The sequence below is a fragment of the Centruroides sculpturatus genome, unplaced genomic scaffold, assembly GCF_000671375.1.
Source record: "Centruroides sculpturatus isolate CEXI.00-Female unplaced genomic scaffold, Cexi_2.0 scaffold685, whole genome shotgun sequence".
NCBI lineage: Eukaryota > Metazoa > Arthropoda > Arachnida > Scorpiones > Buthidae > Centruroides > Centruroides sculpturatus.
Genome location: NW_019385243.1, coordinates 5997 through 67079, shown reverse-complemented (window position 1 = coordinate 67079; position 61083 = coordinate 5997). Strand labels below are relative to the sequence as shown.

Below are 61083 nucleotides of genomic sequence, written 5' to 3'. Positions count from 1 at the left end.
TTTTATTTTTGTTTTATGTTGGTTATTTAATATTTTATTTTAATTGTACCTTATTTAATTTTGAATTTAAATTTTGTATTCCATCGATGGAATTTTATTCAAATGTATTCTAAACCTGAAGATGGCCTGTGAATCAGGCTGAAAACGTTAGTTTGTTCAAATAAATTATATTTCTCGGCAAGAATAAGGTGTTAAGTATTTGTATATGTTTCTTGAATTGGTCAATAAGATTTCACTAAATATTATTATTAATGATAATAATACTTAATATTATAATTAAATTATTAATATTAAATTAAAAATAATATTTCCGAGGTTATTTTTTAAATCTAATAACCTGAATGTCCTTTGTTTACGATTGCCTTTCCCGAAAGATGTGCCTTTTTTTCGGAAAAAGCAATATTTTCCCTATTCTTACTCTCCAAAGTCAGACTAAACTATTACGGAACTTCCACCTATTTGTCGTTTAAAGTAGATTTTTCTCTCCTTTGTTAAGTCATGTCAATAATATGGCAATCACCAAGCCCATCTAAATTGAACTTTTTCTCATCCGACCGTATTATATTCCTCCGCTCTTTATTCCGGGTGATTTGATATGTGGTCCTTTTCAGTCTAGCAGCATTGCGCTTGTCTGAAAACATTACATATTTGACTTTCTTTCGAGATTTCGTTCAATTGGCAGCATAAACTACGTTCAAAACTGATACGAAGCTTACTCCATATTCGGGTTACGCAGCAATATTTCTGAGAAAGCTTGCTCTATTCATAATCGTCCTTAAAGTTGCTCGTTTTATACGAGAAGCGAATTTTTGCGGCCTTCCGGTACTATTTTTAACAGCAGATTTTTTGTCTAACGTCAAATAATTTCTTAATAGATCTTTGGGCGTTTTTCTCGATAGAATTTATTAACTCTCCAGTTTTGCTTAAAACACTTATTTCGGCGTTTTAAAACACCATTTTCAAACGCCGAAAGTATCTCGCCATTAACCATTCTGCGCTTCCGAATTAACAATGTTTTACTATACAAGCAGATAACAATTTTTGATTACCTTAGCAACAATAACAAATATCGTAGTTAGATGACTTTGGTTCCTAGATATTCAGTTAAACATATTTAAAAATTAGGTTTAAAAAATATATGAATTAAATTTGTGAGTTCTTCTTATCATTATTGATCGTTAAGAAATCATTTTCTTATGAGTAATTACCTGCTAATTTATTGAGAATCGTATAAGAAATAGGAAATTATATCGTTAGTGTATAGGAAATAAATGACATCTATCAGACAGCAATTACTCGTAGAACTTTCTCATCTTATTAATGAAATGTTGGGTATTCTGATCATTATTGAATGCTTTGTAAATAATTCCGTCTTCTTCTTAACCCAGAACCATAAAATTGTTTCAAACGTTATCATTTATTATTTTAAATATAATTTTTCATAATGTCCATCATTGCTTCAAACTATTTGGACCACGTTGTCGTATTTTTCGTAGTCCTCATATTTTTTAAAATTTTATTGCATTTCCATTGGTTAGAAACAACTTACAACTAGCTTCGAACGCAGATTCCTGTTACAACGGCGATAATTGTCGGCCGAAGCCGATAAAAGTGATTAAAAAAACTATGCCAAGACGCTTCTCATCTGATATTTCTCGTAAGCATTCGAGCCTAGCTAATACATCAATTTATATTCGCATTCGAATAACGTAATACTCACCTATCTCTAGTTCTAAGTTGAAATGTATTCAATAAACAAGTATGAACATATCGCAATCACTCTCTTATTCTAAGATATGGCCATTAACCCAATTTCGAAGGCAGCTTGAAGACTTCGGTAAAGCTGATATGAATTGTCGACTGCGAAATCTTGGCCATTTCAACAAGTGTTCTTATAAATGGAGAATCAAGTCTTTCAGAAATGATTTAAAAAGATTAGTAAAGTTAAAAATAAAATTATTGAATAAATTGCAAAAACTATTTAAAACCAAACAGCTCTAGATAATGTTTTTAATTTTAATTTAATAAAGTAAAAATTATATTATAGATAATAGACATATCTTCATTGATCGCCATGTTCAAAAAAATGTTATATTTTTAATTATGTTGGGATTATCACCTGTGGATCTTTTAGACTGTTTTACATATTTTGCCGAGTAAAAACCTACAAAGAAAGATCACCTATGCAGTGAAGAATAGCTGTTCCTGGTTGATTGGATATAGTGAGTAATGCAGATATGTCTGGTATTTGTATTGTAATTTTTACTTTATTAAATTGTAATGTCCGCCAGCCATTTTTTACAAAGCTCTAGATAATAATTCCACTGATATTTAAAACAGAGTTGTATATCCCAATCTTCAGTTATGAAATTGCAAAAACTTACGTATAAAACATATACTCAAAAATTTTTTCTATTTAAATAAATTAGGGAATTCTTCTTAATAAATTATGTTGGAAACATTTTTTTCTTTTCATTCTTTTGTCACGTTAACCCACTTATAAATTAAAATAACTTTTTAATTCGTTGTTCATGAATAGCATTAAAATTTGATTTTAATTAATAAAAAAATAAATTTTATTTTTCAAAAAACTTTCTAAAGATTTTTATTGAATAACAAACGATAAGTTTAAATTTTACGTACCAAAGACGTGAAACGAGATAGTTGAAAAGATATAATCATAGCTCCGACTACCAGAGTTATCAAAGTAATAGAAATTGCAAGAAACATTACACCATCCAGTTTAAAAAACACAACTGCACAGAAAAAGAAACTTGTCTCATACACTCCGCAACAATATATAGCGGGAGTGTATATTTCGCAAACTAGGTTTACTTCTTGTATATAAGTCCATAAATCCCAATGAGTTTCGATTAAGGTTTCGATTTTATTCTTTAAAAAACTTTCGTCTTTTTTCAATTCATCGATTGCATCAGATAAATTCTTGAATCTCTTCGCGAAAATGAGCGCCAATGCACCTATAACAAGTATGCAGCAATGCAATTGTCCAATTCCGTAAATGCACATTAATGTGATATTCAGATTACAGAATGCGAGTTCAAACTCGGAATTACTTATTTCCTTTAAAGTAGGATACAAAAATAAGTCAATTACAGTAACAAATGTTATTATTGAAAAGAAGTAAACTGTAAGATTAGCTATAAAAAGTATTTGAATATCATCAGCAATTTTTTCCTCTCCTTCGTATCCACTGTTATTTCTAGGAATGTAAAGCTTTTTCCTTTTAAAGAAACTGAATTGAAAAGCTAGAAAAATAGCAAATGTAATTAAAATAAATTTTATGAGTATCTTATTGTTTGGAGACATTTGGATCCATCCGACACACACCAAATTGTCTGTTACTTCTTGAGTAGAAAGTATTATGTTAGTCCACATAAATATCTCTATAGCAGTTTGGTACAAAGGATATAACTTTGACAGATATTTCCATTTTTTGGCAGGCTTCTTACAATCGCAATACACCATTTTCATTCCAAATATCTCTAACGTTGAGAGGATTGGGCTTAGAAAACAAACAACGCACAAACTACGTTTAGTGTAACCTGTATACATGTTTTATATGAAGGATTTAATGAAAGTATGAAGCACTGTAGACTTGGAAACGGTTTTGGAACCAGATAAACCAAATCAGCTTTTCTTAAATAAGAAAATGATTTGAATAGGGTATTACGTAAACGATTGATTATTTGATGTATAGCAATCACGTGAGCGAAACTGCACTAGTCGCTTTCACTAGTAAACGTATAATGTCAATACATTAAAACATCCGATTTCGTTTGGAAAATTTAGAATATTCCATCTAAATATTCTTATTATTCTTCGCTCGATATTTCGCTTTATACTAGAAAATTGGGTCAACTGAATAAATTAAACACTCTTTTAATATTTCAAATTCAGCTTTATATGAAATTGTATTTTCTTTTTATACAATTTTATTTTAATGTATAACAAAACTTTAATAAAAATTTCTGTCTTTAAGATTAATTTTAATTGCTTCATAACGCTATCCACCTTGAACTGATTTAGGAACATCGAGTAATAAAAAAGAATTTCGAGGTAATTTCTGTATTATGGAAGTTAATTTAGTTGTTTTAAGCTTAATAAACTTTGCTTTTTGTCGAAAATTTCTAATGTAGTTCAGGGAGTTTCGTTTATTATAGGGATTGATGCTATTAAATGTTTCTGATTAAAAGTGGACAGGTGGGGAGATAAGGGGTCGTGTGTCGTTTCTGGACTAGTGTGAACCGCCGGGGAGGGTGTAGGTCTCCCGATCCGGCAACAGGTTGTTAAACCTTCTCACTGTCAGGATGGATTAACTTTTCCTTTTTCCCGCTGTAACGGGATTAAATGTTTCGGGTCGAGTGGCGGAGGGAGGAGTGCGTCGGTAAGATGACAGGCAATATACGAGTAAAAGGAGACACCAATTTAACAGGATAACAACGATTTATTAGCTACATAAAGATTACAATAACTAATTTCAAAGGGAAAAATCTGAGTTCAAAAGTTGGTATTTTTCGAAAAACAAAGACCCGAGGGTGAAGAGGGTGCGGGCACCCGGGCGGCAAGCCTAGGGGGCGGCGCGAGCTGCCTTAAAAAAAAGGGAAAAATTAATTTATCATTAAATTAATATAATACATAAATATTATTCTAAATATTATCATTTAAATACTACTATTCTAATATTATTTGAATATATGTACTATTCTAAATATTATTAATTATATTTCAAATTCAAATTTTATATACACAACTTATTCAGGCCACAACCAGTGGCAAGTATAACAGTTTCTTGTTTTAACTCGTCTTAAGCTATTTTTCACGTCGGTCGCGAGGAAGATTTTACAGGAAAATACTCGTCTGTGGTCAAAGCATAGAAATGCAAGCACCGGGATAATTTCTTTTATTTTAATTTTAAACGTGTAATCGTGTAAATCGCAACAGCTTAAAAAGTTTTTGTTTAATATCGTGGTTAGAGAGACAGTAAAAATTAAAGGTGAGTACATACATTAATTTGATTATATTTTGCTTTTGCGCGGTTAAATAAAATTTAAATAATATTTTGTTAAATTAAATTTATATTGTGTAACAAATTTATAACTTAAATAATAATACCAACATAATAACAATAGTAAAACATTTTTCCTTTTTTTTATTAGTAAAATATAGTTTAATTAAAGATTAGCATAATCTTAATATTTTTTTGTTTTGATTAAAAATGTTGAAATTTTCAGACAAAATAAAAAATTTTGTAAAGTTTCCTTTCAAAAGTTGGTATTTTTCGAAAAACAAAGCTTAATTAATTTATGCTTCTTTAAATCTTCGAAATCAATTTTTTTTTGGTAGATGTCTGATAATCGAAAAAGGCTTTCTGGCGCACAGTACAGAAAAAGAAAGCGTGAAAAGGAAGAATTAGTTAAAAAGGCTAGTGGTTCACTCGAAACGTTTTTAATCTCAACAACATCACAGGAGGCACCATCAAGTTCCCAAGCTCGAGATGTAAATGTGACGGAGACCGAATTCATAGTGGTCAGTAGCGGGGAAAAAAAGGAGGACTCGTCGAATACCAAAACTACAATGGAAGCAGGTGTTTTATTAAAAGAACAAAGTCCTGAAGAAGTAAGTTTTGAAAATGAAAATCTTCATGTTCATGAGGATCCTAACTATTGGCCTGGTGTTTTATTGGATAAAATTAAATTAACTCTGATAGACTTAGGGCCTACCCAACTGACAGAAGCTGATATAACGTTTCCTTTAAATAAATACAATAGAGGTTTCTCGTCTATTTATTAAAAAAAAAAACTGTGTAATGGGGAAATAATTCCAAGAGTTTGGCTGGTGTATTCTAAATCAAAAGACTGTGTATATTGTTTTCCTTGCAAAATATTTAAAACTTTTTCTAGTGGTTTAGTTGAGGGTTATAATGATTGGAGACATTTAAGTCAGGTTATAGAACGACATGAAAAATCAAAAGGTCACATTTGTAATACAAAATCTTGGATTGATCTAAAACAATCAATTTCTTCTAAAACGACAACTGATTCACTAAATGAGAAATTAATAAACATGGAAAAAGATAGATGGGTTTCTGTTTTAAAAATTATAATTTATGTTGTTAAATTTTTAGCCGGTCAAAATTTGAGTTTTAGGGATGAAAATAACAAGATATATGAGCAACAAAATGGAAACATTTTAAAATTAATTGAAACAATTGCAAACTTTAATGATACGATATCCGATCATATTAACAGGATTAGAAGGACTCCATCAAATATGTCTCATTATTTAGGTGTTCATATTCAAAACGAACTAATTTCCCTTCTGGGAGAGAAAATAAGACATGAAATTATATCTATGTTAAAAGCTAGTAAATATTTTTCTATTATTTTAGATTCGACTCCTGATGTAAGTCACAAAGACCAACTTACTGTTGTAGTAAGGTTTGTTTTATTAAATAATAAATCAAAGCAAATAGAAATTAGGGAGCATTTTTTGAAATTCATAACAATATCAGATTCGACAGGACAAGGCTTAACCAATGTTTTATTGGATTTTTTGAAGACTCACAACATTTGTTTAGGAGATTTAAGGGGGCAGGGTTACGATAATGGTGCGAATATGAAGGGTCGCAATAATGGTTTACAAAAAAAAATTCTTGAATTAAACCCTAGAGCTTTTTACGTGCCTTGTGCGGCCCTTGTAGCTTAAATTTAGTTGTTAATGACGCTGCAAAAGCGTCTTTAGAAATTACAAATTTCTTTGCTATTGTGCAGGAACTTTACATTTTCTTTTCTGCATCGACTAAACGTTGGCAAGTTTTAAAAGATGAAATCCCAACTTTATCATTAAAACCTCTTTCTAGTACTAGATGGGAAAGTAGAATAGATGCTTTGAAAGTTCTTAGATACAATTTGGCAAAAATATATGACGCTTTATTTGCACTTTATTCTGATAATAGCAGAGACCCTGAAACCAGAAATATGGCAAATTCATTACTCTTAAAAATCAAGTCGTTTAAATTTATTTGTTCTATTATTACATGGAATAATGTGTTAACAAAAATTAATATTGCAAGTAAAGTGATGCAGGAGTCAGATTCTACACTACCTAATGTCGTTTTAATCTTGGAGCAGACGAAAACTTATTTATCTAATATTACCAGGGTGGCCAAGCTTCTTGATAGTCCGAGCCATTTTTCAAAATTTGAAATTTTTCGCGAGCCGCAATTAAATACGTATTAAAAAGGTATGCAAAAAATTCCAGATTACAAATTATATCCGTAGCAAGAGTGATACAAATTGTTTCTTCCAGAGCACAATGTCAGCTGTCCATTGCAATGAGAGTTTACAAATTCAAAATCGGTCGGGAGTCAGTCGATAACGGACGATTACGCCACTGTTTATGTTCGTTCGCGCAGTTTTCCATGAGTCATATCATTCTTAACTTGGACGGAAATGAAATTTGTTACAACGTTGCACTTANGGTTTTAATGATATTTTAGAAGAGGCCAAAAAAATTGCCGATGATATCGACTGTGACCCTTCGTTTCCTCCTATTAATATTGTGAGACCCCGAACAAAAAAGCGATTATTTGATTACGAGTGTGAAGACGAGGCACCTAAAGACCCGGCTGACCAATTCAAAATTAATTTTTACTTTGTAATATTGGACACCGCATTATCAAAATTGGAAGAAAGGTTCGAGCAAATAAAGCAGCATGATACATTGTTTAATTTTCTTAACAACCTATATAATTTCCTTCAAATGGATAAATCAATTAGATTTGCAAAATGTAAAGCTCTAGAGAATAGTTTATGTGATCCATGTAAAAATCAAAAAGATATTTTAGCTCAAGATTTATATGATGAAATTGACAATGTTGCACCCTATATTTCCTCTGAAATGAACGCATTGAATGTTATTAACTACCTATTCACAAATAACCTCATCTATCTATTTCCAAATTTAGTAATTTCTATACGAATTTTCTTAACATTACCTGTCACAGTAGCTAATGGGGAAAGAAGCTTTTCCAAACTTAAAATAATAAAAAATTATCTACGATCCACAATGGGGCAAGAAAGGCTTTCAGACTTATCCATTATTAGTATTGAAAAAGAGCTGTCAGAAAATATAGATGTGTCTAACATTGTTAAGACATTTGCATTAAAAAAGGCTAGAAAAGCAAACTTTACTGTATAACTTATTAGTAGAAATAGTAGATATGTTAGCATCCTTGCCTGTATGTATGAATTATGTATTTATTTCTTTATTACATTACAAATAAGTTGTAACATTATATTCTATTAAATAAACTGTGTATATTTGTACAATTTTTTTAACTTAAATTTACTTAATCTTTTTTATTTGTAAATTTTTAACAACTTTGATGGAAGGGGTTGGGTTAGGGTAGGGGCGGCAAAATTATTCTCGCACCCAAGCGGCAGATACCCTAGGAACGGCCCTGAACGCGAAGGACCGAGAGAGAGTTCACAAAAATTTGTTCCATACCTCTTTATGTCTTTAAATATTCTTGAGGAAAAAATTATAATATTCAACGGGTTGGTAGGATAAGGATAATAATTTTTTTCAGGACACAATATCGATAGGACAAATTATATTAATCAAACACAATATTCGTAGGACACAGTATTGAAGTGACGGCGATGAACGACTCCCCCCAAGAAGGGAAAGGAAGGGATTTTAATAAGTTCAGCGTGGGAAAATGGTCAAGTGAACAATTGTTGTGAGGTAAAAAATACGCAGATGGGTCAAAGTTGTTCCCAGGCCCATGCTAACTATCAACTTAAAACTTAAAATATGGGATTAGTTTCGAAATGGACGAATGTTTACTTTAAACAAAAGAGGATATCAAAATTTTTCAATTTATTTTAACTTAGGGTTTAATTTGAAATTTTAAAAATTATTTAATTGGGGGCTTAAAAAAGGCAATATATTAATCAAAAAAGTCGGTAAAAATACCGAAATTCAAATCATTTATGTCACTAAAAGACCATATATGTCATTTATGTAATTTAGTGACCACATGTGTCATTTATGTCATTTAGTAACCATAGGCGTCATTTGTGACATTCAGTGACCATAAATGTAATTTATGTCATTTGGAGACCATGTGTCATTAAAATGTCATTTAGTGACCATATATGTCATTTATGTCATTATGTAACCACATGTGTAATTTATGTCATTTGGTGACCATAAGTGTCATTTGTGACATTTAGTGACCATATATGTCATTCATGTCATTTAGTAAGCACATATGTCATTTATGTCATTTAGTGACCATATGTGTCATTTAGTAACGATAAGTGTCATTTATGTCATTTAGTGATTATATGTGCCATTTATGTCATTTCATAACCATAAGTGTCATTTATGACATTAATGTGATTTAGTGACCATATATGTCGTTTTTGTCATTTAGTAACCACGTGTCATTAAAAACAAAACCTAAATGTGAAAAAATGGGAAGAAATACGAAAAAAATATTTTAAAATTGGATCGATGGTGCTAAATAAAAACAAATCGCATAAAATAAAAATTAAGTTTCTTTTCGTAATAGTGTTAAATCGAAATCATGTAAAAAATAACATGTATTGCTCATTTCTTTCTATTTAAACTTTGTGAGTATATTCAAAACATTCCTAATAGAAGAGTGATATAATATAATATTTAAATTGATTCAACAATTACAATGTAATTGATGAGAATTTATATACCAATTTTACAATTTTTGTTTATGATAATTATTTTTATTTGTGAAGCTGTATGGAAAATTCATCGAAATCAATAAATTGTGTTCTGCTGATTTACCGCTAGAAACCAAAATGAAGGTAATACAAATGCGTTCAAATTATTTTTCTTTTGGTCTATAAATTTAATATTTATTAAAAGTTTTTTATTTGCATTTTAAGATGCTGAACTTTATGAAAAGATACGGTAAAACTTCATTTGGAATAAGCATTGGCGGATTCTTTTATGTTAAGAAAAACTTCTTCATTCGAGTAAGTTCGTTTAATATATTCTGTGTGACTTTAATAAGTGATAAAAATATTATTTATAATTGAGTGTGTAGACTATAATTTACAAATCTATTTTATTGAACGAATCGTTGTAAATTCGTAACACTCTTTAGGTATAGCCTATATAATAATTTTGTAAATATTATTTTATAGGTGGTGAGTGCCTTGACGGAACTTTTAATTAAAAAGAAACCACCTACTTGTAAAGTCGAGATTAGAGATTTGATTCAATAAAGTTATTGAATTAAATTGCCTCACAGGTTGACTTGAATATTTGAATAATACAGATTTATTACGAGCAAATGAAGTATTTTGTGTTCGTAAAAGGAAGTCGATTGCAGATTTATCAGAAAAATTGAAATCTCAAATTTGAAAAAAAAATACATCTTACAAAATTTGAAGATTTGACTCTCGACTCTTTCGTAGATTGTCACGACATTCGTTCGACAATAAATTTATGCGTAACTAAATTTATAAAATATTTATGTTTTTATTTTATGTGTTTTTAAGTATATTTATGTTTTTATTTTATGTCATTATTATTATATACAAGCGGCCGCGCGTATTTTATGTTATTATTATTATATGTTCGCGGCCACGCGTTGCTGTGCCTCAATATGTATTTATTATAAATGTATAACACTCCCCGCGAGGGGGGAGAATTTCGAAAAATCCCTTTATAATGTACATTCTCTTGACGTGCCTATTAAAACGCGATCAAAAACGCAAAAAACCGCATCTAAGAAAGAATAATGGACGACCAGTTCTTCACGGTAAGCGTTAATTTTGTCCGTCTCTCCTGCGGGGAAATTTCGACATCTGTATAATAATATAAAAACACGCGCGTGTTCTAATGCAACGTTATGAAAAAATTTCAAAGCAATCGTTTAAGAACGTTAGGAGATTTAAGATTTTGAACAAACGAACATTTACATTTTCATTTATATAGATCAGTGGGTTTCAAACTTTTTGAAGTCGGGAAGCATTTAAAATCGTACAAATAATTGTAGGTGCACTGCACACAAAATTCTCAGAAATATGTTATAATAATTAAGTCAAATAGTAAAGAAAAAAACATAAAGTCCAAGAGTGCTTTTATGGCAATTAAACGAAATAAATACGATAAAATTAAATTTATTTTGACATCAAAACACATTTTTACTCGTATGTTACATTTTTTTGAGTTATGCTTTTTAGAATTCGTAAAAAAAGAGTGCTTAAAAAATTAAAAACACGACAAAAAAGTTATCTTTTTATATGCATAGATAGTGTTAAGTGTATTATGTAAAGTGCTTAAAAGTATCTGATTTTATTTGTAAAATTTAAATATTTTGATTGTGAATATTCTCCATTTAATATTTCGCTTAATACAAGACAATTGAGTTAAGTACAAATTTATAAAAGCTTTGATAAATTAAACAAAAATATATTAGTATTTCGAATTCGTTTTTATTAAAGGTCGTGTTGTCTTTGCATATAAATTTAATTGGTTATAATTTATTTTAATTGATTTATAACACAATACACAATGAGTAATCTAGTAATTTCTAAATGTAAGCAAATTTCTTGTGATTATCCCAGTCTAAATAGAAATTTTGCTACTTCTTAAGAAGTAGCAAAGCTTTCATAAATTTGTACTTAACTGAATTGTCTTGTATTAAGCGAAATATTAGATGGAGAATATTTACAATCAAAATATTTAAATCCCAGAAATAAAATCAGATCCTTTTAAGCAATTTACATAATACACTTACTAGTGAAGGTCACTGATGCAATTTCAGTCATGTGATTTCGACACAAACACAGAAATCAATCGTTTACGTAATATTCTATTCAAAAATATTCTCTCTGTTAAGAAAATCTGCAATTTGGTTTGTTTAACGAAATATTTTGCAATAGAACCACAAAATATAATCTTAACCTACATCTAAAATTCTTCGTATTTTCATTACGACCAGAGTAAAAGATGTATCGAAGTTACAGTAATCATAGTTTGTGCTTTGCGTGTTTTCTACGACCAATTCTCACGTCCTTAGAAATATTTGGAATTAAAATTATGTATTGCAATTGTAAGAAGTCTGACGAAAAATCGAAATATCTGCCAAAGTTATATTGTTTGTACCAAACTGCTATAGAGATATTTATGTGGACTAACATAATTCTTTCTGCTCAAGAGATAACAGACAATTTGATTTGTGTCGGATGGATCAAAATGTTCTCTAATAATCAGATATTTGTAAAGTTTATTATAATTACATTTGCTATATTTTTGGCTTTTCAATTTAGTTTGTTTAAAAGGAAAAGACTTTATTTTCCTAGAAATAACAGTGGGTATGAAGGAGAAGAACAAATAGCAGATAATATTCAAATCATTTTTATAGCTGGTATTACACTTTTATTCTTTACAACAATCATAGTTATAACGATAATTGATTTATTTTTGTACCCTACATTAAAACGAATAACTAATTCAACGTTTGAGCTTGCATTTTGTAGTCTGAACATCACATTAATGTGCATTTACGGAATTGGACAATTAGATTGTTTTATTCTTGTAATAAGCGCAACTGCCGTTATGCTGTCAAAGAGATTCAAGTATTTATCAGATGTTGTTGATGAACTGACAAAAGAAGAAAATTTTCTCAAAACTAAAATAGAAACCTTAATTAAATCGCATTGGGAATTATGGACTTATATACAAGAAATAAATCTAGTATGTGAAGCATACTTTCCAGCTGCATATTGTTTTGGAATATACCAGGCAAGTTTCTTATTCTGCGCATTCTTTTTTTTCGAACTTGATGTTCTCATGCGCTTTGCAATTTCTCTTCTTTTATTAACTTTTACTGTCGTTTGTACGGTGGTGACTTTTCAACTATCTCGGTTCACATCTTTGGTGAGTTAAACTTAAATTTATCCTATCCCTTTATATATTAAGTAAATAGCTATAGAATCATCTTTGAAAAATACAGAAATTAAATTTTTATAAATAAGATTTCAACAGTGTTTATAGCATATTTATAAACTGTAGATTAAACAAATTTGTAGTATTATATAAATTTGTAGTATTACAAAAAGTTATTGTAAGTTACAAATTTGTTAAAATGATAAACGATTGAAAAGGAAAATGTTTACTATTGTAATTGCTTAATGAGTGTCCCGTTCTGTTGAAGAAAGACGAATGTTAAGTAACTAACTTTTACATATATATTGGTAGATTTGCTCTATAAACGAATGTAAGTTTAATGTTCTATTGAAAATAAAACGACATATGTAAATTTTACTGAAGTATCAATCAAATCGTTATCTAAAGGCGTTTGGTTTCTGATAACGATTTGAAATTTGTTTAATAATTTTCTGCTTAACAACACTTATCTTTGCAATCAGTTTCCAATGTCTTGACATTACATTTTCAGCAATGTTTCTTAGAAATACGAATATTTCCAAGATTTGACTTGAGGTTTTCTGAGATTACTGATTTTGCTCCGTAATAATAAGTTTTTGAATTTTATTGTGTATCTGAATAATAAACCTATCATTAATATATGTTCGTAATAAATAATCTCAAATTTTGTTTATTTTGAATGTAGAGAACATGTCAATTGTTTCGTTTGTTGAAGCAATTTTTAATATTATTTTATTTATTAAAATCTTTTAAACCTAGAATAGCATTTTAAAATATTATAAAAAATATACGACATACGCCGATCAAATAGTCAGTGTAAGCATCAAAAATTGCTGCAAAAATTGAGGAAAAAATTTTTGTCTTTAGGCTGACTAATTAATCTGCGAATCTCATTTTATTCAAAAATTTTGAAATATTACTGTGATTTTAAGAGATTTTATTAAACAAAAAACTAATTAGTTTGTTACATTCTATACCATGTATCACGATCGGAGACTGAAGGAAACGTTTTGCTGCTAAATACATTTAATTTGTTATTTGACAATTAGCATGAAACAAAAATTAAATTTAGAATTTTAGAACAACTTGTCATGAAAATGGTATGACAATTTATTATAGATATTTACGTATCGTAATAAGTTTAAATTAGGAAATTGTTTATGTTTAAGCTGTAACCTACATATTCTAGAGGAGGATAAGCATTTTCGTTTGCATAAAAAATGCATTTTTATTGTTACTCGCTTATTCACACCAACTAAATAAAATAAGTATATTTATTTATTTAGCCCTTATTTAGTTTCGAGATTTAGTTAGGTGACGTAATTGTATCCTGTATGGTAAAGTCATGCATAAGTTGGAAACTGTAGGAGAATGTCTTTGCGAACGTAGACCTTAATTCCCTATTGAATGCGAAGCTCACTCAAACGCAGGGCAGATATTTTGAACATATTATGATATGAAGGGCTTGATGTAACAATTTAAACGATATTTAAGTAATGTTTTTATATCTCATTGTTTTATCTTCTCGAGCATTAAACTTGTTAAGCATGTCTGTTTTCACTTCGAACATACATTAACGTAATTTTTTAAGAAAACAAATGACGTAATATTTCAGAATATTTATATATTTATATCAGAATATTTTAGTAATTATAATATTATGTCATTTGTTTACCTGAAAAAATCTTGTCGAAATATGTTCGAAAAAAATATCGAGAGAACGTATTAAAGTAAAGGTATTAGTAAAATTTATTTGGTTCTCATTTAGATTCATACAATCTTTTGTGAATTCCAATATTATATATAATAGTTTATATAGGAATTATGAAATTGTTGTTTGTAAGAACGTCCGGACCCGAGTTAACTCTGGCAGGCTCCATAGCGTTACAGAAAACGCGGTCCTTTCGACCCCCAAATTTTTTTTTGGATTTTTGGAATGTTTTTGTCTCCAAATTTTTTCAAAAATTTTTACCCGCGCAAAAAATTTTATCGCGATTTTAATCAACCTTTTATGACGCGTGATTAACGCTTAATTGTTTTTTAATGAGATTTTTTTTTATCAAATTTTATTAATCGTTCTAAAGTTGTAGTGCACGTATTTGACTTCGATAAAGCTATTTAAAGCTACTTTCTGATGTCAAAAACGACCTCCAATAGTTTTTTTTAATTTTTTTAATTAATATATTTTATTATATATAAGTCTAAATCGGGGGTCGGAAATCGCAATATAAATTTTAATTTTTTAAAAATATACGGCCAGCTAGTATTCGCCCTAATTTAAACCCTTGTCCTCCCGAGACGTTTATGAGAATGTCCCAGGAAATCCAACACCAAATGTTCTCAAGGTCATCCAGCTGTGTAAACAATGACTCATCAGTGTCAAATTTCGCAGAAAGGAGAGAGAATGGAAAATAAAGTTTGAAGCTTTTTCTTCAAATTAACGCATTTCTTTCGTCTTTTTTTTTCAGTTTTTTAAGTATTTTTATGTTTAATTAAAAATTCCTTTAAAAACTTCGTATGGCAAGTGATTAATTTTAATTTTTCAAGTTGTATGAAAAGTTCGTCCAAATAGATAAATTGTGTTCTGCTAATCTACCGTTAGAAACAAAACTGAAGGTAATTCAAATAAATTTCAAGTTTTTTCAATTGGTCTGTTAGTTTAATGTGTTAAAATGCTTTAATTTCTTTAAAAAGATGCTAAATTTTATGAAAAGATACGGTAAAACTCCATTTGGAGTAAGCATCGGCGGATTCTTTTATGTTAAAAAGAACTTCTTCATTCGAGTAAGTTCATTAAATACATTCTGTTATACTATATTTATGTTGTAGAAATATGAATTATAACTGAATAAACACAAATCAATTCGTATTCTTAAAAATCGTATTAAATACAAAAATCTCTTTCTGTATATACAATGATTTTTCTAATATTCTATTACAGGTTCTGAGTGCCATATATTCAGCGCTTTCTGTCTTTGTAGAACTGTTAGTAGCCAAGAGGCCACCTTCTTGTAAAATTAAGATTGAAGATCTAATACAATAAACTGTCTTGCCTCATTGAATGACCGACTCACAGACGTAAATGTTTGAAGATAAACAGACTTTTTACAGAAAAATGGAGTATCGCGTTCGAAAAAGTACGTAGACACCCTCTACGTACTTTTTCTAACGCGATACTCCAAAAATGGAGTATCGCGTTAGAAACTTGGAGTTGTAAGAAAAATCCGAAATATAAAAAATGTCAAATATTCTAATTTTTATAAAACGTAAAATTTGATTCTCTCTTCTCTAGTAGGATGTTAAGTCATCTGCCTGTATTATATTCTATGTTATTATTTTTGTATTAGTTTTCTTTGCACAATTTTATATATAAACTGCATCTTAATTCGTTTCGTCATAAATTAATTCTTACTGTAGTTTAAATTATTTATAGGTTACTTAATTACTTAGGCTGTTTTTTCTTTCCAAGTTCCGACGGTCCATAAAACAAAGACGAGTGTAAATAAAATTAAGAACCATACTGGACGAAATTTTGGCTAAAGCAGTTCCTGGTTATTGCTGACAATTATTTAGAAGCTCAGATGGTCTTGGTGGCAAATATATCAACTTGACTCTGAGGACCAGAATTCGTGTCCAAATCGTGAACCTAAAAAAATGTTTCGTGGGCAGTTTCCTTGTGTTTTTACCATTCCTAACGCCCGTCAGCCTCAGTTTTAAGCTTAAGAAAAATGCAAGTTCGTTTAGATCTTAATGTACTCAGGGCAGAGAGTAACAAAACATTATTTAAATTAAGTAAATTTAAATAATGTTTGGTTATTTGGTTGAAAATAATATAAACTTTTTGTCGTCTAAATTAAGTAAGTACATGGAAAATAATAACTTAAGAGTAAATGAAAATAAAACAAATTATATTTGTTTATCAAATAAAAACAAAAAAGTGAATTTAGAAGATATACAAGTAAGAATAAATAATGAACGTATTCAAAGAGTTAATACTGTAAAATATTTAGGTATCGAAATTGATGATAAGTTACGATGGAACAATCATATAAATAATTTAACACTGTCTTTATCTAGATATATTGGAATACTGAAAAGAATAATGAGTTTTTTAAATTGTGAGACTGTTTTGCGCTTGTATCACGCTTGCATGGAACCTAAACTTCGATATGGTATTTCCGTATGGGGTACAGCTTCTTCTTTTGTATTGAATAGGTTGCAAGTTATACAAAATAACTTTATAAGAGCATTATATAAGTTGCCTTATGATTCCTCTGTCACTTCTTTTTATAACCAGATCAAAATTGATAAAATAAAAGCTTTATATAAAAAACAAGTTCTTTTGGAAGGTTTTAAAATAATAAAGTTGAGCAAGAAAAATTCTTATATAAGCCAAGAATTAAATAAATACTTACGGACAATTTAAACGGGCTGTAAAAATATTGAGATGTGATTAGTTGAGTGTATATTTTTTTGTTTTTGTTTTTTTTTGTTTTTTATGTATTTCTCTTCTCTGTTTTTTTGTTGTTTTGTTGATTGTTTACTTTGTAAATGTTTGTATCATTAGTTTTTCTTTTGACCCTTGAAAAAGGCCAATGGCCATAGGGTCGTATGATTAAATATATAAAATATATAAATATTTAAATTAAGTAAATCGTAGAAAAATAAGGAAAATTAAAATGGTTCTCTCTCATAAAATTAGAAATATTTCATGTTTTATCATGATTATTCTTCTTTGATTAAAAAATCCTATATTAAAAAGAAAATTGAAAGAGTTCCTAAACCACCTTTTTCAACAAGCTGTAGAAATGTTAAATTAAATTTAACTTGCTAAAATTTTGTATTACAAAAAATTACTAAAATTCATCAGTAAATGAAAAAAAAATATCATAAAATTTGTGAATTTTAAATATTATTTGGTAATAAAAACAAACTTGACTATTTAATTTTATAAAGTAACATTTATTATAAAAATTTGTACGACATCGAAGTTCCATTTACTTCATAATTATAACATTAAAATTTTGATTTTAAAAATTTATATTAAAATTCTTAATAAAACAAACAATTTTAGCCTTGTAGAAAGGTCATTCGTACTGAAAACAACATATAACAATATCAAGAATTTTAACTAAACTGGTTCTAAAATGAAGAATTATCAATAGTTTCAAATTTGATGCATTTAAACCTTCAAGATCTTCACAGACTTCCTACAAATAAATAATTTATTTTAAAATAATATATTTTTTCTAAATTTTATTAAAAACTATACAATTAATTAAAAATGCAGAAAATTATAAAAAAAAAAATCAAAATTAAAGTAAATACTTTTGACATGATGATGATTCGATTTTTCTAGATAAAAATTTAAAAATTTTGATGTATTTAAAGGCTCATATTAAACATGCATTCATCCTCATCCTTTGTGAAATGGTTAGAATTTTCGTTTAAATCTACAATAAAATCAAACAGGAAACAAAAAAATCAATACAATTCAAAATAATTTTACGAGAATTGAAAAGAAAAAAAAACTTCGCATAATTACATAATGATTGATCGAAAATTAATTCTTCTGAATCGTAACAAAGGTTTAATATTGTAGTTTTTTGTAGACAATCCATGACTAAATGTAATTTGTAATAAAGTTCATTGACTAGCATGACATCCACTGGAGTAAAATTCGGCTTAATTAATTTTGTGTGTTCGGTTTTCCATAAACGTTNATCGTAACAAAGGTTTAATATTGTAGTTTTTTGTAGACAATCCATGACTAAATGTAATTTGTAATAAAGTTCATTGACTAGCATGACATCCACTGGAGTAAAATTCGGCTTAATTAATTTTGTGTGTTCGGTTTTCCATAAAAGTTCGATGTCTTTATCTTCGCTTCCTATGAATAATAGTAATAAAATTGTATCTGCAATTACACTAAATAAAATATTTACCAAAAGTGATGGATTGAGAAAGTGTGCGACAGTTCAGTGCGGCTTTGACACAATGAGCTTGCCTGGTAAAACTGCTTTAATACAGCTGAATAAGAAAGACAATGAAAATAGCATGCTACGGTACAGTGACGTCAAACCAATAGAATTATGTTTTTGATAACGTGATTTTTATCCTTTTTTTTTACTAATGTTTATGCTTTAACTACTGATATTTTGAATTTTTAAAGCAATTTTCGCGTTCCTTGGCCGAAATTCTGTCAGAAATATTTAATGAAAAATGATCAATTTTTTGCAAGTTCCCAAAATTCAAGTGTTTCAGTATAAAAAGATAAAAAAGTGGAAAAGCTAATCATGCTGATAAGGAATACTTTTTTAATTGAGTAAATTACGGTTAAAAACGTAATTTTATAGGCACAAGTTATTAAACCGCATAAGAGGTAAACTGACAGTCTGCAATTTCTACATTGTCCTGTTACCTATGGTGATATGACTGGTGTATAATTGTCGGTCATAAATTGTAGTTATTTCAATATTTCTAACAATGTAGAGAAACTAAAAGCTAATCATTATTCAAAAAATCACCTACACTTTATATTTGAAAAGAGTATCTTGGTTCAGAATAACAATTTTAAAAAATCCCACAACGTGTTTCTCAACTCTCCAGGCAGCATTTGGTGGCACAATCTGTTATCATATTATAAAAATGGCAAAAAGCTTAATTCTGAACGTATGGATGGGTTTTATAAAAAAAAAAAAACTGTGGATGCTAATAACGAGTAAAATCATCATTAAGTTCAACCCTACTCGAGATACACAAGACCCCCCATTATGTTTCCACTACCTCGACTTTTAATTACCAAAACTTAACAGCATCAATCTCTCTATTAAATAACCACCCCTTGCATAATTTTAGAAATTTTTGACAAAAAGCACAAGAATTATTAAGTTTCAAAACAGGGTGAACAAAATCGTCCTCCCAAATACTAACATTCACACATACGAAGAAAGCCTTAGAATTTCTTTTGTATTTCTCGAAGTTTCACGGTCCCGAGTCGAAAAAATATAAAAACCTTGGCGGTCATTTTTTGACCGATCGCCATACTTTCTCATATACAACAGAGCCGAGATAGTAAAAAAAGTACTCACCTGCTTTGAGGAAAACACACAACTGTAAGCGATTCAACGATTTATTTATTTTCGACGCTTTCATTAATTTTAAAACAGGCACGACATAGTTGATGATGGAAGAATAAAATGTTTCGATCACGTCTTCGTTTGACTGAGAAGAAAATCCCAATTTAGGAAATTTAAACTTCTTTATCTCTCGTACATAATAACGCCCAAAATCCATGAATATCAGGTAACACAGACATGGTTTAATACATTTTAACTATATTTAAAAAAAAAACAGAAAATAAAGTTTAAAATTAATAATTAAAATGCTATTCTCGAAAACAAATATATAAAAATTTACCATTTGATTATATGTGAGATTTTTAACAACAGAAATTCGTAGAACTTTCTCCAATTTTTCTGATAACAAGTAATTCATTATCCATCGTAACTTTTCAAAATCGTTTTCATATTCGTTGTTTAATAACTTCTACATAATAGATGCAAAAGTATTTGAATAGAATATAAAAATTTATTAATATTTTTTTAATGTGGATTTATTTACAGAACCATAAAAATTTAATATTTTAATTAAAAAAAACGTATTACCTTAACAGCTTGCGTTTTTAACTCAATTGATTTGTAAGGTTTTTTCGAAACTTCATCAGATGTTTTGGTTATCCTCAAAATCTTTTGTCCGTGTGCAGCTTCTATAGATTTGAAAATTTTAAAATATGGAAAGTTTTCAATAACAACATCTTATAAAAAGTATTTCTAAACAGTTGAATATTTTATTATTGAAAACTTACCATGAGTTTTAACATCCTGCTTAACATTTGCATCATTATGATCATCATCGACATCCTTTCTTTCATTACAGACTTCTTGATCATCGCAGTCTAAATAGGAATATAAAATAACTTCCGATTGTTCGTCCTTAATATCCATTGTTAAAACCAATTTATTCCCTAATTCATAAAAAAAAGAATTTTAAATTTTAGAATAGTTTTGTTATATTGGACTGTTGAGTTCAGTTATTTTGCATGTTTCTTGCTTATTAATCGTAATAAGCAAGAGATTCTAGAACTGTAGACAGCACTGATTATAAAAAGGTTACGTAAAGTATATGTTTTCAGTTTGATTTAATAATCTTCTAATGGTGTCTCAATGTTCTTCAGAACCAATAATTTATTGAAAGTGTAAATAAATTATTGGATATCAGTTGCATCTTATACACAGAAGTAAGCTTCGCATGTACATAGTTAGGGTAGATGCGAGTCAAGGAGGAGAGAGAAGTATCTTGGAGGACGATAGCATTGATCATTGTAAGCCAAAAATTATGTAAACATGGGTATTATTCTCAGTCATTTAGGAAATTGAGATACAACTGTATGAAAGTTGATCACTCCTCCTGACTCACCCTGTATAATTCGTAACTGTAGGTGTAGCGTTATACATTGTAACGCGAATATACGGCAGAACAATAATGACAAAATTTAGTTAAAATTAGAACAAGCCTGAAATGAATATAAGTTTTAAATCACTGTTAGCCAATTTACAATGGGATGTAATCGATTTTTTCACGAGTCTAAAGTACCGATAATCTATCATCATATTTTTTTATCTTTTTATGAAAAATTTTTTACTCTATTTTTATAAAACTACGTTGCAAAACAATTATACAGTGAAAACTGCTTAGGCGACCACTTGCATTCGACGAGCACCTGTCAAAACGGGCAAAAATTTCTGGCACGGAATAGTTTATCCATAGAGTCTTCGTATAAGCTACCCATATTAAACGACCACCTGTGTAACGCGACCGCGGGCATCGATTTTTGGTCCACCTGTAACAAGCGAAAACTTTCGGGAATGTATCTGGTCTTAATTAACTATTGTAAGAACCCATCTCAACAATGTTTTCCCCTCCTAATGTAATTAATTAGTCTAAACTCTCGTTCGAACCCATCCCGGGCACTTCACCCACCCTTGAAATTAGTTGCAGGTGTTAATAAATTACTCTAGCAACAAAGGAAATTCATTTCAGCATTTCAGTTTGTTGAAAAATGTTCAAAAATGAAAGAATTGCAAAGTACTGTCGTTAGAAGATCGTATTAAAGTTATCACAACAGCAATTAGCGGCGAAGTTTAACTATGGGAAAACGAATATATCCAAGTAATTTTCGCAGGAAAAATATTCAAAAAACAATAAACAGCATTAATGCAAAAATCAGTTTTACTTCCTTTTTCGATTCCACGATTGTAATGAAATCGTATGAGAAAAGAATAATAAAATCGTTTTATTATTTATTAATAATTTTTCTTCCTGTACTTAATTAATTAAGAAAATATTAAAATATTAAAACAATACTGTATTTTTAAAGTTAAAATAAGATTAAACTAACGAAAACCAAAAGAAAGGGATGGAGAGATAGGTTTTACTGTATTTACTTATTTATTGCTGAGTAATTAAGTTACCTCTACTTGGTAAAGATACAAGAAATAAATTTAACACTAGCATTTATCGTTTTCTATAAAAATTCAAGAACGAGCTGCGTAACTCTTCCGGCAAAAACACTAAAAATTGTTCGTGGTGCCATCAGTTATAAAAAGCTTTTAAAAGTAATTTATATTAAGTATAAAACGTCAAAAATATTTAATTTTGAAGGTAGAGATGAGTTTTATATAAAAAAAAATTATAAAATGTCAATAACGAGTGAAAACTGTATTTTAAATACCATTCCAGATACAACGCATGATCCCTCCATCTCTCATCCCCTTTAACTTTAACCCCCAAAATTTACTAATATCGAGGCCTCTAATATACAATCCTCCCTGCAAAATTAAAAAAAAAACGAGTTATTAAGCTTCGACATTGCGATCAAGATCACACCTCCCAACTAGAGGATTTGATCCCGGGATCTCGAAAATCGGGATCCCGGGATCCCGACCACTTTTCAGTCCCAAAATTTTCGGGATTAAGTTTTCCTAATCCCGGGATTTTCGGGATTGACATCATTTTAAAAAAATTGCAAAATAGACTGCATGAAGCGAAACGTTCAGTGCCAGTGCTTTTAACAGAATTGCTTGCCTATCATTTTAATATAAAATACAAGAAATTTTATTCCAAGCAAGCAGCAGAAATTAACCAAGCGGGCTTGCGATGCTTGCTTGGAATAAAACTTCTTGTATTTTCAACTAAAATGATAGGCAAGCAGTTCTCACTGGGTTACTTGGTAATATACTTCATTTTTGTATTTTTGAATTTTCGCGGGCGCCAATCGATTTTCTGGCGCAGTCGAGAGCACTACTCAGTGCGTTTTACCTGTCAATGTGTCAGCCATCTTGTTTTGCCAGTGTGGTTAATATAGACCCGACGCCTCTCGCTTAGGGGGGTCGACCTTAGGTGAAAAGGTTACGACCCCCGCCTTGCCCGTGATCTGTCAGGATGATGCGAGAAAGTCTTTTTACGTTTGGGAGTAGTGGTTTGCTGGATGCTGAGAGACTCACACAGAGACCGAATTTACAAAATTAACGTGTTTATTTTTAGAAAGGCATGCTTACAATGATCGAAACAATCGGGATTGTAGCCTTTACTCCTACAATCCCGATCTGTGTCGACCGGACTGTTTTCTTCCAACCTCCCCGTGTCCTCGAAGCTATAACTAGAACGGGCTTATAAGTATTTACTAACGATTCCTCCAACTTCCATCAAACCTAAACGCGTTTTCTCAGCAGCTGCATATATGTGCAACAAATTGAGAAGCAGACTTGGTGATGAGACACAGGATGCGTTGTTATTTCTCAGATCATATTTTCGCAATTCAAATTAGAATGTTCCTATTAGATTAGTTTTCTTTATATTTAAGAAAAATGTGACTGATTAATATTATTTTTAAATACTTTTTGCTAAGAAACTTACTTTACTACCTACTTACTAGGTTGTTATATGAAAGTAGTCTATTTAGTCGATGTTAAGAGAGATTTTTGTTAATTTTCAACGTTTATTTGCATAGTTTGTTACATAAAGGTTTTTTCAATTTATGTGAGTTTAAAGAGATCTCAGTGATGCTTAAAAAAGAATAAATTTAACATGAAAATAGTGATTTTAAGTCTGGTTAGTCTGACTGTAAGTCTGATTAGTTAGAGTGATTAAATTAACTAGGTATATACTGTAAAATACGTTGATTTTTGTCTAAATTTTGATTTTTGATTTCTGTAAGGTTTTCTTATTTTTTATTAACCCTCAATACCGAAATAATCCCGGGATCCCGGGATTGAATAAGTATAATCCCGAAATCCCGGGATTAGAAATAAGGACCGGGATCGAATTCCCTACTCCCAACAAATTATTATTTACGTATGTATATACGTAAAAAAGTCCAGCAGCGAGATGCCTAACTTTTCCGGCAACATTTAAAACTCCATATTTTTACAGATATGACCAATATTTTTCTCATTTCATGTGACAATCGACTTGTTACCTACCTGATTTACATGATCAATTTTAAATTGCACCATAACTCAAAAAGTTTAAAAAACTTAAAGGTAATACTAGTTTAGTTGAACTTATATGTAAATCAAGAAAATATAATTATAATTGGAATAAAATAAAATGAAGATAATTATAGATTTGTACTTACTAGTTACCTCTTCAGATCAACTAATGTGGTGACAAAAATTTGTATCGCCTCTTCCACGAAACAAATTTTTATTCTTTGTACTTCAAACTTCCTTTTTTAATTTTTTCTAAATTCTGAATTTCCTTTTTTTCATTTTTTCTAAATTCTAAATTTTCTTTTTTTAAATTTTTTCTAAATTCTAAATTTCTAAATAAAGATGATTTCACTTCCACGTTAAACCAATGCAATTCTTAAAAAAACTTAATAATCTAATTACATTTCGAAACACAAATATATGTGATATATTCCTATGTTTTTCTCCTATATTGACCCCACGGACGTGTGTTTTTTTTTATATGTAGATGTGTGGTCGCTTATGTTTAATATATTTTTTCCCTTTTGTATTTTATCTATTGCAGGTTTTATGTTAATGTAGGGAAGCAAATCTTTTGTCATACGGTATTTCCTAATTGGTATACAAAATAAATAATTATTTTTCGACTTTTCAAAACCGTAGATTATTTTCAATTTTCTTTGAATAAAAAAAGATTACTTTTGGTAAAAAATAAATTGATCATAAGACAGAGTTAAAGTTCATTTTTAAAGATTTACGTAACTGTAAATAACAAGAGAAAGTTATATTATGTCATAGTCCATTATGTTAAAACTTTCACCTTTGTACTTTTAGATTGGTGCAAACCAAAAAATTGCATCATAAATTTTAAATTTTTATCACTGAATTATTTTAAGCTATTTCATCTATTGTGGTAATATTGATATAACTTTTAATACTATAATTTCGATTTTCACTTGGGCTTGTAAGAACACTTAAGCAGCACTAATGTATGTTACTGAATAAGGACAATTTATAATTAAATGTTAAAAGATATGCTAATATACTTCAATATAAATATAAAAATCTATACTTACCAATAAAATAAACTATTCAGAAACTAATTTGATAAACTTCCAAGCCTTTCCATAATCAGTTTTACTCATTTCATAAAAGCCATTTTCGCACAATTCTAAAACTATTTTAAATACATAAAAAAAATTAATATTTTTAACTCAAAGTTATTATTTAAAAATTTATTAATTTATTCTTTAATTATATTATTTATATTTAACATTGATTTGTTATTAGTTTACTACGTAATTAATTTTTTTTTATTATGTAGGAAAGCTTTAATTCCTTATGTAAATGATAAAAGTGATTTTTTAAAAGATTTTTCATTAAATATTTTCAAAGATTATTACTCATTTTATAATAAAATATTAATATTTGATGATAAATTTATAAATAAAATAGTATATTCATTTAAGTTATTGAGACAATCAACATGAAAATTAGTGAAAAGTAATTGTATGAAATTCAATTCTAAATTGATATGAGCATTATTTATATTAAAAGTATAAAATATTTTTTTAAGGTATTTATTCTGGAGGAATGTGAGTAATAACATGAGTGTATCGAGTGTATCAATTGCCACGAACTGGTTCGGTGAAAAGCCTTATAAATATACGAGCATCTTGTATTGCAATCCGCCATCTTATATTTTACTTTGAGATACTCAACTTGTGTTAGTATTGACTAAACAGGTTATTTGATTAAGCTGCAATTTGAAAAAAATTATAGAGCTATAAATTCCCATCGCCGCCTGTCTGTCCTCCGTTGTTCGTCCGTCTGCCCTTCCTTAATCTCGAGAATGGAGTTAGATATATAAATTTTAAGACCGAGTATGAAAACCTTACAGGCATGAAGCCGATTAATGATACATGAACTTCCAATGCAAGCGGAAAGTCATGTAATTTTAAACATTTTCCCCTGAAAGCAGTTAATAGATGACTGGCACGACTTTCTTGCTAACAGAAAAAGTATAATGTACAAGGGTAAGCCACTACTAATTTGAGGTAGTGAACATATCTTATATTTTAAATGAAATAAATTAAAAATACAATTAAAAATTGCAGCTCGGCATTGTGATGATTTCATAATAAATAATTGTTCGTTTATATTTTAGTTTTTAAAAATATGGTAGATTGTTCGCACCAAAATACCACCTTTCAAAACAGTTCTCAATGTTCACTTACGTCAAAGAATTTTTTTTCTATGACAATCGCTCGTCATTTCTGTATATAAAATGAAATTGTCGGTTACGAAGCTTCTAGAATGTTCCACACCAATTATTTTGTGGACAGTCAATAAACCTAGCAGGGAGCAGGAGAGGATATACATTGACTCGTGGTTGAGAGTGTGATTCTTTCTTATTCTCCGTGCCATTACGGGAAGAATGCAACGATGTGACTGTGCAAGGGTAGAATTACGAAAGTTAACTGACTCTGTTTCACAACCAGGAGAAGACAGCGATTATACGACACGAAAATTTCTGTACCGTAATAGTGCTTCCTCTCCCTGTATTTGCGATTGTAAAATTTCATATAAGAAAATTCGCGGATTAGACTAATACATAATTGAAAAGATAAAATGTCTGATTGTAACAAGAACCTAAAGCGTTGTAATATTTGAATTCACTCTGAATATTGAGTGTATCGGATTTAATGATAACTGAATTTCGTGTGGAGAAAATAAAATCTTACATTACACTATTTAACTGTTTGACGTAATATTAGAATGGCATACAACGGATGTTTATGTAGACAAGTACAATATTAATAATGACAGTTAAAGAATGAAATAATAAGAATAAGAGAAAAGACATAGCAGGCACTGGCTAATCCGGTGTGATCGCTAATGCACTTCCGTTTCCACGAAAGTGCTAGTCATGCTCCAAATTCTCTTTTCCTGTTTCAATTCTGCACGGTATTGCATTTGAGTGTATGGTTATATTTTCCTGTGTGTCTGCAAAAACGGAATCAGTATCGAAGAACGACAGATCACATCATTAGTTCCCTTAGGTAGGTTTTAAGCTTTCATTCTCTCAGTAATCGGTACTATCGCTAATCTGACACCTCTCCATTTAATGAATGACTGGATTAGTGGATCTACTTTTAACATAGATTGAAATGCAGTTTAACCAGTCTATCTCAAAAATTTTTATCTCGAAATTTACTTTTCCCCTGCATTTTCAGTCTAAATTCAATGTATTTTCCATGTTTATCTGAAATAGTTTTCTCTCAAATCTCTATATCTCAAATTATCAAATTATGGACTGAAGTGTTAATTACAAATTGAAATGTCATCGACTATATTTAATAGCATAAATTGTAGTTGAAAAACATCTTTTGCAATACATTATACAAGGGAGGGAGTGCAAACAAATAAATGTTTGGTGTTCATTATTATTATTTTTTTTATTATCTTTTATTAGTTTGTATTCCTTATTTGTGATTTAATTTGTACATAAAAATAAATGTTTTTTCTTCCTATTTTCTCTCTGTATGTTTTTTTCCATAATGACCTACTTTTGCACCCCCTTATATTGTAGTTGCAAGTAACGATGTTTTTTTTGTAATTGGTTACAAGTTTGGTTTGCATCTTATTGATTGAAGAAAGTCGGACATCAGAATGTATTGACAAACTATTTCTATTAAGGTATGACAAAAATATTTTATTCATACCTAATACAGGTATGTACTGTATTTGCTATTGTATTAAAAAATACCGTACTTCCAATCTAAACAATTACTATTTATTGTGTGTAAACCTCTATATTTCGAATTTTTATCTCGTTCACATAAGATTTGTAACGCGCAACCAATGTTATATAAAGTAAAGTAATTACTATTTGTTTCAGGTATTCCAACATAATTTATAAACTACTTAACAATGGTAGTTGGTCGGAAGTTCGCGCCTGATCTCCTGGAGTTCTGTGTTTTTATCACGTGTCTGATACCTAACTAGGGTTAAAGTAAAATTCCAACTCTTTCAGCAGGGTTTTATTTGTCCCTAATTCCCTAATATCTTAATTATTTAACTACTTGTTAAGTAGAAATAAGTTAAAACCGGTTACTTTGTACTTGAATATTTGTAGTCTTGGGAAAGAAGTGGAAAGACAAATATTTATGACAACGCATAATTTAAGAAAAATAAATTCTAGAGCTTTTTTGTACTCGTGCATCTCATTCATTAAATTTAGTTGTAAATGATGCTGCCAAAGACACAGTTAAGTTTTTAACATAGTACAAGAATTGTACAGGTTTTTACCTACATCACCTTATAGATGGGACATACTATTGATAAATCGTAATATCACTAGTTTAACATTAAAATCTGTAAGTAATAAAAGATGGGAGAGCAGAATAAAAGCAGAATAAATATATCAAATATTTTAATGGATTTTATAACTCCTCTTAACTATACAGAACTATCATAAAAACATACCAGTAAACTTCTATCGGTTGGGTTGTTATAAATCTACTCGCGATTCACATAATGGAGCGAGGGCGGCCAAATATCTAGCAGGCAGGCGGCTAACAGCCCGGAACCGGTCCTGTATAAAATCATTGGAAGCGTTATACTACGTTCGCACACAATCCACGACTCACTTCGATCTCGATTTACCTACAATCTGGATTGTGACTGTCGCTAGTCGAACGTCGTGCTGTTCGCGCAGGTAGTCCGCTGGAGAAGAACCTGGCTATTACACGCGATCATAAAACTGACGTAACTACGCGGTAAGTCACAAACACAACAAACAAAATGGAAGTTTTGGTTAGAAATAAATACTTTTCCTTGCCATACATCTAATAATAGACAGATGTCGTCGTCTCTCCAGATGTCTTTTTTATTTCTCTGTCGATAGCCCGACACGTGTTCCGCAGCCATCTTGTATTTTCTCGAGCGCATGGGATTGTGGGATCTCTCTTATAACTGGATCTGGTTTCGAGAACTCTCTCCATTCGATCGCGATTGAACCTCGTTTCAGTCGAGATTGAAACGGTCGAGAGCGTTCGCACCACAGAACAGTCTCCGACCTTAGTCACAATCTAGATCGAAATACTCGGTGCGAACGGGGTATTATACGATATTTTGGTGTGTAGCATCCACCAGCTAAACCACGTGAAGTTGATGCTCTGTAAGGCGCATGAACGAATGCGTATAATCTGGCTGCTTGGAAGCTGTCCCGTATTCGACAATACAGCGCTTCCAATCCGCCACTTATATTGCAATACAATAGCAATTTTATCGTTCTTTTTCACATGTAGTATAGAAATTTGCAATAAGATACGTAATGCGGTTATAATAAAATATTAATTTCAATTAATTCATAGTACATTCAAATATGAAAATAATCACTCAATATGTATTTATAGTTTAGAAGATACAAGGGAAACGGCGCTTCCACCGATTCCAAGGACAGCACGCCATTCAATATGGCCGCCATCAAAATGGCCGCCGTGCGTGTAACACATATCAATCTATTTCCTTCTTCGTCTAATGTGTTCCTTAAATGAGAGAATTAACTTTCGCTGCATTCTATATTCTGTAGCATGGCGTTAAGTGACTTTCTTTCCCACCCTGTAGAACTCAGCAATACATGTAATTGTGTGTGACAATTTTTAATCTGAACACTTTTCAATATTAGAAGTTATAAGAATGTGTAAAAAGATTAGAATTTAATTAAGAACCATTCACAGAAGATTTTAATCTCTATTTATTTGAAACAGAAATCATTTAGGCCTACAAAACAATTAAAAAATTAAAAATGTAAATTTGAAAATAAAAAAAATTTTTCAGAATAACAATATATTAATTAATAAACATTTTAAAGTGTAATTTTATAAAGGAAAAACAAATATTTAATTATAAGTTATTATAAATGTGAAATTATTATATATGCAAATATGCAAACATGCAAATTAAAATAATCTAATTTGGATTAATTTAAAATTTCTGATAAATAACATTTGTATTATTAAAATACATTAATGAAAAATTTAAATACGGAAAATCTAATTTAAAAAAAAAAAAAAAAAATTTTTATGAATGTGTAATGCATTAGAAAAATTCATCGTCATCAGCGTGTTGGTTTCGTGAGAATTTGTTGCAATTCTCTTTTGGTTACACTCGTCAGGGATTGTTGAGCTCTCAATAGTAAGTTCATTCTTTAATTTTTTAATACACAAACATTTCACGGAAGATTTTAATTTGTGTAATTTAATAAGTGCTATTGAAATGTCCATATATAAAATTCACAAAATACAAATGAAACTATTTATATAATAATATAGCATTTGAAACGCTTGTAAAATGGATTCCAAATCTCTGAACGCAGCAAATAAAACAGAAGAAAACTCGGAAAAACGTAGAAAAATGGATCAACTATTCGACTTTTCGCTGGTTTATCCGAAACTTATTGATATTCCAGAATTAACATATTCTGTTAAAGATCGAATAAAACGCTACGAAAGTTTCAAAACAGAAGATAAACCTCTAACTGTTTTGAGAAGAACTCTTTCCGAGAAAGAGGGTGAGTACATTATGCCTTAATATATTATAGATACTTAATAATTTTCTATTGCCTTTAAGTGTTACATTTATAAAAACTTAAAGGTATGAGGTTATCCTTGTGAATTTCTTGAATTGTGATTTCCTAATTTTAGAATTTAAATTTTCATGGGAACTTAGTTTATTTTCCAACTTTTATAATTATGAAACTTGCCTATTATGTCTTCTTGTTTTGTTCCATATTTTCGAATATTTAAATGGAATAAAATGGCACTGATTACCTAATAAAAGGGGGGACTACTTTCGGTAGAAATTCAGCTGTGGATGAGAAAGTTGAGCTGTAGATCACTCCTGGAGGATTAAAACAAATTAAAGAAACCGGTGGTCTACATGTTACCTTTCGCGAGATATAGATCCCCGAAATCCTGCAAAATTGAGGTAAAATTTAAACGTAAATAAATTCAGAACAATTTCTCCAAACAACGCTAAAAGCAGTGTTTTCCATTTTATTAGACTACTAAAGGTTCGTAAAACACGAGAAACGCCATTACACAACTATTACCATGTCCTGGATTCATATCCTGGATTGGTACCAGTATATTTCATTCAAACCTCGATTTAGTATTACAATTTCTTGGCTCTAATATTGTCCCTAAATTGAATGTGAACTTGAACTAAAGTCTCAATAAGAACTATATGTAAGTTTACTTGGGAATCGAAGTCACTTAATAATAATTTGCCTAAGAATGGTATTTGCAATACAAAATCCTATGTTAGTAATTTAAATACACAAGGATTTTATATTTAATCTTTTACGGAGGAGGAAACATTTCGTTCATTGGAGTTTTACAGAATAGTCCTTTCTGTATTAGACAGAAGGCTATATTAAAGTGATATTCTTCGTAATTTTAAGTAGCAGTGGTTCAGAAAAAATATCGAAAATACAAAATTTCATACAATCGTAAATTAGGAGTTAATTTTTTTTTCAATGGAAAAAAATTTAGAATAAATAAACGCATTTATACTTATTTATGCAAGTTTATACTTGACGCTTTACATCTACAAATAGACAACATTAATAAATGCGATTTTGTTTTTTTCTTCTTGTATTTTTTTGTACATAAAACTTAAATTCGTTTTGCATCATATTTCCACATTCCCGCTGGTAACATGAAATCATTTTCTTAAATAAAAACAGATAAAGATCTGAATATATTTATCAATGCAGATAGTAAATTTTTCTAGAAATGTAACCTCGCGAAGGATGGCGCCTAGTTCCATAACTCCTTTTCTTATTTATGTAGAGATACAGCTGTAGAAGAAAAAAATAATACCAGAAAGAAAGAAATATTGGAAAAATTATTTTGTTCCTTCCTAGCCTTTGTCTTTTTTTACTATTGTTTATAGCTAGATATACATGTTCTGCCCTGAACATTTTTTTTTCATACTAATTTTTAAGAATGGGTTATCTTGAAATTTGACACATTTTCTTCTCTGACATGATTTAATAAATGTTAGGCCCTAGAAAAATGGGAGTCTATTCAGTTAAAAATTTGTATAATCAATAGTTGTCTTATTTATTTTTAAATGAATGCGTACGTTTGTATGTAAAAAAATCATTTTACGGTTTTCTACATCTTGTTTCATATCGATCACTATCAATGAAACTAAACTATTCAACAAATGTCCTCTAGAAATTGAAATGTATATTTTGTAATTAAAATATACTCTGTGTTAATAAAATGATTCCATCCACTTAATTTTAACTTTGATATTTTTTTATGTTAAATATTACATTTATTAAATTCGAGACAAACATAATACATATTAAAGTTTTCTACCACATTTTTTTTCCAGATAAAACTTCTAATCCGGTCGATAAAAAGAATACAGCAATATATTCCGATAAATCGAAATCTACTTCAAGAAATGTTGCTCTAGATAGTATCTGTAAACAACGAACTGAAACTGACTCTTCACAAATAAGTAAAAGCAGCCATATAAAGCAAGCCAGTGCAATTTCAAGTCATTTTGCAGCTGAATATAAACGAAAAACAGATGTTTTCCCTATACAAAGAGTGAAATCTGAATCTCCGATTAAGAGTAAGCAAATGAAAGAAATTGCTACATCTTCACCTGTTCCTCAAACTGAACACGAACCGGAATCAACTGAAAGCAAAACAGATAAACGAAGCATTCCTACAGTTCGGCATACAATCCTAAGTAAGGAGAGAGCTAAATTAAAAGCCGTTAACAGTGGGATGAGTGATAAAGATGAAAAGACAATTAGTACAAAACAAGTAAATGGAACATCAGAAGATACAGCTTCTGCTTCAAGCAAAAGTATAGAATCTTCTGTAAGCAGTCCAAGTCCATCTGAATCAAGTTTTAGAAATGTTGCTGTTAGGACTCCAATACCAACAGTTTTCAAACTGCCAAGATGTCGTATTGCAAAACGAAGTAAATCTGAAGAAAAGCAAAGTACTTCACAGAAGGAATTTGACACAAAAAGTATTAGTGATGCGATTGTAAATTCACTAACTTCCGATCAGTCAGTAGATTCTAGTAAAACGATAAGAATAAAAAATACAGTAAAAGTTACTGGCACTTCAAGAAGCTATGGAGCGGAATCATCATCTGTAAAAAGCCCAAGAAATGTAGTGGATGAATTAAAAATGGTTGTCAGAAAAACTGCAGAAGAAAGAAAACTTAGAACAGAAACTGCTGCTGAAGGTTTGGATGAAAATATTCATATTACTGAACCAGACAAAAGTCCTGTCTGTATTGTCTCTAAGAAAAAAGAAATATATAAATCTTTGCAAAATATGGATGCTTCCAGAATGGAAAGTAGCAAAGAAACTAGTGTCATATATCCTGAAGAAACAAAACCTACAATAGAAATGACCGACAGCGCTTCTAAAACTAGCCTTCAACAACTTGTCATGCTTCCTACTCTTGAAATGCCAAAAGTTGTACACGAACTGCGAAAAGCAATTTCTATCATTAATCAGAATGAAGATATGAATAAAGACATCTACAATTCTCCTAATCCTACAAGAGATGAGGTTGAAGATGTTTCCATCACTAATCCAAATAAACTGGCTGGTAATATTACCAGTTTTCCAGAAAATAGTTGCAAATCAAAATTTACCGTCAATTCACCTAAAGATGAATCCAAGATAACTGGTGATAGTACTTGTACTAAAAGTGATGAGCGCGAGGAAGTTGCTACTACTGCTGCCACCCCAAGGACAGCTAAAAAAGCACAGGGAGTTTCTGCCACTCTGATGATTACCAAGATAGCACGGGGAGTAACTGTATCCCAAGCGTCAGCTGAGATAGCTCGGGTAGTAGCCAAATCCCCGGTGACTGCAGAGAAAGCAAAGGGAGTAGCCAAATCCCCTGTAACTGCAGAGGAAGCACGAGGAGTAGCCAAATCCCCTGCAACTGCAGAGAAAGCACAGGAAGTAGCCAAATCCCCGGCAACTGCCAAGATAGCACAGGGAGTAGCCAAATCCCCGACAACTGCCAAGATAGCACGAGGAGTAGCCATATCCCCGGTTACTGCTGAGATACCACAAGGAGTAGCCAAATCCCCGGTGACTGCTAAGATAGCACAGGGAGTAGCCAAATCCCCGGTGACTGCCAAGATAGCACGAGGAGTAGCCATATCCCCGGTGACTGCAGAGAAAGCACAGGGAGTAGCCAAATCCCCGGCAACTGCAGAGATAGCACGAGGAGTAGCCAAATCCCCAACGACTGCAGAGATAGCACGAGAAATAGCCATATATCCGACAACTGTTCAGATAGCACGGGAGACACTCTCCAAGCTTGATTCAAGTGCAAAAGTGACTGTAAAGAATTGTACCACGCCTCGTAAATATAGAAAAAATAAAGCTCCTCCTCCTCCCCCTGACACTCAAGGTGAATATGTAGTAATTTCTCTGGAAGCAGTCCAGGGTGCTGAAGCTGGAAGTGCCACTGCATATGAAGAATATTCCAGAAAAATTGAGTTTTCTGAAATGTCTGAAAAGGGTTCTCCTCATTCTTATCTAAGTGAAAGAGACTACAGACGAATACCTCTAAGCCCTTCAAGTGACCAAGAACTTGCAATACTTGAAAAGCAGCTTGCTAGGGAACTTATAGAAGTAGAAGACCTTACAGTAAGGCTTGCTAGGGAACTTCCAGAAGTAGAAGAAATTGAAGTAAGTGCAGAAACGGGTGCTGTTCGAAAAGATACATTCAATCCGAAAAAACCCTCAAGATTCAGATCCAGACATCTCCTCTCTCAATCTTTAGAGGTCAGTCTCGCATTTCTTTTTTTTCACTACTGTATTTGTGCAAAATTTGATTTTTAATATGATATTTTCTTGTTTTAAAATAAAAAACTAGTAAAACGTCTTGTGTTTTTATTATTTATTCAGATGTTTGGTATAAGTTTATCTACAGGAGATGCATTAGAAAAGTTTAAATGGATGCTAAACGCTATAATGGTGACGAATATGGAGGAAATTTTATCCAATCCCTTCTTACGGAGCTTGCAATTCCGACAAATAGTAAAGTTTCTCTTGTGAGATATTTATTATTACATACAAACTGTTTATTGATGATATATTTTTTTTAAAGGAAATTCTAGCAAGTGAAAACTTATGTAAAGTGGCATTAATCGATTTTCCTCGTTATTACAATAGAAGGAAAGAATTTAATTTTCCAATATTTAAAATTAAATTCGAAGATGAAGGTCTGGCTCAGTTTTTAAGGGCTGTAAGGATTTGTTTACTGCCCAGGATCTATATCGTAAAACTACAAACGTATGGACTTTCCATTATGCAGTTGAAGGCCGCCATTTTGTTGCGAGGAAGTAAGTAATGTTTACATAACGTCAATTTCCACATTGCATTCGTAATTGATAAAATAATGCATTTTTCTAGAAGCAGCAGATCGTGACGTAAATATGATGAAATTGAGGGATAACATAGAAATAAGTGGTGTTCCAGAAGAGATGCGTGATTCAGTAAAGGAGGATATAAACAAAATTAACGAAAGCCTCAAAATTGTTATGGAATTTATTGAAAGTTCAAATGTTTTGTGTTATTGCTATGATACCAATTCACTTTTGCATGATTGCATTTCAGATGTTTTTACAGGTAAGCTATTCAAAAAATTCTGAAAGCTAGATTTTGGTTCTGTTTATCGTTGCAATGCTTTTACAATGGCCACATAATTTGAATAATTTAGTCTTGGATTCCTTTAATTTTTGAATTTAAAGTAATGAAATAAAATATTAATCATATAAACTTAGCAAAAGTTAGCTTGATGAAACAAGAATGTGTCACTTCATAATTGCATTTAATTTTTCTTGTTTCATCATGCTATGAACAAATATAGGATATTGTGTTATTTTTTTCATTTTTCTTTCTAGGAAAACCGATTCACGTATGATCTTGGTGTCTTCGTAAGCTCTTCATTTTGGATGAAAGCAACATTTTTAATTTTCTTTTACATTTCAGCGTTTGTTTAAAATTTTTAATGTGAATTTTATTGTTTTTTTTTTGGGTCAATTTACACGTTTTGTACACTTATTTATTTGAATTATTAGAATTTTTACGAAAACGAATTTTATTTCGTTCAAATTACTAAAGTTAAATTTTTTTTCTTGTAGACGATGTTTTAAAACAGTTGTACTGCTGTATTTTTATCAAATGTTTAATAAAGTTTGCACCAATATTTTGCATTCTGTCTATTTTCCTTTTCGTATATTAATTAATTAAGTTACAGAATATTTTACATTTTGCCAAAATAATAAGCTGACCAACTTTCACTGTTTTTATCCCGTGAATGACCTTAACTATTATCTTATTGTATTCGAATTTTGTCGTTCATTTCATACCACCGTACTCTGGGCAAATCGTCCTATTTGTGAGAAAAGGCCTAAGAACCAGGTATGAACTACTGTATTTACTCTTGTAAGTGGTATCATAATTCTATCGAAATTTTTATAAAATCAAATTTTTCTAAATGGAACGTAGTTTATATTCTTCCCAGGACGAGCCTTGAATATATGTAGCCTACTGTACAAAGTTTCGTAAAAATCTGTTCAGCCGTTTTTACGTAACTCGAACATACTGATGCGAATTCAATTGTAGAGTGATAGGGCGTATCCGGAGTGCTTATGGGACTGCAGCAGCACCTCGTTGACATACCATAAAAATCAATTTTGTTTTTTAAATAAAGTAGACGTGATATAAAGGATAGCCATGATTTCGTTAATGCTTTTAAATGTGCACGAGAATAGAGCAAATTCCCGAAGACAATTAGAATCGCTATACAAAACAAGTGAAAATGTGATACAGCTATAGTACAATATTTACAATAGTGTGTACAAAGATCTGAAACATACACAATGTATAAAAGTTATTATTCCACATAGTACACAACTCCTCATTGGGTGAAGAAAAGGTTGAGTTTCTTATCAGTTTTTGGTACCTAGCAATTACATGCTGGAGGTGGAATTAAGTCTCTTTGTCATTTATGAAGTCTTTGCCTCCTCAACGTCACTGCAGTCGTTTGTATTCCGGCATTACACAATGAAACAAGTAATGGTCGGCTCAACGTACAACCACACAGTAGTGCATTATTTATTTTTGTCGGATATAAACTACACAGACAGCTAACAAACCGTTTATCGTTTGTAAGGAATTAGTTGTTGTGTTTTGGTGAGAAACGATTATAGTTAGTCGCCTCGCGAATGTTATGCAGAAACTGATATGTGATATTATGCGTGCAGTGGTCCCAATCTCGCTGCCATTCTTGCATAAATTCTTTCCATAAAAGTCTCTTCAGAGCGTTGTCACTCACGTTACTATAAGCAGGGCAGCACTCTCCCAACTGCTTATAGGAAGAATTTCACATCTGCCAGTGCGTCTGCTCGTTCGTTGCTAATCATTTTTTGATGACCACGACTCATGCAATGTAAAATGTGTCGTCCGAATTACAAATAAAATTGTGAATCTCGGTAGCAAGAAAGTGTAGCGTTTAGGTTTTTAGGAGTGAGATAGCAAATTTGCTGTCGGTAATGATTCTGATCTGGGTACAATGGCGATTCTCAACGCACATTGAAATGGCCAGATTTTTTGCGAATAACTCTGCCTGAAAGTCGAAGCATTGTTTCCCTAACAGAACTGCTTATGCTATGATCCAGTGTCACGCTGATAGACAACAAAGGAACAACGTACTGTACATTGTCGTTCACCTTTGAACCATCAGTATAGGCCTACATGACGATATACATAAAGAAGTACAGTAGGTGGTTGATCGCATTCACTGAGAAATACGACTCAAATGGCGTATATATCTTTTCTCAACTGCTCATTTCGCAACAAATAGTTTTCGTTTTAAAGTAATTTGAAGTCCGTTACGTCAGCAGATCACTCTTTTATGACAATAAGTAGTCTCTCGAAAATGAAGCGAAACTGAAACAGCGCATCAAGCCCAAATTCAATGACTTTAATGTAAAGCACTTTCGAACCTCGTCGGCGTTAACACAGATAAAAATCGCCTACTGAGCACCAGATTCCGTAATAGAAAAAATAAATTTTGTGTTCTTGGATGAACTTATAAGTATACAGAAGTTTGATGTTTGTGAAGAGTTTTTGTTTACACAAGCTTAATGAAATTTGGAAAATAATATACTGTAAATATTTTTGTTTCCTTAAATGACGGGTTAACATACGAATGTTAAACTGTCAGTAGTCTAGTATTTTTAAAATAAAATAAACATCAAATTAATAAATAATAATAGTTACATAAAATAAAAAATAAATAAACTTAAATATATTTTATAAATTTACTGACGCATAAATTTATTTACGAACGGATGTCGTAATAGTCTAGAGTGAACAATTGATGTTCCGTAAGGAGTATTTTCTTTCACTTTTTGGAGATTTCAGTTTTTCTGATAATTCTACAATCCACTTCCTTTTCTGAACACAAAAATATCTCATTTCCTTATAATAAGTCTACTGTTATTCAAACTTTCAAGTCAGCCTATGAGACAATTTAATTCAATAGCTTTATTGAATCAAATCTCTAATCTCAACTTTACAAGAAGGTGGTTTCTTTGCTATTAAAAGTTCTGTCAACACAGACAGCGATGAATATATGACACTCAGAAACTGTAAAACAGTATGTACAAAATTATTATATATTACTATTTATTATTTAAAATACATTTGTAAACTATACACGCAGTTATATATAATATTTTTACAACATTAATAAAGTCTAATAGAATATATTGAACGAACTTACTCGAATGAAGTAGTTTTTTTTTAACATAAAAGAATCCGCCGACGTTTATTACAAATGGAGTTATACCGTATCTTTTCATAAAGTTCAGCATCTTTTAAAGGAAAAAATGTTTTAATAATAAATTTATAGACCGATAGAAATGAATTTAAATGTATTTCGATTACCTTTATTTTGGTTTCTAACGGTAAATCAGCAGAACACAATTTATGGATATCAATGAATTTTCCGTATAGCTTGACAAATTAAAATAATTATCATAAACAAAAATTGTGAAATTGGTATATAAACTCTTATAAAATACATTGTAAATGATCAATCAGTTTCAATATTATATTATATTACACTTATATTAAGAATATGCTTAATATACTCACTAAATTTAAATACAGCAATAACAAAATAAGCAAATACATCTTATTTGTCTTTACACGATATTTTACATAATTCTGATTTAACACAAATTATGAAGAGAAACTTTATTTTCATTCTACGCGATTGGGTCGATTGTGCGAAATAAAAACAAATGTTAAAATGTATTCGCAGCTTGCTTCAATTATTTCACATTTAGGTTTTGTATTTAATTTCAGTTAGAGTATGAATTTCTGCGACTGTCCATTATTATATTTATTAGTTTCATTATTTTAACACGTAGATCTATTCTTCCGAAATTTATTTACAGGAGAATTAGGATATATAAGTTAATATCAGAGAACAAATAAATAATGTGGGTTTTTAAAATGTGAATAAAAATGCTTATTTTTTGTTTGAAATAATTTAATCAAAATTACATTCATATTTAATTGTACTTTCTTAATATGAAAACAGTTTGAAACAGTTTGAACATTTTTAGCATTAACAAGTAAAACGGCGAAGCCATTTTTGGGACGAGATCATGTCTGGGAGAGCGAGAGCAACGAATGCGCAAATCTCGCCCTCGCTCTTGTTTATAGAAATAGTCTCAGCATTTCGTATTTTCTTTTGACTCGGTTCACGGTTCCCTGACTACCTACAAGTCTGTTGTTTTATGTGCGCATGATTTGGGCACCAAATACTCTGTACCAAATTTCAATTCTTTACATGTACTCCTTCATATCTCTAATGTGGCAACAGTTGACAGCAGCGCGATTTTAGAGACAAGACATGGTCTCGTCAAAACTTGTGTTTCTTTCTCTTTTATAGATGTGTTATTTGTAAATGTTTTCTACGCATATGATTACCCAAAGAGTTTTAAAAATCTGGCAATTCGACAGTAATAAGCCAACAGAATAGGAAGGATGAGATGACAGTTCCCATCCCAATTGCATTGTTTTGTTTCTTGTAATTTTTGCTATGTGTGGTCGAGCGTTCTCTTGTATAATTAAATACACTTCGACGTTTTGCCAAAGATGATTGTTTTAGCCTTAATTTGTCATATAATCTTTGTACCTGCTCACTGTACAATTCTACTCTGAAAATTTGATCAACCTTTAAGTACTCGTGATGAACAATACGCTTCGAAGCCCACCAAACAAAGCCTTTTTCGTGAATAAAATAATTTTAAACAGAAAATGCCAGCATTTTTATTCACATTTTAAAAATTCGATATTATTCATTTGGTTATCTGATATATCCGACCAAGATGCTCTTCAATAAAATAAAAAAAACAACAATGTATTACGAAGAAAATAGCAAGTAACCATCGCGTCATTGCTATGATATCATATGTCATTTACTATGATACACTAGTCAACCGTGGGAGACTAGGCCGCGGTTTTGCGCCTCGCCAGTAACTTCAAGCCCATTTCAATCTAGAGATGTCAAGTTTCAAAACTCGCTAAAAAGTTTTCTTTTCCTTTGCGGAACTATATACGACGGGTAGGCGCAGTTGCCACAGTCGAGGTGGGTAACCGTATTTTCTTTGAATTTTAAGAAAAGGCTTTTGCGCTAGTTTTTTTTTTTAAGATTTGTGGATTGTTTTCTTTTATAATTTATTCAAAAAATATAAGTATATGTAGTTGAAGTTATTTGAACTTTTAAAATCTAAATTTAAATTCTAATTTTTATATTGAAAATGTAATTTTCAACGATACATAAAAAACGAAATATTGAAGAGGATAGAAGAAAATTTCAAGAAAAGCGTAAAGTTTTTGACATTTTGAAGATTTCAAATTCTTCTGATAAGACTACTTCGAAAACAATACTTCCTTTTTCTGTAATAAATGTGCTTATATTCAAAGATTTACGTCTGTGAGTCAGTCATCAAATGAGACAATCCGGCTTTATTGAATTAGATCTTCAATCTTAATTTTACAAGAAGGTGGTTTTTTGGCAACTAAAAGTTCCACGAAGAGAGACAACGCTGAATATACGGCACTCATAAACTGTAACAAAATATTTAAAAGCTATTGTAAATATTCAAAGTATGGCCTTCTAAATTTAATATGATTTTTATGACTAAATGTTTATTTGTGTGCAAAACTTGCACTTATAAGTGATATTTCTACTGTTTAATAAAGCATGAAAAATTATATTAAACGAACTTACTCGAATGAAGAAGTTCTTTTTAACATAAAAGAATCCTCCGATGTTTACTCCAAATGGAGTTTTACCAAATCTTTTCATGAAATTCAGCATCTTATAAAGAAATAAAAATTCTATTATGTTAAATTCACAGAACAATTTTAAAAATTTAAATTTATTTGTCTTACCTTCATTTTAGTTTCTAACGGTAGATCGGCTGAACACAATTTATCGATTTCGATGAACTTCTCGTACAGCTTGAACAATTTAAATTATTATGATAAAGAATAATTTTTGTATAAATTATTATGTATTATATAATTATATAATATATTCAAATGTACTTGCAAATCAAAGAGGATTTTATAATATATTAGAATATTTACTAATTGAGATATCATACCAATTTTCTTTAAAAACAGTTTGAAGTGAAAACAGAGAAATTTAAATAGTTTAATGCTTTAGTAGAAAGAAACAAGGAAATATACAAATCTTACTCAAATCATTTTACTCGTTCTTTTCCTCCTCTAATGTAGAGGTTATGGCCTAAATATAAAATTTTCCTCACATACAAAAAACGACAATTACTCATCATAAGATTTTCATGACAAATTGTTTAAAAATATAAATTCTAATTTAACTTTTAATCAAAAGTTAAAAATAAATTCAAATCAAATCTAAATTTAAAGATGAAAAGTTAAATTAAATTTGATTGTTATTAATTCCTAAATAATAAAATTAATGTAATTAGCAATGAAACACATTTGTTCGATACTTATATAAGATTTATATATTTCAATTTTTAGTAGCAATTACACATACAGGTGCTTGTTGATCAAAGTAAAATATTTAATTAACATATAGTTAACATTAATGTTCATTCCACATACCAGGACACTCATTAAGTAATTACGATGCGAAAGGTTTTGTTTTTTCAAAGGTTTATGGTTTTAACAATAAACAATAAACTGTAATACAGTAGAGCATCGTTTATCCGAAAGGTGGTTATCCGAAACGTCTGTTATCCGAAAGCATTCAAGTCGGCAAATTTAAATTTTCGCTAGTGCTGTGGCGCTGCAATCTTCGACTATTTCTTGGGCTACTCATATATTTTACGTTTTTGATACTAAATTAACTTCTGAAGTATAATTTTTTATTGGTTTTATATTTTTCAATATATTTATTTTGTTTGTACAAAAAAAATAAGTAATTTTTAACGATACAATAGTCTTCCTTAGGCTTAACATCGACGAAAATTCAACGCGAAGCGACACGCAACGGAGAAAAATTTCAACATGGGATAAATTAATATATTTTTTCGTACATGATTCGTTATCCGAAAAATAAGTTATCCGAACCACCCCAGTCTCCAATTAATTCGGATAAACGACGCTCTACTGTATAAAATAAACGATTTACTTATTATTTATGAATACCAGTTATACAGAAACAAACTAATTATTTAATAATACACGATAAATTAAAGTTTAACCTACCACAGACGTGAACCGTGACAGTTGAAAAGATAGAAACGTAATTACAAGAACGAAACTTATCAAAATAATTGTAAATGCAATGCGCACTATACCATGAAGGTCAAAGAAAAACACTGTGCAGAATAAGAAAGTTGTCTGATACACTCCGCAACAATATACGACTGGAAAATATGCTTCATATACTACATTTACTTCTTGTATATAAGTCCATAATTCCCAATGTGTTTGAATCAAAGTGTCGATTTTAGTCTTGAGGAAATTATCTTCTTTTGTCAGTTTATCGACTACATTAGATAAATACTTGAATCTCTTTGATATCATAACGGTACCTACACCTATAACAAGAGCACAACAATCTAATTGTCCAATTCCGTAAATGCACATTAATGTAATATTCAGATTACAGAATGCCAGCTCAAACTGTGAATTAGTTATTTGTTTTAATGTAGGGTACAGAATTAAATCAACTATTGTAATAAATATCATCATTGAAAAAAATATATTTATAACATTAGCTATAAAAATGATTTCAATATTATCTGTTATTTTTTCCTCTCCTTCATATCCACAGTTATTTCTAGGAAGATAAAGTTTTCTTCGTTTAAAGAAACTAAATTGAACGGTTGGTAAACCGAATAATATAATTAGAATATATTTTACTAATATTTGATTTTTAGGAAACATTCGGATCCATCCAACACAAACTAAATTGTCCGTTATATCTTGAGCAGAAAGAATTAGGTTAGTCCACATAAATACCTCTACAACAGTTTGGTACAAATGATATAATTTTGACAGATATTTCGATTTTTCGGCAGATTGATTACAATCGCAATTTCCTAACGTTATTCCGAATATCTTTAAAGGCGTGAGGATTGGTCGTAGAAAACACACAATGCACAAACTCCGTTTTCTGTATCCTGAATACATGCTTAGTTATCGAAAGAATTAATATCAGTACAACAAAGTTTAGATCTAGATTCAGCTTAAGTTCGCGATTCTATTTCTTTGAATAAACTAAATAGCAGGTATTCTTAAAGAGATATAACTTTGACAGATAGTTCCAATTATCTGCAGATTGATTACAATTGCAATACCTAATTTTAATTCCAAATATCTCTAAGGACCTGAGGATCGGTCGTAGAAAATACACTAATGTAACTAGGAATTTTAATCTGGGTTTATATTTAGTTGTACAGTTCTATTGGAAAATATTTCTTTATATAAACTAAATGCAGTTATTCTTAAAATACAAATGTTTTTGAATAGGATATTATGAAAACAATTGATTTTTATGCTGCATTGCAGTAATGTGATCGGAAATGCATCAGTGACCTTCAGTAGTTAATGTATTACGACATTGCCTTAAAAGCCTCTCATTCGTTTTCAGATTTGAATATTTTCATCTATGTATTATAATTACTTTTTAAAATAATTTTTAAAACAAGTGAATGTTTATGAAATCGTCTACAACTTAAACAAAAATACTTTAATATTCCAAATTTTACATTTTCCTCGTGAACCACTTATTATATAATAAAACTTTGATAAAATTGCCCATCTTTATAATTAATTTTAATTGAATTCATCACAACATCGATCACTTTTAAATTTTGTATTCCACTGATCTGAACCTGTACAAAGGCGACGGCTGCTTCATTCCAAATCTTCATCAGCGCAGAACCACGAAAGGCGAAATGCCTTATTCTCACTTCAAATCTGACACTATCCATCCCCTAAATTATTCCGGCATTGAAAATCGAATAATTAAAGATTCTTATCGGCTTTTGAAGAAAACGTACTTAACTAATAAGGCCTTACTAATAACTACTAAGGCCTTACTAATAACTAATAAGGCCTCACTAATAAGGCCTTACTAATAATACTAATAAACGTACTTAACTAATAAGGTCTTAATAATTTAATTGCTTGATTTTTTAATTGGAATACATTTTGATTAAAGAACAATATTCTATTAGAACGTTTTCGATTACTGACAAATTTACATCAAAATATATTAAAGAGGCAATTGAAAACATTTTCTGAAGAATACTTGCTGCATTGTGAGGTTCCAGATCAGAAGGGGTACCCGCCAGGACTGTATCCTTTCACCATTACCGTTCAATCTGTATGCAGAAATGGCAACGAGGAAACCAGATTTGAATCAGTCTAACACTGGAGTGAAAATTGGAGGCAGGAACATCAATAATCTTTGATATGCAAATGTTACCACGCTGCTCGCGAAAAGTCAGGAAGATCTAGAGCAGCTGCTTCTAAGAGTCAAGCACGAAAGTGAAAATGTACGACTGCTTCTTAACTACAAGAAGACCAAAATAATGACTACTGCACAGAATACGGAAGTCAAAATAATGATCAACGGTGAAGAAATCAAGGTAATGAAAGATTTCATATTCCTCGGGTCCAAAATCAACCGTAATGGTGATTGCAGTCCTGAAATCAGAAGACGCATTGTCCTCGATGATCAGCATGAACAGCTTTTAGAAGAGCGAAGACACTTGCCTCTAAATTAAATGCAGATTAGTTAGCGCGATTATTTTTTCTATGGTCATATATGAATGTAAAACTTGGAATCTATAGAAAACGGACAGAAGGAAGATAAACGCTTTCGAACTGTGGTGTTGGAGACGGCTTTTGCTCCTCTCATGGACAGCGCGGATCACCAACAAAACTGTTTTAGAGAGAGTCCAGCCCAAAATCTCACTGAACACTCTAATAACCAAACAGAAATTGCCCTTTTTTAGCCATATAATGAAAACCAGCTCAATTGAGAAGGTGGTCATGCTGGGGATGGTTAGCGGGAAAAGAGTGCGAAGCCGATCGAGGAATCGGTGGCTCGACAAAATGAAAAGTGACACTGAATTATCTGTAACAGATTTGAAGGTGGCTGTGCAGGATAGAGAGTCATGGTGAGCTTTGATTTATAGTGACCGAGAGTCAGACACAACTAAACGGATAGTATAGGCCAGATTTTGAAACAGCATTTTTTTTTTTAGTAAAAATTAAAAGTTACATGGCCGACGGTTATTTACATTTAATAAAACATAATTCAAAATTTTACATAAATACAAAGTAGAACTTTGCCTCCATTCATTATTTCTTCGGACGTTTTAACACAGCAGCCGCAGTCCACAAAGGTTCACAAATACGGAGACGACTTTTCTTTAGAGGCTACGCCTCCTCAATAAAATTCAAAAAGATGGAAACGGCATCCTCTAGCAATCTTGCCAATCACTTAACAACACATTTGAGTAAAAATCAAAAATGTGAACCGCCGGGGAGGTCGTAGGGCTCCCTTTCCGGCGACAGGTCGTTAAATCTGCTCACTTGTCTGGATGGCTAAAGATTTTCTTACTGCTGGTCCCTAGAGTCGAGGACGCTCAAATGTCATGCGAGTAAAGGGAGAATATTTGGAGTCGACGATAAGATGAAGGACATAAACGAGTAAGGAGTTTAACAAGGAGTGAAACTACCATTTTAAGAAATATAAAACAAAATTTATTGAAATAAGCAAAATTGACAAAAAGACTACACAAATCTCGTTCTTAAACCGCCTAACAGCTCGAGAGAGAGTTTACACTCTTTTTCATACCTCTTTTCGTGGCGAGTAAGTCCATGTAGGAACTTAATAGTTCAATAAAAGGTGGTTTTAATCCAAATGAGCACAATTATAAAAAGTTCGCGACTTTGGCGATGATCGGATGTTCGTAGATCGGAATGTCGACGGGTTCGAAGAATCGGCGCGATGTCGTCTGTCCGGCTTTCGTTTTGAGACTCCCCCGAGAGGGGGTAAGAACTGTCTTTTATACTTTTTGTGGGGAATTTCCACCACGTGATCGGATGTTTGTAAGCTAAATGTTATAGGTGTTCCAGGGACCTAATACAAGTGACGAAATTTGAATGCTAACTATAAACTTTTGTGCAAGTCGAGCTGCAAGTTATGCGAGAACAATAGAATGTTCATGGTTATAACAGGAAGGTTTACACATTCCCGGCTAAGATCATTTTTTCTTCCAATTCGTTACATAAACGAAAGTGGATTAATTACAATTTTTGTTAATAAATTCCATATCTTACAAAAATTATATGACAATGTATATATTAAAAAATTATATGGCCGACTGTATTTACATTTAATGGAACATAAGTAAAAATATAGCCAGAGGACACCGTTTCTATGTTTTTTTTTCATTTTCTTGCGAATGGGTAGCCTCTAAAGAAAAGTCGTCTCCGTATTGTGAATCTTTGGAAACTGTCACTGGTGTGTTAAAACGACGGAAGAAATAATGAATGGAGGCAAAGTTCTACTTTGAATTTACGTAATCTTCTTCTTATTTTTACACCGCAGTTTCTCCTACATGTAGCGCTATCTGTTATCATACTTTTACAAACTTCTGCTTTTCGCTAATTCATTGCTAATTGCTAAAATTGTTTGTAAACTTTAAAAACATATTTGTCATCCATAAATAGTGTAGTTCACTAATAAACAAATTAGTAGAAATAAAAATAATTGTAGCTGTTTATGGAAAATTATATATTTGTTGATGCTATACATATACAAATAGAGAAAATAAAATATAATTATTTTTCTGTATTTTATACGCAAAACTTCTACTCGTTTTGTATCATTCTTTTGCTTATACTGCCCATCAAGATTCTTTACTAGAAATAAGTAGAAATTATACTTTTAATAAAGTAACTGTTTTAAGCATATTTCCATACTGATTAATAAGGTATCAACAAATAACCTCANTATACTGCAAATCAAGATTCTTTACTAGAAATAAGTAGAAATTATACTTTTAATAAAGTGACTGTTTTAAGCATCCATACTGATTAATTAAGGTATCAACAAATAATCTCATACTTCCAATACAAGCGGAAACAATTTGCATGTTCCCGCTTGTAACAAAGAAAAATTTTTTTTATAAATGTTCAAATCTTTCATAATATATATTTAATAATTTATCGATACAGGTAATAAATTTGTCAAGAGATGGAGCTCTTGAAACACTGCACCTAGTTCCATAACTCTTTTTTTTGTTCGTATAGTCCCAACTGTATTAGGACACAAGTCACGACGAAAAGAGAAAATCATGTTGTTCGGTATCATTCGTGTTAGTTCAGAAAAAATTGTATGTTCGGATAGGGAGCGCGTTTATAACGATTTTTTTTATTGGTTTTTAAAAAACGAGCGGGAAAAAGGACGGAAAGATGGCGTCTACGTATTGCATGGTGTGATGACGATTTTTTATCTGTTCAACTTGTATTGGTTCAGTTTATATTAAAAGTAGCTAAGAATGTTTATGCTTCTTTGTATCATTTGTCCGGAAACATTGCGAAGGCTCACTGACACATGTACCAAAATGTAAATGCTTATCCAGTAATTAAAATATTCTATGCATTAATAAAACAATGAAGCAATAAATTTAATTTTATTTAATGGTTATAATTTTAAATGTAGGAACATTACATTTAAGAATAACAAAGCGTTTCGCCATATTTATTTGCACTCATGTAGATTTAAAAAATTCAGAAATAAGTTGTGTCTTTGTAAAAATATTTAAGTTCAAAAGTTTCAATTCTTTTTCAGCAACGTTACGCAACGTGTTTCTCAATATTTTACTCATTTTGAAACTGCTGATGTGTTTTTTTTAATTGTGTAGCGTTATTTGTTACGTGATACTGTTCAAAACCTATTTATGTTTTTAATTATTATACAATAGCAAAAATCTTAAAACAAATTGTCGTACAGATGTCTTAACATACCCGACTGTATCTCGCGGTGTCGAGAAAGAAATAAAAAGATGTCTTAACATTTTATGTGATACACTCGAGAATCTAACCTTCGCGTTTAGTAAAGAGTAAAATTTTTGACATTTTTCATATTTGAAATTCTTCTGATAAGTCTACAGTTGACATCTTCGAATACAATACTTCCTTTTTCTGTAATAAGTCTGCTTATATTCGAAGATTTTCGTCTGTGAGCCAGTCATCAAATCAGACAATCCGACTTTATTGAATTAGATCTTCAATCTTAATTTTACAAGAAGGAGGTTGTTTGGCTACTAAAAGTTCCACGAAGACAGACAACGCTGAATATACGGCACTCATAAACTGTAACAAAATATTTAGAAGCTATTGTAAATATGCAAATTANTTTACATTTTCCTCGTGAACCACTTATTATATAATAAAACTTTGATAAAATTGCCCATCTTTATAATTAATTTTAATTGAATTCATCACAACATCGATCACTTTTAAATTTTGTATTTCACTGATCTGAACCTCTACAAAGGCGATGACAGCTTCATTCCAAATAGGCTTGAGCACAGAATCACGAAAAGCGAAGTGCCTTATCTTAAGTCGAAGTCTCAGACAATATCCATTCCCTAAATTATTCTGGCATAGAAAAACGGAATAAATATTTTTATCTGCCAATGAAGAAAGCGTACTTAACTAATAAGGTCTTACGTCTTAATAATTTAATTGCTTGATTTTTTAATTGGAATACATTTTGATTAAAGAACAATATTCTATTAAAACGTTTTCGATTACTGACAAATTTACATCAAAAAATATTAAAGAAACAATTGAAAACATTTTCTGAAGAATACTTTCTGCATTGTGAGGAGAAATTGGTTTTTTATTTGGATTAAATTCTTAGAGAATTTTGTAGTTGATGATGAGAGATTATAATTAGACATTAATAAATCAGCTCATAGTAGAGTGTTATAAATCAATTAAAATTGATTATAAAGGAAGAACTTTTGACTACAGTCTTATTATGTCACAAGTGTTTCTGAAAAATATATAAAATTTTAAACAAAATTTAATTTCAATGATTAAAATATTTTTTATTTCATTTATGAAATTTTTTACGAAATTTCACTGAAATAGATTATGTTGTAAAAGGGAAGATTTTATATAAGAAATATTTAGGAATTTTAGATTATAATATTTAAATAATGAAATTGAAGTTAGATGCTTTTAAGATATTGATCTTATAGATTTACACTTTTGCTATTAAAGGCCACCGATGCACTTTCTGTCACGTGACGACAATATAAACGTGTAGTCTATCGTTTGCGTAATATCGAATCAAAAAGATTTTCTCTTTTCTCGTATAGGCCCTAAAATAAATCGAATGCAAGGTTTATGTCAGGACCTTGTAGATTAAAAATTAATNTATTCACTAATTGAAGTATCATACCAATTGTTTTCATTAAAAAAAGTTATGTCGACGTGTCTTCGAAGTGAAAACAAACAAGTTTTAAATAACAGCATACATGATAACATGAAGAAACCCAGGATATTTTTTTAAATTTTTAAGTTTTAAATAGTTTAATGCTCCAGTAGAAAAGAACAATTAAATATACAAATCTTACTCAGATCATTTTAATCCTTCTTTTTTTCCTCTAATGTACAGCTTATGGGCTAAATATAATCATTTTTTAATACATTGTAATACATTGCATAATTAATAGCAATTAACTGTAAATCAGTTATAGTTCCTTATATAATATTTATATTTATTTTGTCTGATATTATAATTTTTGCCATTAATAACGCATTCTTTATTTTAAAAATAAGATGCAATATTAATTTTACATAGTTTTACGGACTCAGACTAAGGTTATGACTTGGCATTTGTTATTATGTACTGTACAAGTAAAATATTTTAAGATCTCGAAAGGAATTATCTATAGATCATACTACAATGATCTACTGCAAAACCAGAATTGTATGATTATATTTTCACGGTATGTTTTGTAGAATTTATGACCCCACTGCCAAGGAGAATTATATTTTATATTGACAGATTACCTAAAACAGGCCTCTATGCATAGTGAATAGATCTCACACTTATCCTTATCTTTATTATGTAACCTTACCGAAAGATTGTTTTGACTGTAGAAGTTCTAATATAAATTTAGTAATATTTTATATCAGATTAAAGATTTNCAAACTCTGTTTTCTGTATCCTGAATACATGCTTAGTTATCGAAGGAATTAATATCAGTACGACTGAGTTTAGATCTAGATTCAGCTTAAGTTCGCGATTCTATTTCTTTGAATAAACTAAAAGCAAATATTTTAAAAGAGATATAACTTTGACAGATAGCTCCAATTATCTGCAGATTGATTACAATTGTTAAATTTTAATTCGAAATATCTCTAAGGACGTAAGGATCGGCCATAGAAAACACATTAATGTAACCAGGAATTTTAATCTGGGTTTATATTTAGTTGTACAGTTCTATTGGAAAATATTTCTTTATATAAACTAAATGCAGTTATTCTTAAAATATAAATGTTTTTGAATAGGATATTATGAAAACAATTGATTTTTATGCTGCATTGCAGTAATGTGATCGGAAATGCATCAGTGACCTTCAGTAGTTAATGTATTACGACATTGCCTTAAAAGCCTCTCATTTGTTTTCAGATTTGAATATTTTTATCTAAGTATTATAATTACTTTTTAAAATAATTTTTAAAACAAGTGAATGTTCATGGAATCTTCTACAACTTAAACAAAAATACTTTAATATTCCAAATTTTACATTTTCCTCGTGAACCACTTATTATATAATAAAACTTTGATAAAATTGCCCATCTTTATAATTAATTTTAATTGAATTCATCACAACATCGATCACTTTTAAATTTTGTATTCCACTGATCTGAACCTGTACAAAGGCGATGGCTGCTTCATTCCAAATCTTNCCATAATCACAGATAAAACAATTTACCACAACAGACCAGACATCACACTCATTGACAAACACAATAAAATCACATACATTATAGACATAGCCATTCCAAACACTCACAATGTACAAAACACATGCACTGAAAAAATTAGCAAGTACACAGAACTCGCCCAGGAAATAAGGCATCTGTGGAGGATGGATAGGGTGCTTATTGTACCTGTTGTTCTCTCCTGTACAGGTGTGATACCACACACACTACACAAAAGCCTGGAAACATTAGAATTGAGTAGAAATACATACATAACACTACAGAAGGCCACTATATTGAATACATGCCACATTGTTAGGAAATTCCTGAATGCAGACACTGACACACTTATTTAATTTTAGTTTTGTTTTGGTTGCTATGCCTTGACTCTGGTCCGGCATAGTACACAGCCACCGGTGTGAACCGAGTAAATCCCACTAAACCCAACATAATAATAATAATAAGCGCAGTGCCCAAACAGTTAGGAGTTGATATTTGAAATTTGGTACACAGATAGGGCACGTCATGAAAACGCACACTAAGAAGGGATTTTTCGAAATTCCCCCCGGGGGGGAGAGAGACAGGATTAAAACTTCTATATACATTATGGATACGAGCCCAAACGGTTAGGAGTTGAAAGTTGAAATTTGGTACACAGTTAGGGTACGTTAGGAGAACGCACACTAAGAAGGAATTTTTCGAAATTCTTCCCCACGGGGGAGAGGGACAGGATTAAGGCTTAACACTTCCATCAACAATGGAGGTGTTAAGTAACAATGGAAGTACTAAGTAACAATGGAAGTACTAAGTAACAATGGAAGTGTTAAGTAACAATGGAAGTTTTAAGTAACAATAAAAGTTTTAAGTAACAATGGAAGTGTCAACAATGGAAATGTTACGTAACAATGGAATTGTTAAGAGAAAGCGACGTGCAATACGCAGATGCAGTTTTTTTCGTTTTTGCGGGAAGTCGAACATATTTTTAGACCCATCTAAAAATTTTCTAATTAGTCTGGAAACAAGGGGACCCATTTCTTGCATTCTGTGAAAACGGGTAAGGTTGACTGTAACGTAAAAATCTTTATATTAGTTATCGTTACTTTTGCCCGAGCAACGCCGGGCCCACCTGCTAGTATTTAAATAATGAATTTGAAGTTAGATGCTTTTAAGATATTGATCTCATAGATTTACACTTTTGCTATTAAAGGCCACCGATGCACTTTCTGTCACGTGACGACAATATAAACGTGTTGTCTATCGTTTACGTAATATCGAATCAAAAAAATTTTCTCTTTTCTCTTATAGTCCCTAAAATAAATCGAATGCAAGGTTTATGTCAGGACGTTGTATATTAAAAATTCATTAATAAATTAATCGCTAAAACGTCAATCGAAATATCCTTTTTTTGTTCGATGAAATCTCGACTATTTTACGTTTTTTTTTACTGTTACCAATACTGAATATAGCAAATAATAACAATAATAAATCTGTAAACATCCAAAAATAGTTTAAAGGTTAATTTATACTTTCTCGGTTTCGTTATATGTAAGAGGGAAAGTATAAGAGATTTGTTAAAAAATGATGCCCCGTGCTTTTTCAGTTTTCGACTTGGAAAACTTGAAACATCGAGAAATGTAAAAATAATTCGGATTTTTTTCTGTACATATGGATGTTAATGTGAATGCAGCATGATTTTGTTCACCCTGTGTGAAGCTTAATTTCTGTGCTTTTTGTCGAAAATTTGGCAGGGAGTTTAGTTTGTTAGAGGGATTGAAGGTATTAAATTTTTGTGATAATGGGTCGAGAGAATGGTGAAGTAAAGAGGGTATCTTAAGTGGTGTCAGCATTTACAATTGTTCTACAAAATTCATACCTGCCTTCAAAATTAAGCTTTTTGCCATTTTATAATAGTTATAAATATAAACATTTAAAAAATTTAATATAATATCAGATGGTGGGACATAAATATTATATGTTGCGGGTTAAGTTGAGAAAGTCGTTGCTGGTTTATTTTAGCTGTAGACTTTTTGCTTCAATCTAACTGAAAATCCTACAATTTCGCAGGGGAAATTGGGAAATGCATAATTTTCGATTTAACAATAATTTATTATTAGATTTTTAGGGGTGCTGCAGCCAGGATCAGGTCATGCTGGCTATGGCTCCAAAAACTCTTGGTTTTTACAACACCCCTTGATATAACTATAGATATAAGGAAGTACTAATTGTGTTGAAATTCACTTTGCTTTTAATTTCACATATTTTTAGTTTTGACTTTATGCCAGTAGAAAACTTTTTAACCGAATATTTATTAAAGATGATTAGTATCCGGAAACGTTATTAATTAATTGTTTTGTAAAATTTTTTGTTAAATCTTTTGTTAAATCTTGTTTTGTTAAACCTCCCTGTTTTTGTTAGTTTGCTTTATTTTTGCTATTTTTCTTTACATTATAAATCTTGGCCGTTTTCAATATTGTTACCTTATGTTTTTTGTAATTATAGATCGTTGTCTCGTTGTCTTGATTATTTTTTTAATTTTACACTTATATTTATTAATTCCGTATCTGAAGGAGAAGGTGCGGTTGGAAATATCGGTGGAGGAATTTCCGCCGGAGGTGGCGGAAGAACCGACGTAACTAACCGATCGTGAAGATGTCCTCGGACGTAAAGTTCGGGTTTGATCAAGCAACATAGAACCAATCCTACAAATACCATTACGGAACCTACAGTAAGGAAGACGATGGATACAACCATGTGCACTTCTAATGCCATGTTGATCTTTCTGGAAATAAATAAATAAATAACCTAAATATACTACATTTAAAACAGAATAGAAAAATCGAAAAGTATCATTTAAAATTTAAGTGTTTTTCTATACGCAATATAGTAGAGCATCGATTATCCGACCCCCAATTAACCGTCACTTCGGTTAACCGACCGTGTTCTAGTCGGCAAATTCAAATGTCCGCTAGTGATGTAGCGCCACAATATTTGGTTATGTCTTGGCTATTTAATGTTATTTTTACATGTTTTAGCTGGCAACACCGGATCGACCATGAAAGGGAGCCTGTATTTGAAGGAGGCTTAATTTTCTAATTTTCAACGATACAATAGCGACGATTATTATTTTTTAAAAAATTTGATAGGCTTAACATGGAGGAAAATTCATCGCGAAGTAGGTTAATAGCGATATACTAATATACTAATTGGGATATAATAATATACTACACTAGTAATGGATTTTTTCATACTTTTCGGTTATCCGACTTTTCAATTAATCCGACCAACCCCAATTCCCAATTGAGTCGGATTATCGATGCTCTACTGTAGTTGGATAAGGCAATGATCTATCAATGGGTATTGCATGCCAGGACTTTCTATACGAATCTATAGGAATCTAGCCTCTATTTTGGTATTAGACAAGTGAAGAAAACGCGGAAAACTCCATGTGGCCAGTCCTTTGGTGAGGTGCAAACCCGCGACCACAAACTGGATCAGAAAGTTCTAGGAGGAATTTTTAACATCTCTTATATGGTGGCATCTGCCTCCATATGCCTCAAAATAAAGATCGATTGCGTCGTGGTGCTTCTCAGATTTTATTTTATCCCGAAGTGTAATAGAAAATGAATTGTAAAGAGACTTTTATAGACTACTATGTTTCAGTTTGTTAGTTACATTTTTCGTGTATTATTAAATAATTAGTCTTAGAAACTTTATAAACTTCACTGTAAGTAAAATTTTAAGGTTTAATCGAAATTGAGTTTCAGTGGTATTTATAACCTATTTATAAATAATAAGTCGCTTATTTTATATTACAATTTTATTAAAATAATAAAAATTTGAAAAGTAAAAGTGTTCGCATCGTAAGTACCTAATAAGTGTCCTATTATTTGTGGAATGAAGGATAACGTTAACTATATGTTAATAACAGTGGCGTAGCGTGGATGTAAGCCGCCCGGGGCGGAAGAAAATTTCGCCCACCTTATTTAGGTATCTCAATTTAAAAGACAAATTCAGTTTCGTCACAGAATAAGTAATGAAAATTTTTGTGCTAGTGTTGCCACCTTATTAAAATCGCCGACCCGGACTGCAGGTGAGGTTTGTTCGAATAGAAGTTCCTGACGCATGCGTATGTCATTTTGCAATGCGAAGAATAATGTGCAGTGCATGCCGGTTCTAAATCAGTTACAGTTAGCGACTAGTGAGACTTGGATAGGAGTAACGCAAGTGACCTAGCTGTATTGGATATTGGAGGTGTATATATATACGAATAAATAGTAGAAACAAAAAAAAAGTCAACAGGTCGCGCACGATATCCCCGGACGGCGAGTCGATTCCCAAACTATCTGGTATGGTATGGTATTCCGTGCTCATTTCAATCGGTCCGTGTCGTAGGTGGACGAAAATATGAAATAAAATGGTTCAAATTCTTACAAGATATTATTATTATTTATTGTCAAATTTTGCCGCCCGCTAAAACGTAATTTTGCCGCCCCCTAAAAAGTGCCGCCCGGGGCGGGCCGCCTCTGCCACTCCCACTACGCTACGCTACTGGTTAATAAAATATTTTGGTTTGCTCAATAAGCGCTTGTACTGTACATGCAGTAATTAATTGCTACTAAAAATTGAGTTATACAAATCTTTTTGAAGTATCGATCGAATATTTATCTAAAGCCATTTGATTTCAGATAATATTGTGCAACTTGTTGTATGCTATTATCCTTCACTGTAATCTTCTTGAGTTATTTATTTGATATCAGATTTTTAAAACAGTCTCTTAGAAAAGCTAATTAAACTCAGACAATCAACTTCTATTCCTTGAAATTTTCGACTTTGCTCGGAAATTCAACGATTTATAAAAATAGCTCATAAACAATCCTATTCTGGAGATCTGATAATAATTACTTTTAAAAATTTTAACCTATAAACGCAGAGAACGAATAAATTTCTGTTTTATGCTGTTCTCAATGTTGTAACGATGATGACTTAAGAGACTGTCATCATAAACTCTTAAATGTGTTTCATTACTAATTTCATTTAATTTATTACATTTAATTTATTATTTGGGAATAAATAGCAATCGAATTTAATTTAACGTTTTACTTTTAATTATTGATTTGATTTGAATTTTTTTTACCTTTTGCTTAGAATTTATATTTTTTTAACAATTTGTCATAAAATGATAAGTAATTGTCAATGCCCATGTATTATTATAAGTAGGCCTATAAATTAGGAAAATGGTTATACTTACGATCTCTACGTTACAGGAGAGAAAGAACGATTAAAATGATATTTGAATAAGATTTGTATATTTCATTGTTACTTTATTACTTTTTACTAAAGAATTAAACTATTTAAATTTCTCTGTTTTCAGGTCGAATTCTGTTTTAAATAAAAAAACAATTGGTATGATATCTCAATTAGTAAATATTCTAATTTATTAGAAAATCTCCTTTGATTTGGATATACATTTGCATATATTATATAATTATATAATACATAAGAATTTATACAAGAATTATTCTTTATGATAATAATTTCAATTTTTCAAGCTGTACGAGAAGTTCATCGAAATCGATAAATTATGTTCAGCCGATCTACCGTTAGAAACTAAAATGAAGGTAAGACAAATAAATTTAAATTTTTAAATTGATTTCTGAAATTAACATATAAAATAGAAATATTATTACTTTGTAAAATGCTAAATTTCATGAAAACATATGGGAAAACTTCATTTGAAATAAACGCCTTATGTTAAAAAGAACTTCTTCATTCGAGTAAGCTCATTTAATATATTTTTTCATGCTTTATTAAATCAGTAGAAATATTACTTATAATTGCAAGTATTGCACACGAAAAAACTTTTATTCATAAAAATCATATTTAATTTAGAAGGCTATGATTTGCTTCGCTTATATGAAGAAAGCACGAACACCATTTATCGCACGTAAGCAGTGGTCAATGGCCAATATGGTCATGAATTACATGATCAACACGCAAACAAATAAAGATGGAAGCAATACACAGAGCATCTTTACGTCAGTAAAACGGAAGTTGATACCCAAGGTATTGAAGAGGAAAAACTTACAGAGCTGGAGCCAGATATCTTAGAACAGGTGGTATGGGCACTCAAACAGCTGGCTAGCCACAAGGCCCCAGAAATGGATGAAATATCAGCAGAGTTACTGAAACCTTTACCATTAAATGTTTTAACAGCACTGTGCCGAAATGTGTGGAAGAATGGCCAATGTCCAAAGGATTTCAAAAGATGTATTTTTATCCCCATACCAACAAAGAGGATACCAAAGATTGCTCCAACTATCGCATCATCGCTCTGATTTCACACGCTAGTAAGACTCTACTGGAGATCATTCAACAAGTACTCAACCACAGACAGGGAGATTTCCGAAAAGGAAGAGGCACATTTGATCATATCGCTAACCTTCATTGGATGATGGAAACAGCGAGGGAATACCAAAAAGATCTATACATGTGTCTCATTGATTACTCAAAGGCTTTCGATTGTATTGATCATGACAAGTTGTGGAAGTGCCTCAAGGAAATGGAAATCTCACCGCATCTCACCCAGCTCATACGATCGTTATATTCTAAACAGAAGCCGCTGTAAGGACTCCATATTGTGATACACACTGGTTCAAGATCAGAACGGGTACCCGCCAGGACTGTATCCTTTCACCATCACCGTTCAATCTGTATGCAGAGATGGCAACGAGGAAACCAGATTTGAATCAGTCTAACACTGGAGTGAAAATTGGAGGCAGGAACATCAATAATCTTTGATATGCAAATGTTACCACTCTCGCGAAAAGTCAGGAAGATCTAGAGCAGCTGATTCTAAGAGTCAAGCACGAAAGTGCAAATGTACGACTGCTTCTTAACTTCAAGAAGACCAAAATAATGACTACTGCACAGAATACGAAAGTCAAAATAATGATCAACGGTAAAGAAATCGAGGTAATGAAAGATTTCATATTCCTCGGGTCCAAAATCAACCGTAATGGTGATTGCAGTCGTGAAATCAGAAGACACATTGTCCTCGATGATCAGCATGAACAGCTTTTAGAAGAGCGAAGACACTTGCCTCCAAATTAAATGCAGATTAGTTAGCGCGATTATTTTTTCTATGGTCATATATGAATGTAAAACTTGGAATCTATAGAAAACGGACAGAAGGAAGATAAACGCTTTCGAACTATGGTTTTGGTGTATGGGGTTGGGCTGCAAGAAAAGTGCATGTAAGACGTAAATTAATATCTTCACAGCGACGTGCTCTTATGTTAATAACTAAAGCTTATCGTACAACTAGTAACGCAAGTCTACAGGTCATTGCAAGGAAACCACCTCTGGATCTATACATTGAACAAAGAAACAAAATACAGCAAGTTAAAAAGGGAGAAACTATACAAATAGATTCTATATATATTACTCATGACGAGGTTGAATGGACATATCCCTTCAGTGAAATCAGTACTTATAGTATCTCAATGGAACACGATAATTCAGATACGAATAATCGAACATTGGTTATTTACACTGATGGATCCAGACATGATGGCAAAGTTGGCTCCTCCTTTGTTGTTTATGAAAATAATGTCGAAGTTTATAATCAATCTATACGTCTACATGAAAGATGTACTATCTTTCAAGCAGAACTTTATGCTATTAAAAAGGCAATTACGTGGACTATACAAACCCAGAATAATGAGACAATAATTTTATATACGGACTCACGTTCGGCATATAACATTATTTATAGTAATAAGTTACACCATCTAGCAGAAGATATACGAAATTTAATACGCCATGCAACGTGTAATATTAAAATACACTGGGTCAAAGCGCACCAAGGCGTTACTGGAAATGAAAGAGCCGATATGCTAGCCAAATATGCTGCTGAGAATACAGCGCTACCTATTGAATACGATAAACTCAGTGTTAACACCTTAAAGAAAATAATTTGGGAAGAGACTATAAAGATATGGCAGCAACAATGGGATCAAAACAGTTCCCATATCACCTATAAATTTATTCCAGATTTGAAACACTTTTATTCAATTAAGTATTTTTATCCTAGTCACATCACAAGTCAAATATTTACCAACCATGGAAAATTTGCCTCATATTTAACTCGATTTACATCTAGAAATGACGATACTTGTCCTACTTGTCATATAACTGACGGTTCAGAACACTATTTCTACGACTGTGTTATGTTCTGCAGAGAGAGATTGGAAATGAGGATCTTTATGGACGAACAAGGCATTAACTGGCCATGCAAACTTTCTGATATATGGGCTAATCAGGACATTTACAATGCCTTTAATAAACTAGCAGATAGCATCTATAAGATTACAAATCAGATTATACGTAACTAAGAGTATTATAAGTTTATTAGTTTCATTTAAACTTTAATGAGTATACTTTACTATGTACTTAACGTTGTATGTACTGATATTTTATTTTACAATAAGGGTATGTTTGAAGAATTATTAGTAGGTATTGTAAGAAATATATAGATATTAATTAAATGAATTTGGTAATATTTTGGTGAATATTGAGATGATGATTAAATATTAAACATATTGATTATGTTTTTGGATAGATAATAATCAGAATTTATTTTGTCATTTTGGTATAAGTCAACCTGACGACGAAAAGTATAAATGCATAGAGTAATCTTGAAAACAGGAAATTAGTGGACTGTTCCCGTATTATACTGAAATGGATTGATACCACTCAATAAATACAGAAGTGCTACAAAATGCAGAGAAAACTGAAAATATTAATACGCTAATACATAAACATATAGATTTTGGTATCCATAGGAGACAAGGACATGTGCAATTGAACGTACGACTTGCAGATAGTGCTTAGTGCGAACTTTTAATTGGCACTGAACTCCTTTCCGAAATTTATGACTAGCGGTACTGGACCTCTAAAAT

The 61083-nt window shown here is 30.9% G+C and overlaps 4 protein-coding genes and 1 long non-coding RNA gene across 7 annotated transcripts; 4 read left to right on the top strand and 1 right to left on the bottom strand.

Annotated features, from left to right (window-relative positions):
- Positions 1 to 4702: 4702 nt before the first annotated feature.
- On the top strand, positions 4703 to 5558 carry LOC111636651. The gene is made up of 2 exons (XR_002758563.1): positions 4703 to 5014; positions 5365 to 5558. It is a non-coding gene; the product is annotated as an uncharacterized LOC111636651 (long non-coding RNA).
- A 12391-nt stretch (positions 5559 to 17949) lies between these two features.
- On the bottom strand, positions 17950 to 25674 carry LOC111636656. Of its 2 annotated transcripts, XM_023381941.1 has the most exons (9): positions 25574 to 25674; positions 20834 to 20992; positions 20634 to 20734; positions 20386 to 20514; positions 20058 to 20301; positions 18836 to 18856; positions 18512 to 18688; positions 18295 to 18419; positions 17950 to 18176 (listed from the first exon to the last, which is right to left on the bottom strand). In XM_023381941.1, the coding sequence occupies exons 2-8, from the start codon at positions 20970 to 20972 to the stop codon at positions 18352 to 18354; spliced, it is 879 nt and encodes a 292-aa protein (XP_023237709.1). In that variant the 5' UTR covers positions 20973 to 20992; positions 25574 to 25674; the 3' UTR covers positions 17950 to 18176; positions 18295 to 18351. The 2 variants fall into 2 exon arrangements, with proteins under 2 accessions (XP_023237709.1, XP_023237710.1); XM_023381942.1 differs by lacking the exons at positions 18295 to 18419; positions 18512 to 18688; positions 18836 to 18856.
- Positions 25675 to 30549: 4875 nt separating this feature from the next.
- LOC111636657 (flocculation protein FLO11-like) lies at positions 30550 to 36768 on the top strand. Of its 2 annotated transcripts, none has more exons than XM_023381943.1 (7): positions 30550 to 30698; positions 30836 to 31074; positions 32910 to 35353; positions 35477 to 35608; positions 35679 to 35913; positions 35984 to 36199; positions 36475 to 36768. In XM_023381943.1, the coding sequence occupies exons 2-7, from the start codon at positions 30855 to 30857 to the stop codon at positions 36492 to 36494; spliced, it is 3267 nt and encodes a 1088-aa protein (XP_023237711.1). In that variant the 5' UTR covers positions 30550 to 30698; positions 30836 to 30854; the 3' UTR covers positions 36495 to 36768. The 2 variants fall into 2 exon arrangements, with proteins under 2 accessions (XP_023237711.1, XP_023237712.1); XM_023381944.1 differs by having other exon boundaries at positions 30605 to 30698; positions 30880 to 31074.
- Positions 36769 to 58367: 21599 nt separating this feature from the next.
- Positions 58368 to 58748, top strand: LOC111636637. The gene has a single exon (XM_023381919.1). It carries the CDS (start codon positions 58368 to 58370, stop codon positions 58746 to 58748), a length of 381 nt encoding a protein of 126 aa, XP_023237687.1.
- A 667-nt stretch (positions 58749 to 59415) lies between these two features.
- On the top strand, positions 59416 to 60516 carry LOC111636654. Its single transcript, XM_023381939.1, has one exon. The coding sequence runs from the start codon at positions 59416 to 59418 to the stop codon at positions 60514 to 60516; it is 1101 nt and encodes a 366-aa protein (XP_023237707.1).
- The last annotated feature ends 567 nt before the right edge of the window (positions 60517 to 61083 follow it).

Excerpts from the sequence above, each read along its gene's own strand:
- LOC111636656 (XM_023381941.1), bottom strand. The coding sequence starts at position 20,972 with ATGGATATTAAGGACGAACAATCGGAAGTTATTTTATATTCCTATTTA. Across the intron at positions 20,515-20,633 it reads TAAAAACGCAAGCTGTTAAG|AAGTTATTAAACAACGAATA; the intron begins GTAATACGTTTT and ends TCTATTATGTAG. Across the intron at positions 20,302-20,385 it reads ATCTCACATATAATCAAATG|TTAAAATGTATTAAACCATG; the intron begins GTAAATTTTTAT and ends TTTTAAATATAG.
- LOC111636657 (XM_023381943.1), top strand. The coding sequence starts at position 30,855 with ATGGATTCCAAATCTCTGAACGCAGCAAATAAAACAGAAGAAAACTCG. Across the intron at positions 35,354-35,476 it reads TCCTCTCTCAATCTTTAGAG|ATGTTTGGTATAAGTTTATC; the intron begins GTCAGTCTCGCA and ends TTATTTATTCAG. Across the intron at positions 35,914-35,983 it reads CGCCATTTTGTTGCGAGGAA|AAGCAGCAGATCGTGACGTA; the intron begins GTAAGTAATGTT and ends GCATTTTTCTAG.
- LOC111636637 (XM_023381919.1), top strand. The coding sequence starts at position 58,368 with ATGTCCAAAGGATTTCAAAAGATGTATTTTTATCCCCATACCAACAAA.
- LOC111636654 (XM_023381939.1), top strand. The coding sequence starts at position 59,416 with ATGTTAATAACTAAAGCTTATCGTACAACTAGTAACGCAAGTCTACAG.